The following is a 72,089-nucleotide window of genomic DNA, read 5'->3' as shown; positions in this document are numbered from 1 at the left end:
ATGTCCTTGTGAGGGTGATGTTCTGATGTTCTGGCTATCCCTTCTCTCCCGTCTGTGTGCTGTAGTTCTCTCTGGTGTCTCTTGGCTATCTCTCATCTCACTATCCTTATTCACATCCTCGACAAGTTTGCCTCTTTTATAAAAAAACCTCTCATCTGGATTTTCACGTCGTAACCTGCCTAGCTCTTGTCGCTGGAAATATGTTAGGTCATTAGCCACACCATATCCCATTTCTCTCAGGGTATCCCTGAATCCAAGTGTTTGGATTTTATCATCCCATTGTGCCATTTTCACTATAAGAGGGCGGGGTTTATTTGTTGTTTTGCTGGATATCCTGTGTGCACAGGCTATGTCCCTATCAGCAAGTTCCTCATATGTAGGATTCTTATTGCTGGCTCTATTAAAAATGTCTAGTATCTTTTCCTTGCACACTTTATAAGATTCTTCTACTCCCTCTGGTACCCCAGGTCAAGGAGAGTATAACACTAAATGATGGACATTACACAATACCCCCTTCCATTCAAGAGTGACTCAGTCTGCCTCCCAGACAACCATTACCAAGCGTATCAGAGACTGATGAATCTGAAACAGAAGATGAAGAGAAATGATGGATTTCTCAGCGACTACAAAGACTTCATGAATAACATCCTGGAAAAGAACTATGCTCAAAAGGTACCTGATGATGAACTGAGACGTGACAATAGAAAAGTTCATTCCCCATCATGGTGAGTATCACCCTCACAAACCAGACAAGATTTGAGTGATGTTTGATTGTGGAGCTACACATTGAGGGACAACACTTAACAATCTACTGCTTCAAGGCCCTGACTTACCCAACAGCCACATCAGAGTATTACTGCGATTCAGACAAGAGCCTGTAGCCCTAATGGCTGATATAGATTCTATGTTCTATCAGGTACGAGTCCCACAAGATGACAGAGACTTCCTCAGGTTCTACTGGTGGCCAGATGGAGATCTTCAATCAGAACGTGCAGTATATCGCATGTGTGTGCACTTGTGCAGAGCAGTATCATTGCCCAGTTGTTCGACAGGTGCTTTACGCCAAACTGCAGAAGATAACAGGGAAATGTTCAATCCTCTCATAACCGATGTCATCCTCAGATCCTTCTAGGCAGATGACCTGCTGAAATCAGTTGAGAATGAAGACATAGCTAAATCTCTTGTAACTGATGTGAGTGAACTGTGTGCATGGTGAGGTTTCCGTGTTACCAAAATGGATGAGTAACAGACACACTGTAGTTGAGAGCATACAACCTAATGAGAGGGCAAAGAGTCTGAAATCTATCGACCTGAAATCTGATTAACTCCATGTCGAAAGAGCTCTTGGTTTGACATGGTCAATAGAGAAAGACTGTTTTCAATACAACATTAAAGTGAAAGACAAACCACTAGTAGAGGAATACTCTCCATGGTCGACTGAGTATATGACCCGTTGCCAAGATCCTGCTGCAGAAACTGTGTAGAGACAATGTAGAATGGGACCAGAAATATCTGGAGATGACATGAAGATATGGCGAGAGTGGTTAAATGGTTTATCACACCTCAACAACATAAAGCTACCCAGATGTTTCAAGACAGAAGAGTTTGGATCACTCGTCACCTGTCAACTTCATATTTTCTCCAACGCAAGTGATCATGGTTATGGAGAAGTCACCTATCTACGACTAATCAACTCAAGAAATGAAATTCATGTCTCCTTCGTCATGGGACAATCAAGAGTAGCACCTCTAAAACGAGCGACTATACCGAGGATGGAGTTGACAGCAGCAACTATTACAATGAAACTCGGCAAAATGATCAGAGACGAACTGGAATATAGAGTAACAGAAACTTTCTACTGGACAGAGAGCTGGTCAGTACTCAGATTGCCACATTGCCAATGACACCAACAGATTCCACACATTCGTTGCAAACAGAGTTCAGATAATCAGAGAAGCTTCAGACAAGAACCAGTGGAACTACATCCATACCAAATCTAATCCAGCCGATGCAGCGTCTAGAGGTATGAAAGTAAACAAGTTTCTCCAGGCTGATATATGGATCAAGGGTCCACATTTCCTAAGGAAACCAGAATCAGAATGGCAAGTCAACAGCAACGAGAAAAAGTTGATTCTTCCAGCAGATGATCCAGAGGTGAAAAAGACTGTAGCTACTACTACACTTAACGCAGCTCACTATTCTCCACTTGACAAGTTAATCACTCACTACTCAGATTGGACCAGACTTAAGAGAGCTGTTGGATGGATTCTTCTTTTCATACAAAACCTGAAGAAAAAGGTAATGCAATTCAAGCAATTGTCAATCGAAATGGTCGAAAAGGCGGAAATGACATTGATACGTCATGTGCAAGAACAGTGTTTCCATGAAGAAAAATAAATATGTTGACAGCAAGTAAGTCTTGTTTGAGACCCAGATTTCCTCTAGTCAATCCTGTTGTGATTAATGGAGTTATGGGAATCGGAGGACGCCTAGATAAAGCTAACATTCCATTCAATGCCAAACATCCAATTATCATCCTAAAGAAGTCTGCTATCACATCTTAGATATTGAGAGACAGCCATGAGAAAGTTGGACATCTTGGATATCAGTCAATTCTGGCCCAATTGAGACAGAATTATTGGATAATGGGGGCTGGCTCTATTATCAAGAGCCTAGTGTCCAAGTGTGTCCTGTGCCGGAAGTACAGAGCTTGTGTCATGGAGCAGCAAATGTCGAGTCTTCCGTCAGAGCGTCTCCCTGTAGATGAACCACCATTTTCAGACGTGGGTATCGACTTCTTTGGTCCGATAATTGTGAAGAGAGCAAGAAAAGAAGTGAAAAGGTATGGTGTGATATTTTCCTGTCTAACACTTAGAGCAGTGCATTTAGAGATGGCGTTCTCTCTAGATACAGATTCGTGCATCAATGCAGTGAGAAGATTCATAGCTAGGAGAGGGACAGTGAAATCAATTCTCTCCGATAACGGAACCAAACTGGTCGGAGGTGAGCGAGAACTCTGTGATGAGATAAACAAACTAAATCAGAGTAAGATTCATACATCACTTCAACATAAAGGAATTTCATGGGAACACCATGGTGGAGTATGGGAATGAATGATTCGGACAGTTCGAAAATAAATAAATAAAGGTGATTCATTTGGATGATGAGGGGTTACAGACATTAATTTGTGAGGTGGAGGTAATCATCAATAATGACAATGGCGTGATAATGGCCCGTCGTCAGGCAAAATGAGGGCATTATCAAGTTATATAAGATAGCTACGCGATAAATCGCAAATAACAATGAAGAACGAAGCGTGGTTTATTTCTAATAAAACATTGTTCTCTCATGACCTTATTTCTGGAGATTCGAATATGCGCTCACAACGTGATGACGTCGCATGTTTGACGACGTTATTTGTGATACGGGAGTGTCTAGTGAGTTGTTCCACATAGATGTAGCTGGGCAATGCACATAAACTCGATAGCCCAACTCCCAGCGTCCCAAACCGGGAGAGATTGGACAATCGGTATTGGGAGAAAAGGTACGGGTAATCAACATGAGGATTATGAGAATATGCGGGAAATACCCACCTGTGCATAAAATGGACTTGTCCGACGGTGCCGCGGTCGGATTCTATTAAGAGAGTCATCTTTATTTAAATAAGGGTTACTATTTTTATAGCTTGTACATTATATCAACATCCTTAAAGAGGCAGTAAATTATGTTTATATCTCAATTAAGAAATAAACGACTCATGGTCGTTGTTTATCGTACAATAAAGCACTAATCCTCTCATCGTTTATTCTCCCTGCAGTGTTTTATTGTACTAAAACAACGACCATGAGTCGTTTATTTCTTAAAAAGTGGCCCGCTCATTTCTGATAATATGTGGGAGGTTTAACGATAATTCTATCCATTTAAGCTATAAAATAATGTAAGGCGGGATGCTTTGTAGTCAGGCGGGAGCGGATGAAAATCTATTAATTAAATTGTATGGCAAGCTGTTCTGTGAGAATTTTGCTTAAATGAATATAGTAAATTCACTGGCCTGTGATTATTTCAGTAACTGACGGTGTAGCCGCGAATAGCTGCAATACTCCTGATGTGGCTCAAAGCAATATTGCTCACTTACTGATGGTGATATTTTGTGTCCTGCTTTTGGACACTTTAATGTTTTAACTATAATTGGACATTCATGTACACAATTTCTTTCGTTAAATTATATTGAGCATGTTGTGGGTTTTCATTTAAAGTACGTAGGAAACTGTAACAACGGGAGAGGACTCTACTCTACTCAACATAGGACTTTGTGCATGTAAATTACATAGCTTTGTCAAGCTCAAGTCATAAGTTTGCTGAATGCTACTTAAAAATTGGAGAATAAGGAGCATAAAGGAGGCATGGCAGTTGTTTTACAGAGTGCAGATTACAGAAAACTGCAGTTTCAGTGGCCATTATTTTATTTTTAGTACATATATACTTTTTCTGGATCATTAATACCTGGCTTGTGACGTTTACGCTTGGTGCCTGGAGCTTGGGGTGGGGGGAGTGTGTGTGGGTAGGGTGGGGCAGAATGTAGACGTCCTGCCAGTGTGGACCGAATGTCCGTGGAGTACCATGGAAGGACCTTACATTTCCTCCAAAATGATATTTCATTGTCCGGATACTGCATGGCACTCTTCGGGATTGATCAGCATCGTAGCCTTCGTGACATTGAATTATTATTTTTAGGGGCGTTTGGGTAAAATGGTTAAAACGTTCGCACGTCATGCCGAAGACCCGGGTTGGATTAGCCGCATGGGTGCAATGTTTGAAGCCCATTTGTTGTGTCCCCTGCTCAATGTTGCTGGAATATTGCAAAAACCTGCATAAAACCATACTCACTCAGTCATTTAATTATTTCTTAAACCTACCGATCATATGTTTTAACAAAAGACAAACAAACTTGAAAGTGTCTTTTTTTATTATTCGACTACATCAAATTTGGAGGAAAAAACTGTAAAACAAAAGGCCTTATAAGTTTGGTGAATTTTAAATGCGTCAGTATCCACATGTATAATGTCTATTTTATTATGATTAATATCGAACGATGCTATGAAAAGCCTTGAAATCATATAACCTAAAATGAAAGATCTTTCCACACAAAATAATTGTTCTTTCTTTTAAGGCACATACAATGTTAAGTTTGTTTGTTTGTTTTTTAACGCTGCACTCAGAAATATTCCAGCCATATGACGGCGGTCTGTAAATAATCGAGTCTGGACCAAACATTCTAGTGATTGAGAACATGAGCATCGATCCCCGCAATTTTGGATACGATTACATGCATCAGCCATGCCCGCGAGCCTGATATTTTCACTGTCAGCATAACGAGGTGGTGAATGTACCGGGCATGCTGATTTTCTATATTGTTTAACTCACATTGTAGCTGAAATAGGATTTGAATGATATGCTGATATGCATACACAAAAAAAAGTTGGTACCAATATTTGTAACAGTCATGAAAGATATAACTATGGGAAGAATTATGTTTTCTCGAGATAGTGTAATCAGTCATGCGTGATGAAATCTCGCGTGCCATGCATGGTATGTCCGTGCAGCGTGCCAGCCTCGAGTATCTCTACAAGCAGTATATCCACACGTTAAAATTGCTTTCGTAAGCACGGTTTTAAACAGTTATTCCATAACATTGCGTGACCATGGCACGAAGGCAATTACCAAACGCCACAAGATGTCAAATAATCGGCATGCATAACGCAGGAATTCTTTTAATGCCATTGGTTGGAATTTGGGGTATCATCACACTGTCGTAGGCCGTTTAGTCGAGAAACATGTTCAGACCGGTGATCCGGAAGACCTCCTGTGACGACACATTGTGAAGACAAGGACCGTCTTCGTTTCATACACCCAATCGTCGTTTCACGAACCGGCTGAAAGCAGCAGGGCTGAGGGCTTGAGGAGTCATAAATCGTCCCTTTGTTGAGAGATCACCACAAAGCTGCTTGTTTAGCATGGTGTATTGCGCAACAACTGGAAAATGAGAACTTGGAGACGGATCCATTGGTCAGACGAATGTCGCTTTCTGCTCCACGTCACTGATGGAAGAACGAGAGTTTGGAGGTACAGGAACACGGCCTACAACCCCAGGAACATTAAACAGACTGTTGCATTCGGCGGGGGTTCGGTAATGGTTTGGGGGTGTATCTCTCATGATTGCAGGTTGGACTTAGTCACCATAAGGGGCAACTTAACATGACCTCAGTACATACGGGACGTTTTGAGGCCAGTCGTCGTTCCTCATTTTGACAACCCTGTTGCTACTCGACCTCAGCACATGGGTGACAATGTCAGGCCTCATCGTTCGCATGCAGTCGTGGATTACATGCGGGCCAATGCAAAAACGACTCTACCATGGCCAGCAATGAGCCCAGATTTGAACACATTTGGGATCATCTGGGACGGCGCATACCAGCACGAGATCCTCCTGTACAAGATTTACGCCAATTGGAAGCAGCATTGCATCAGGAGTGGTTGTTGTCGACCCATCAAAAGATCCAATGTCTGACTGGAGGCATAAGACGTAGGGTGGAATGCGTCATCCGGGCACGTGGCGGTTATACTCGTTACTGATTCGTTTTACGTGCCATGTCAAATAGAGACTTTCAGGAACATTTTCAAATGAAACATCAAACATATCTCGTTTACTTAATCCTGCAGCTCCCTACTCTTTTGAGGTATTGTCTGAGGTCAAAAATAGTACCTGTGTTACCATGATTGTCAGTAAATTTCAATCACAACTCACCAATATCTTCTTTATTTGTTGTCAATTGTTTGTTCTATCCGATGACATTGGTATCGCCCAGCTGTGTTCAGTCATCTCATGACATGACTTTAGTCATTGGTCATGTCTCAGAAATAGGGGTGTGCTTAACTGTTTCTTTTGTGTATATTTTCGAGGAACACAAATTTGTTATCCATACAGAAAGCTTCAAAAGAGAAGGCTGCTTCAGGCAATGATATCCTCCAATAAAAATAAATTTGTCACCTACATGGAGACGTCGACAACTTCGCCGACAATTGAACCCGTATCTACAGCATCGCCAGCGACAAATAGTGGTTGCCTACCACATTCGTATGTACAGGCCAAAGACTCTCTCATTACATCGGGACGCTTACTAAATCAGTTCGTGTAGCAGTATAACGACGATGCTGCAATACAGAACATGTATTTCGGATCAGTCGTAACATGTAACAGATTAATCAAATTCAAACGGATGAAGAGATTTTGCCTTTTATTTATTTGTTGCGAAACTGTATTGCATGTCATTTGTGAGAATATGATCATCTGACGCTGTAGAGTCTAATTGAGAGTTTCTTTACAGTATCTAACTAATGATGACCATACTCAATTATTTGTGGTCTCATATAGAAGCGATTCTTCACGCAACTTTGTTTTTACTTATGGTTATATTTTCTTAATCAATATATTAAGTGAAAGTAAAATGCTCTACTTTTCACTAATGTGCTAGAGATTGGTACTCAATTGATAATGCTTACGGCGACAAATTATATAGTGTGCAGATGACAACATAATGTCAATGACAAATGAAGGTTTGTATTGATGTTTATGAACTCTGAAACGTATTAACCTTCAATTTAAGTTGATATGACATGAAATTTGATGCTGACAATTCAGTCGTGATCAAAAAGGTGCGTGAACACTGACAGCAGTCGTTCAGTTTATGATCATGTGATTTTCCTTGAGGTTGTTTAGCAGTAGGCTTCGTAAAACACTCCCGTCTCAACACTCACACATTGTACGTCGAATACACAGTCGTGTATTTTCGAGAAGATTAAGCAAGAATTGTATCTTATACTCAACTATTAAGAGTGTTGGTATTGAAGATTTCGAGAATGATACATCACGTGTATTGGCTTTGTTTTACCTTGCCGTTGGTCGCAATGTACGGGGCAGATGTGCTCAAGGATGTGAGTGTATTCAGGAAATGTGCACAAGAAGAGTTATGTGACACCCCTCTTGCTGAACTGGCGCCATACGGGATTTTACAGTGCTTCACTAAATGTTTGCAGTTCGCTAGTTGCAGTTATGTGAGATTCAATTCCAAGAAGCTGGTTTGCATGATCTGCAAGGCATCACATAAAGTGCCATCTGGTAAACCAAAGAATTCAGAGTATGATGAAGACTGGACTTGTTGGAAGAATCCAAGTTTAGTAAGGAACATACATTTGTCCTTTTAAAATTGAAACACATTGCAGAATATTTTAAATATTGTCAGATGAACCCCTGAAATGGGTACATGGACTTATTTCTCCGATATTTGCAGTGAAGAGATGCGTCCCTTAGGCCTGCCAGAAAGCTGAAATCACGTTTTGGGACTCCTGTGATTATGTGTTTTAGGTTTGTCAGTGTCATAGTAGTGCTCATGGGTTCATCATGTTAGGAACAGCAACACCGGAAATGGTTTAAACAATGTTCCTACGTTGTGAATACACACAGGGCTTTCAGAGTGACCACTGCCCCTAGATTGCCTTTATTATCCCCCGCCACGAAGTTGAAGGGGGAAAAAGGAATTGGTGCCGTCCGTCCGTCCCTTTTTCGGAGCAGATTTTGAAAACAGTACAATATTTCTTCACCAAACTTGGCACATAAATAGGTCTTGTGGCAATCTGGTGCCTTTTGATACTTTGGGACTTCTAAAAAGCTGTTTTTCGAGTTTCCCTGACAATGACTTTAACTTATACTGAAAATGGCGGTAGTGCTCGTTTCCGGAGCAGATGATGAAAATTGTACAATATTTCGTCACCAAACGTGGCACATAAATATGTCTCATGGAAAACTGATGCCTTTTGATACTTTGGGATTTTTTAAAAGAAATATTTTTCCAGTTTCCCTGGCAACGGATTTGATGTAGACTGAAAATGGCGGTTGCGCTCGTTCCCGGAGTAGGTTTTGAAAACCGTGCAATATTTCTTCACCAAACTTGGCACAACCACTGTATTGCAAAACGAATCTATTTCTAAAACGTTTTTATTTGGTTATTAGTGACGCCTCCGACCTGCACCACTTTTAGCAATTCCCCAAAATGCCCCCATGTATACGACAGTTAATATAATCACTATGTTGTTACAAGCGGATGCTAAGTCCAACCAATTCTTTCATTTCACAGGTGTCCTATTTCGGGTGTCAGCCAGGAAGCACATGTATCAAGTCTCGAAGTGGTGAAACAAAGTGTGTCCATTGTGGTATGTCCATAATATGTATTTATCTGCATACAACCTTCGTCTACATATGTTTCGTGCTATTGTTTTACAAAAGGTATACTTTAACTTACCTGAACATTTCCTGACGAGGTAAAAAATCAGAACATATATCACTAATTCATATGGTATGGATAGTTGGATGACTTTCCATAAAACAGATTATTTTGTTTGTTGGTTGGTTTGTTGTTAAACGCCGCGCTCAGCAATATGCCAGCTATATGACGGCGGTCTGTAAAATAATCGAGTCTGGTCCAAACAATCCACTGATTGACATCATGAGCATCGATCCACGAAAATTGGGATCGATGACATGTATAAACCAAGTCAGCGAGCCTGACCACCCGATCCAGTTAGTCTCCTTTTACAACAAACATAGTCGCCTTTTACGGCAAGATTATTTTGTATAACTGTGTGGGTTTCTGTATCGAAAAAGTAATAATTAAGGGATAAACAATGTATTATACGAGTGTTTTGGTGAGAATATGTGAAATTGTATATTTCTAATATATGGTACTTACAATACAGAAACACACGAGGATAACATTCCCATTATCTCTTTATGACAATCTTTAAATAATTGGGGGTAGCCTAGTGGTTAAAGCGTTCGTTCGACACGCCGTTCGAATCCTGACATGGGTACAATGTGTGAAGCCCATTTCTGGTGTCCCCCACCGTGATATTGCTGGAATATTGCTAAAAGCGGCGTAAAACCAAACTCACTCACTCACTTTAAATAATGGATGTTTACAACACGTGTTTACTCAATGTGATTATTTTAGAAGCCCTATATAAATCCAAGGTTTTCGTGAAATGCCTGTTTACAATTACGGGTTAGAATTATAAACACACAATGCCATTTAGAAAGTGGTCAAATGTAACAAATGTTATGTTTGGGATAACACTTTCTCAGTGAAGTACAGATTCTCGTACTCTTTTGGGTTGAGTGGGATTCGAACCCGCACTGCCAGAATGAGGCACCTAGTCGCCTACACAAAGTCAGCCATCTAACCCACTCAGCTACCGAGGCTTCCACAAAAAGGAAGTCCGACAGCTGGTAGTCATATACTTTGTGTTCCCCTTTGACAAAATTAAATTGGCATAGCTCCCATGGTTGAAACCTATGAACGCTTTGTGTGCTGGCGATAAGGTGCCTCACTCTGGCAGTGTGGGTACGAATCCCGGACTGTACTCACCCCATAAAAGCGTTATCCCAAATATGACATTTGTAACCTTAGAATTATAGTTCCTCAGTTCCCTGAGCTGGTTGAAAAAGGCAAACAAATGGATCGAGTGCTCAGACTAAGAAAGCTACCGTGTCACATGCCATCGTGACCGATGGTGTGGATCATTGTTCAATATCGATCCCTGGATTTCCTGATCCCCACCCGAAAAGTTGCAGGCAGTTGTCGATAAACTATGGTTTATAACGAACTCGAAGGCACCACTAATTCTCGTTCGTAATAACCGTATTATTACTTGCCCGTGAAGAGATCACCCGTTTAATAAACATACAGCTGTATTACACATTGTGTAATACCAAAACGCGTGCTTATGCACTCTCGGAACACGTTTCACGAACAAATATTGAAAGCTCTCAACATCCCTTGGCTTATTCAACGACATTGCGTGTGGAGATGATAGATCACTGAGAGGAGCTTACGCACACTCGATGACCCCAGCAACCTTGTTGCTAGGCTGACGTCACATGGCATTGTTTCGCCGAAGGATCTTGCAACAAAATTCCACAAATTACGTCATCGGGTATTGTGACGTGTTTTTAAACTTTGAGGTGCAAGGCCCCGTTCCACAAGGCGTACGTACTGTAGCGCAACGACAGTTGAACAGATTGAGGGCTTCTGCAAATGGTAACGCTCTGAAAAATAACGTTACCGTTACTATAGCTAAAATGTACAGAATTTGTAGCTGATCCTAAATAGAGCAAGACAGCAAACAACAGCATACGTTTAACGTTCGTATAACAAGCTGACAATGGAGAAAGTTGATTTGCAAACAGCAGCTACATATAGCAATATATTTGATGACGTCACAGACAAGAAACGTCACGCCAATGACGTCGCATAGCAATAGAACAGATCGCAGTCTGTTGTTGGGGAAATGCCGTCTCCTATCAAGTTACAGTGGCAGATTTCTGACAACATGCGAGCATTTTTATGATCATTCTATCCATCTTAGCTATGACGATTAATGTTAAAATAGTGCAACATGTTCTGCAGTATAATTTTAAATACGCTTTCATCTTTTCATTCCAGACCTACAAGAACAATTACAAAGGAGAGGTGAAATGTCAACGGAACCAAAAGGAAATACTCAATTTTTAAAAAACCAAGAACAAGGTAATTTGCTGCATGTGTTCGAGTGAGTGAGTGAGTGAGTTTATGCTTTACGTCACATCGGCAATATTTCAGCCATATCGTGACGAGCATGTGTTCGAGAGCGGATGGTTTTCTTCAGTTTAAAACCCAAGAAAATCAAAGTAAAAATACTGAAGTGACTTTGAACATATTAATGTTGTAACATGTTTAAAGTTGCAAAGCTCCAAACATGAGGAGGTCTGTAAAGCAGTTAGGTTGCAGTGGCATTAGCTGCTCAAAAGACTTTGGCACTGCAAACACGAAACCATCGTTGTTTACGTACATACGCATTGGACGAAATAACGACAAAAATTTGAGTGAAATTGATTCATTGGTGAGCATCTACAAGTGTCCAAAATACTTCGAATTTAACAAGAATGAACTTTGCTCCGCTCTTGTACAAATGTTCATTGTCAATCTCATGGCATAGGTCCCCTGATGCACGTAATACCCATGCCTTCATTTAGGATGCACAGCAAAAAAAATGCAGTTTCCGGTATCCGGATACCTGCCGGATACCTCCGGAGACTTACCCAAAACGCGTCCGGGTATCCGGTGGCAGATACCTTGCCGGATACCAGATCTGTTGTATCCGGCATGGACATCTCACCTAAAAGTATGCCACCTGGAATCCGGGTATCTGGCACCGGATACCTCACCGGATACCTCAATCTGGGTGTCCAAGGATCCGGCACTGGATACCAAGGATCCGGCACCGGATACCTCATTCTGAGTTTCCAAAAACATGTCACAATTTGGGGGGTGCATTTTGTTCAATTAAGGGTGAAACACCTAAATATATATTGGAAACTAACCATGAAAATTGAACATTGCTGAAGGTATCCGGATGCAATTTTTGAAGATGTCTTATTTCTGGTAAATAATGTTAGCCTAGGCATATCAGATAGCTGTAGTAATATTCTGTATCATTTTAGTTGTAAATATCCCCTTAAAGTTGAGATCTATGGGCATGTACTTTTGGAGAAGACATTTTTTTTCAATTTCATCTATAATTCTTTTTAGATGTTAAGCTGTTTAATGAACAAACATCAGTTCTAATACATGTATGATGATATCCTTAAATTTCATGTTCAGACTTCCAGATTGTTCTGAGTGAAAGTATAAACTCATCGACTGTGTGCTCACTTGGGCCTTTGATCCTAGTGAGATGATAATATGATTATTTGTAAAGGTACATGTACTTGTTATGAGCATACCAGCTTCATTTAAGTTTGAAAAACAATATGCCTCACTCTGAGGGTGACGTACCAGATTTCATCACACTACAGAGAGCTGTTCCTCAGTTACTGTGAACATTTTTACTGAAAGACATTGAAAGCTAATTTGACCTTCAATATCAGTTGCAACTATTTCAAAAACAATTGTAAAGTGCTTCATTCAGTGTAATATTGACAAACATATGACAATGATATACAACTATATGTATGAGTTATTAAGACTTCTGCAGGAAAAGGCACATTAGAGAACAAGAGTCATCAGAAAGATGACATATCCCCCCAGCAGCTGTCTGTAAAGTAACCACTAGGAAATGTGCAATTCTGTATTTAATGAGTCAACAGTTTAAAGTTCTTTAAGAAGCATACATTGTTTACCCACAAAAGATCCACCATGGTCGCATCCATATGAATGCCAAGTTTCGATCAAATACATTGAATGGTTTTCGAATTCTGCCCCAGAAACGAACCTCATCCCTAATTGAGTCTATGTCCAACTTCATTCCATAAAAAAATTAAAAAATAAAAATTAGGAAAAATCCCAAAATATCAAAAGGCACCACTTCAGTATGTGCCTGATACCTTTGGCAAGTTTCGATCAAATACACTGAATAGTTTTCGAATTCTGCCCCTAAAACGAACCCCATCCCCAATTGAGTCTATGTCCAACTTCATTCGATAAAAATTTAAAAAAATAAAAATTAGAAAAATCCCAGAATATCAAAAGGCACCACTTCAGTATGTGCCTGATAGATTTGCCAAGTTTCGATCAAATACACTGAATGGTTTGGGAAACCTGCCCCGGAAAAGGAAATAACGGACGGACAGACGGATAACGGACAGACAGACAGACTGGCTGATCGCTATATCCCCCCGTATTATGACCGAGTTTGGCCATTAACAATTTTTTTTGTCTGGCAATGACATTGACCTTTGACATAGCAGATCAATGTGTTATTCCAAAGATGTCCAAGCAATGCATGGTTTCATACGATAACTGTAGCTATCAAACTGAGGCAAAATATTGGAAAATCCCCATTTACACAGCTGGCTAAGTAAACATAAACAACAAACAAATTATCAATTTCTTTTATTTATATGCCTATATCACACATTGAACAGTGTTCACATAATGGTTCCTGATGCAGTATGCACTTTCCTCCTATTCTTCAATACTCATAACAGAGCGGGATAACTGTTCGCTTGAAAGCATCAGCAGACCATGCTCACCAGTTCAGAGTTACTTGCCCTCAAACATCCTTTTCCTTCTATATTGCCATGGAAAAACAGGAACCAGGATGAGGGGAGGCCAGATGGGCTCTATCCCTGTTGCATTGTGTTAGTAGAATTGTGAACATTCTATTTGGTGTTTGGGTCCACATTTATAGACAAGTAGTCGCAAACATCATTCCTTTCAAGTGATTACCACATGGCCAAAGACAATAATTTCTTCAACGTCCTTGAAGGGTCCCACTCCGACTTGGCATTGGTTGGTCTTCTCACATTAGCCTGACCACCCTTTGTGAGTGTGTCCCAGTGTCAATTGGCATATAACTTCTCGGTAGGCTCCCATTGAAATAACAGGACTCTCCTCATTGCTGTCTGCCAATCACTTCGGATATCTGGAAGGCTCCTTCAAGACTGTCAACCTGTCATCCGGGTATCTCAAGCTGGACTTCAGTTTCTGCAAAATTATGTATAAAGATTGTAGCAAAAGAAAAGAATTGTTGCAACATGTACTTACAGATAAAAGGCAGCAAATTCACTTAATTTATCATCTTTGAGTTTTGTTATATACCAAACATTTGAGATATATATTGTTCCATGCTGATGAGTTGAAACAATCATTAACTGACATCTCTTAAAAATGTTCCTAGCAACCTATGCTTGCCATACAAGCCAAAGTAATAGATGAGGTAGCAAGTGGGCTCATTGATTGCTCGTAATCGTACCCAATAACGTGGGATGTTGTCCATAACAGTCATCATCGGTGCGTCTGGATCGAGCTCATAACATTAATCATTGGTTTGTCTAGTTGAGATTTGAGATTTGATTATTTATAATCCTTGTCATTTAGCCGAGCTATTGCTGGGTGTGGTGTTAAATGAGTGAATTAGGTTTAACGCCTCTTTGAACAGTATTCCAGTTATATCACAGCATGTAAGCTTGATGTGGGAAGAAAGCCCGAAGTGATGCAGGTCTTACATGTTTACCACTTTGATGAAACCCACAAGCAAGTGTGTGATGCTACCCTCGATTCAAACCCACGACCATCGGTTTCTGTCAAGCCAAAGAGATGCAAATATGCACAGCAAGTTGTGGTGCCTTTGATAATTAGGCCATCCATGCCAACAGGTGATAAAGAACAAGCAAACCGCAGAAATATTTGCAGAATAGCTACATGAACATGATGAACCAAACAGAATAATTTCAAATATTTACCACTCACTGCTACTCTTCTCTTGTTCCTCATTGCTTCCCTTTTTCCATTGATGCTGTGCAGATGACTGACTCATTCATTCATCCAGACATTCTGCAAACATAAGTAGCATTCACATTTCAGAAATGTCCAAACTGTATATTGAATTCAACTGAAAAGGCCCCAGTTGAGTTTCCAACTTAGAACTGTCCTTATTATATTTCATCCCAAACATTCAGAGATAAAACATAACCCCATATTTAACAACTGTCAAACAATTATTTGACTACAAAGCCAGGGTCATTCAACATACACTTTACATAGGGAATCACTTGTTGCAAAAAAGATCCTCGCCAAGGTCAGTCATTCCATGAACTATTGAATTATTAAGTTATGAAGCTTATACAAAACAAGGACATAACAGTGTAATTATAAAAATATCTTAAGCGTAAAAAAATAAAGTCTTTGGTGGCCATTATTGTAAATTATAGTCTGTATTAGCATCCCACGAAAGTTTAGAGTTAATAATCGTTCCTAGATCTTTGTACTTTTCTTCATTATCTATAAAAAGCGGATCTATTTTGATCATCTTGTTTTGACCACAAATCCATTACGCCCCTTATGCTAACAAACAGTTGACCATAATACTAAAAAAAGGACCCTTGGCGTTTACGGTAAAGTATGTAGAGCAGGAAAATATCTAAATCAATCCGTTCGATAAGATCTATGCACAGAAATCATAAGGTATCGAAGCCCTGCTACGTACCTGGCAATGGCAATCGCCTTTCCAAATACTGTTGACTTCCGCGTTGTGGATGGCTGAGAGGAACTTCGGCCGGCATTTCCGTGGTGGAGGTGAATGAGAACAATGTATCGATACACGAGGTAAGCTTATCGTAATCAAGCATCACAGTGTATATCGATACACGAGGTTTGTTTACATCCATGTTCTAAAATGGCGCCCTGGACCGTAGGGGAATATGGGTAAAATGGCTTCCGGGTTAACACTAAGCTGGGCCCCCGTCTCTAATATCTCAATATTGTTTGGCGCAAGTTGACGACGCGCATAGGGAGCCGGGAACCAGGTTAACACGACATAAGCTGGTTCCCGGCTCTCTATGCGCGTCGTCAACTTGCGCTAAGTTATATTAGAGACGAGGCCCACCTTATACACTGAACACGATCGGTCATTTCGTCAAAATTGGCCAAATATTGAGATTGCAGCTGAGGTCATGCTGGCAGCTGAAGTGACACATTAAGGTAAGGAATATGTGAATATTACAATGATCACGTATTAAAGTAATTTACCACATGTAAGCCTGTCACATGTGACACATCAACTTTTATAGCCAACATATAAGTAAATGTATAATTATATTTTTATATCACAAGTAGCCTGTCTATCATATGTTAGTATTTGCTTATGTATATAATGTAGAAATATGTTTACTTTAACTGGATAATTTGTATGAAAATGTGACTCACTGTCTTATTTCATATACTCCCTTTACTCTGTGAGATGATTAATAGCCTCAAGAACAGCTTTAATAACAGGGAAGTTTTGCATCAGAGATCATCGTGGAGTGGAAGATAAGACATTTTAAGGGTATGAACATTTTCACTTAAACTAGTTGAACAATAACCATGATGACAACTTTATCATGGGGGAATTTTTGGTGGTGGGGTAGCCTAGTGGTTGAAGCGTTCACTCTTCGTGCTGAAGACCCAGGTTTGATTCCTGCCACATAGCTGCGATATTGCTGACTGTGGCGTTAAACATCAAACAAAGCTAACAGCCGCATACTTACTCACGTGGGGATTCCATGTTGAAGTTAGTCCCCATCAACATGATCAACCTATGCTAGTTGTAAGAGATAACTTAATGGATCGGGTGATCAGGCTTGCTGACTTGGTTGATCCATGTCATTGTATCCCAATTGTGTGGATCGATGCTCATGATGTCAATCACTGGATAGACTGGTCCAGACTTGATTATTTACAGACCGCCGTCATATAGCTGGAATATGGCTGAGTGCAGATTTAACAACAAACACCAACATGATTCTACAACCTGCTCTTGTGGATACCATTTTGAGGATCCTACACATAACTTCTTTTTGGGTCTTAACTATTGCAATATGTTCTACTGCATGTGTTTTAAACATATATTTTTTTCATAGTGAACTGGATTTGCAAAGAAGCTGATGGCTTATCTAAATGATGCTCAAATACAAAATAAGTATTAATAAAATACTAATTCTATACTATAGCAAACTATCAGTTGAGCAATAATGTAATCATCTGATTATAAGTAGATAATGAAGGAGAAGTCCATATTGATTAAATCTACCAGATTCTGAGATAAATGCACGTATTGATTTATTTATTTCAATGTTTTCCTGTACATTATTTTCAACAATTCCATATAAAGCTTTCTTATATCATATCCATGCTGTATAATAATACCTATTATTTCTAATAATAGCATAATTTGGACACACAAATAAGTAATGAATGGTATTTTTATAACAGGTGCCACACATGCGGGATAGGTCATTTTGACATGAATCAGTTTTATGTGAATTTAAATCACTACAAGCTGATCTGAGTCATGAAAGGATATGCCTTCGATTCTGTGAAAATGGAAATGCTAAAACATCTCCCAATATTAACCATGCTATTACAGAATCTGTTCACTTGTTTTTGTATGTAAAATATTTTTGAACGATTACATCCATCTAATGATTGTTTGTATGTGTGATATGCCAGTAGAGGTATATATGTACAAGCATGTGCATACGCGGAAAAAAATTATGTATGTTTGGCTAGGTACCAGTATATGAATGAGTTGTTTTGTGCGACTTGTATATTAGCATCATCGTAGTTTCAACAGACAGTTTATGTATATCAAATGTTAAATGTCTTTGTAGGGAGAATTGGATATCAAAACTGTCATTATTTTATTACTTATGAGTAGAACGTTTTTAAGTATCTGGCATGATACATTTCCTTGGTCCACAGAACCATGTTACCTTTACTTACTTACTTAAAGTAAAGTAAGTACCATGTTACCAGTTAACTGACTTGATAAGTAGCATAGCAGTCAGTGTGGTTGGAAATTAACTAAGCCGTCACTACTCAATTAAGTAATTAACAGACAATTGCAAGTGATAATACCCACCTGACACTAATTGCCCTGTTAATTCCTAATCCACCATGAGTTGACATTGAGTTCATCTTGCTAATGAGCTGTTGTGAGCGTAACGAGATGATAAACATCAAAGGTGGGGCAGGCTTTGATCAAGTGTTCTGTAGAAGAGATTATGTCACTTGTTTAATGTTTATTTAGGATTAGCTACATCCCTTGATGCTACCAAGACCATACTTGAGATTATCAGACAGTTTGTCTGGATACAACCTGATGTCTCAACTGTACTTATTGGATTCTGCCTTGTAGCAAACTATGTATGTGACAAGGACTTTGACCACTCTGTGCAGATGCATAACAATGCATAATGAACTTGGGGTATGATTCAATTATGTCACAAGTCAAAGATGGGTTCCACTGTATTTAGAAACAGACGATAGATGCAATACTGTGTAACTTTATTACAATCAAATGAGTATTCAAATAGGAATACACATATATTTACAATTACCCTTGAAAAGATCCAAAACCAAATAGAACTACTTAAATTATGATTACACTTGACCAATATATTTGGCAGTTTTTCCCGTTATTGTTATTCTTAATTAAAGATAGGATAAATGATAAAAATATGATAATGCATATCACACACGAGTATGTATTATACACAAATAAATACGTCTTGTATACATTGATCAATTGGAAAGGGTGCTAATTGGGATTGTTCACTAGCCAATATATTAGCAAATATTCCCGTGGGCGCTTATTAGAGCGAGGCGCTTATTACGTCAAATACGATAGTTCTGTTTTTATGTATAAGAACCTATTTTATGCAATTTGCATTGCCTTGTTTACACTTCCTTATGTTTTGATGTAATGCAAACATTTGAGAAAAATTCAGGTGAGCCTGCCTTGTGGCACTACAGGAATTGCTTTCAGAAGATCAATTACAATTTTGTACTTTCTGTAAAATGTACTGTTTGCTATGGCTTTTTTACATTGGTTAACCTGGTTTGGTTAACAGTTGCTTGATAAATTGTCATTACCTTACTCATTGAGAAACCAACTTTTTACCCTTTGTCAATATATGTGTGTTTCTTATATTTTTAATAACAAGCTTTTAAAGATGTTATAAATTGTTTCAGGCACCTGGATTTCACAATGACACCAGATCAGACAAGTCATACAAAGGACTCTCCGGATGATGAATAATCCTCCCCAGAACAACTAACAGGTTCACCTCAGAAAGTGATGATTCTGAATGAATGATGTCACATCAGTGTGATTCTGTAGGTTGTTTTATTACAACATAAATCAAGTCTAAAGGAATTAATACCACAGCAGTGAGACTATGTTTATGTGGTGTACACTGACGCTGACTATACAAATCTGAATGAATTTTGTGGTTTACTGCACAAACATAATTGACTTTAGATATTCTTCTACCTTGAAATTCTTCTGAGATTTGACTAATTTGTTTATTTAGAAAATGGCATTGAAGCATCTGTTTCTGTTTTGGAATGTTCTTGCAAACACCTGGTTACTGAACCAATGAAATGTCATAAAATCAATAAATATGATTTTTTATCTTAACAATTTTTTTGTTTTGCTTCTTTAAAGAAATATGATATTGATCATTCATAACATAGGTGCTAACATATATCAAATATACTAATGCCCTAAATGTTTTCCTACAATTAATACAGCTCACTGAACGAAGTTTTTAGTTCCTTGTCAGTATAAAACTTACATTGATATTTTTATGTACCAGTACTTTATAAGGTGTTTTCTGTGGGTGCCATTAGTCTTATGCACCCATTTGGGTTAATGATATTCTGTTTCAAACTTCATTGAAACTCGTCTGTCAAGATGTAACAAGTATTGATACAGTTCCAAAATAATCTTTTAATCTCACCAGGAACCATAGCCCAAGTGAGCACATAGCCAATGACTTTCATTTTTTTGTCAGAGTGAGTATGGTGTTATGCCACTTTATGAGCAAAATTCCAACAATATCATGATGGGTGACACCAAGCAATGTACCGATGTGGTGAATCGAACGCTTCAACCACTAGGCTAGAACAAACTGGGAATATGAAGATGAAATGTAAGGATACCATCATACCAGGACTGAATGCTTTTCATTTAATACGCTGAACATCTAAAATGAAATATATATGAACTTGAAAAATGTTTTCACCAAAAGTACATGCCCATAGATCTCAACTTCAAGGGGGTATTTACAACTAAAATAACACAGAATATTACTACAGCTGTCTGCTATGCCCAGGCTAACATTATTTACTAGGAGAAAGACATCTCGAAAATTTGCATCCGGATACCTGCCGGATACCTTCAGCAATGTTCAATTTTCATGGTTAGTTCCCAATATATTTTTAGGTGTTTCACACTTAATTGAACAAAATGCACCCCCCAAATTGTGACATGTTTTTGGAAACTCAGAATGAGGTATCCGGTGCCGGATCCCTGGACACCCAGATTGAGGTATCCGGTGAGGTATCCGGTGAGGTATCCGGTGCCGGATACCCGGATTCCAGGTGACATACTTTCCGGTGAGGTGTCCATGCCGGATACCACGGAAACTGCATTTTTTTTGCTGTGATGCTTGTCATCTTTGACTGCAGTTGTTGTATTTCTGTCTGTGGGTTCGGCGTTCCCAGAATCAATTTATTTCTGTATTGAAAAAGATGGGAGATCAATCCCCACACCATAACAATCCCCATATTTCATAATCTTAGCGGAAATGACTCTCATCTCATCATGCGAGCTATCTAAAAGACTAAAACTATACAGAGAGGGATGGGAAAGTGAGAACAAACACACTGACGGACTTAGATTGATAGATAGCGTTCAGTTACTGTTATCTTTTCTGGATAGTTTGGCTATTGCAAACAATCCTGATGACTTTGCTATTTCAAATCAATATACTGATCAGTTAACTCGACATTTATCGAGTGAGTGAGTGTGTGAGAGAGTATGGTTTTACGCCACTTTTAGCAATATTCCAGCAATATTCTGGCGGGGGACATCAGAATTGAGCTTCACACATTGTACCCATGTAGGGAATCTAACCCGGATCTTCGGCGTGACGAGCGAACGCTTTAATCAGAAGGCTACCCCTCGACATATGTTTCTTGGAAAGGGTACATATCCGTACGAATATGTTGATGTTTGATCTTTATTTGACTAAACTAAATAACAACCTGTTGAATCATTCTATTGCAACTCAACCGAGTCTAAAATAAGCAATGCTGATTATGAACATGCTCTTCGTGTGTTGGATAAATTAGGTTGTAAGAATTTAGGCAATTATCATGCTCTGTACTCAAAAACTGAGCGTCGTTGAACATTATGTATGATGACGTCACAGACAAGAAACATGACGCCATTGACGTCACAGAGCAATAGAACAAACAGCAGCCTGTGTCGGGGAAATGTCGTCGCCAATCAACATTTCTGACAACATGCTGGCATTTTTATGATCATTGTATCCGTTTTAGCAATGACAATTAATGTTAAAATGGTGCAACATGTTCTGAAGTATAGTTTTAAATTAGCTCTCGTCTTTTCTTTCCAGACTTACAAGAACAATTACAAAGGAGAAGTAAATGCTCAATGCAACCACAAAGAAATACTAAATTATTCAACATAACAGAACAAGGTAATTTGTTGTATGTGTTCGAGAGCGGATGGTTTTCTTTAGTCTTAGGCCCAAGAAAATCAAAGTGAAATAGTGAGGTCTGTAAAGCACTGTCATTAACTGCTCAAACGACTGTGACACTGCGAACACAAAATCGTCGTTTTTTTCGTACATGCGTATTGGACGGAAAAAGGACAATAATTTCATTAAAGTTGATTTATCGGTGAGCGTCTAGAAAGTGTCCAAAATGCGTAGAAGTTTACAATAATGAAATTTGCTCCGCCTTGTACAAATGTTCATGGCCAATAACTTGCCATAGGTCCCCTGACACACCTTATACTCATGGCTTCATTTAGGATGCTGGCCATCTTTGACTGCAGTTGTTATATTTCTGTTTGCGGCGTCGGCGTTCCCGGACATTTGTTTCTGTGCGATCCGCCTCAAGTTGTTTTAGGAAATTTGACGATAAGTCCGTTTTAGGATATGTAAGTCCTTTAAAACAATCTTTTATATAACATATCGCGCTGCCACACACAGTTACATGTATCGGTTATGTAGAGTATAGTTACAACAGTTTAATTAACGTAGCAATTACAGTGATTAGGATTAACTATTATTAACAGAGTCAACTGGCTACATACACATCATGTAGGGAATCAGCTTTAGTAGCACTATCTTACATTTTGCCCTGATCGGCCATGCGTGATATATGCAGTACATTTGTTTTTTTCGTGTATATTTTGCAAAGTCATATCTGTCCTAAAAACTGCCGAGTATGTAAGACATTTATTCCACCAATGGCATAGTATAGACGTCTATCAGTGTTATGTTCCAATTCCTACAGATAATGTAGGCAAAGTATACTTTAAGAAGTGATAAACACAGGGTATATGTGTCAACGCGCATGTTGACGGGGAATTAGCTCTTGGGGGAAAAAAGGACATAAAATCGACATCACTGTCCCGGAACGCTTTATGCACAACATGTAAACAGTAAACAACAATTGCACAATGAGCGGAATACCTGCTCAGACAACACAAACACAGCGATGAGCGGACCTTCCAGCTCAGGCATACAAGAGGTGAGCGGAGCTCCAGCTCACCTCAGGGCATTTCCTACGAGCGGCACATCCTGCTCGAGGTCGTCCCTACGCCAGCACTCGGAATACCAAGCTTGACTAACACCCCAGTAACAGTTTAATGGTAGCACAGATATAGTAATGAACAACAATGGAAATACAATGACGTTGCTCTGGACATGGGACTTCTGGGGGTGACGAACCGACATAACTCAGGGGATGAATAATTAAGGCAATAAATGTCATACTATAAATAACAGTAATTAACGGGAAGTGATAAAGTAGCCCAGTTTGGCTGTCAGTCAATATACAATGAAATGTTGGTGCGGATTAGTGCCTAAAACGTAATCACAAGTTATGGAGACATGGCTACAGGGTAATTTGCCTTTGGAGTCAATGTACTTAAGACAATGGTAGTCATAAATCAGTCGCTATGACATATGGATTAAGAATGAATAAGACATCATTATCCACCACAGATACAGAGAGATGGATTGATAAGGATGGTATACCTATGCATGTGGTTACTTAGGGAGGTAAAACTATAAGCAACTCTTCTCATACAAATCCTACGCCTTGCCCATCTTTTAGATGATATGAAAAGGCTATATTCAAGCTATGACGAAAGTCTGTAAATAATCGAGTCCGGACCAGACTGTCCAGTGATTGACATCATGAGCATCGATCCACGCAATTTGGATACGATGACATGCATTAACTAAGTCACCTGATCCCGTTATCGCCTCCTACGACAAGCATGGGCTGCTGAAGACCTATTCTAACCCGGGTCTTTATTGCATAAATATCTCACACTTACCCTTTCAGGAAGTTTTTGTTCTTAACCCTCAGTGGCACTGCAGATTCAGAACACACAGATTTAAGTGTAATAGCATTGAACGGTTTTTTACAATTTATCTTGTTACTTCAGTATTTAGCGCTGATTAAACAGCTCATAATTGTGCCGTCCATTCCGTTGATCTTAATTGATCTGATGTCATTTCAATTCCATATTGATATACAAACAAGCGTTTTGCTAATGTTTGGATAAATCTGTCAACAATACCATCGCTATGATGGGCCTATTTTTCGCCAAGCCTGATTGTAACATGATGCTTTGTTAATAGTTAAGTTACATTACTGATCCCATAAACTCTGGTCAAGGATCTACTTGAAATAATTTAGGCCATTTTAGGGTCCCACATTTATATATGGGGTCCAGTGCATTAGCTACTTCAGTTCAATCTTTTGAGGTTAAGGGTTCAGCCTCTTAGTATCTTTGTACTACAGGTCAGCCTGGTGAACGTCATTAGTTATGGAAATATCAAACGTTTTCCTAGGTATATATTGGCCGGCAAGTATATTTGCCATACTACTTTTTTCTTTGACCAATCCTTGGCAACATCTTTAGATACCTCAGCTGCTGTAGCTAGTTTTTGTATTGCTCCTTCGCCTTTCCAATATCCTCGCGGGCTATGGTAAATTTTATTCAGTAGTAATCAATATTTGTGTGTTTTTAATACAACGAAATATTTCCATTCAGATAAATGTTCACATAAGTGTATAACAGCGGATAATTACAAGCATGCAAAAGAAGAACATGAAAAAGCTGCCAAAACATTTATGCACCGAGATAAAATTATCAAATGGCAAGAATTAGCGCAAGGCCAATAACGTATCATGGATGTCATGCCAATCAAATACAGTTATCAATTGTTTATTGACAGTTGGGAAAAATAAAAAATAAATACATCCGAAATATTAGAATGCGTTTGAGTGAAAATAATAGGGAATATTTTCATTATAATTTGGTTTCAAGGTTTCCGCGATATGAGGTGGCATATTGATAAATATTGATGCCATACATAACATCATTACATAATTAATAAAACTTAAGGCCTACATGGAAGCTGTGTCTGGGCCTGGACCTGGCCTTGGGTGGGGTGGTCCATTACCCAAACATCTTTCCTTCTTCTCTACTGAGAGTTAGTGAATGTGTCACACGACCCAATATAGTCATTATGATTTGCGTTGCGACAGCTGTTATACTTTAACTGCTTGTGACATTATGAGATTTCAAAATTATATGTAGATCTTTATATTTGAGAGAATTAACGGTAGACTGGCATTTTCGCCTATATAGAGAATAAATACAAAAGGGTACATCCGCATGTGTAGTTACGTTTTGGCAAAATGATAGGTAAAAGTGAGGTGGAGTGAATGAGAAGTACATGATGATCTAAAAAAACAAACTCATATAGCTTTGTGATCATTTTAGCAACAAAGATATATCTAGTAAAATTTAATCAGACTTTTTTCATGTAAACTGACCATACTTGATAACGCGGTTGGTGTCGTGTCAGTGTTCACCAACGGTAGGGATCGTTGCCCATAAAATCAATCATTGGATTGTCTGGTCTGGACTTGATTAGTTTCAGACTTCTGTCATTTAGTTGGAATAATGCTTAGTTCGACGTTAAACAACAAACACACATTGTTTTAAGTGGAGCGTTGTAGCCATTTCAAATAGTGACCACAAATGATTGAGGACAGATCATCACGTACGTGTCTTAGTAATGTTGTACCCAGGTCACAGTTAAATGTTACTCTGTAAGACAATATCTGGTGTAGAAACCCTGCACCTTCGTCAAGGATCACATCCGCAAGACATCTCATCAGGCTCAACATCAGACGCCTGATCCTCAACTGCGTTGCTTGGGTCAATACTTGGAGATCTTTACGGGAGTGTCCCTGGCTCTAACCCTATATTTATTATTATTTTTCTGTATCCCTGTTACATATGTGTCTCTGTAGACAGGGAACTACAGAGCTAAACAAGAGACAATGAAATAGAAATCATGTAGTACTTCAAACCAAGACATAGAGGTTGTTTTACAAGACATCACAAAGATAGCATTCATTCAGGGCTACTTCATATAATTACATTATGATGTAAAAGTTATAACAACTTCTCTAATAAAATATTATTTAGTCTGTGGTTGTGATTCAAATAAACCATTATACATTGCCCATTTGGTATAAAACAAATTAAGACCGTTTTGACTAAAATGGATATTCTTTTCAAAATAGCATCTCATTTTTAAATCGTTGAAATATACAAAACATGGAAAAAAATTTTATCTTACATTTATGCAAGAACTATTTTGCTGAGATGATGGAGAGATCAAACACAGCATCAGTTATAACATCCTTTTTACAACCAAATTCTGATGTAAGATTAAGGCTTTGAATGTTCAGACATGAAATCTTGGAATTTTTCTGTTTTCTTCCGTATTGAAAAGTCAAAGAAGGCATTAAGCAATCCCCCCAGAAAGGGTTGTTTAGGTCCTAAAGTATTCTATTGAGTGATCCACATCCATGTTGATCAAAATCCTTACATTTAGAGCTACTGGCAATCAACATACTTTTCCAATTAGGATCATTAAGAGCAGGTTTTCTCATCCATGTTACTGTAGCGGCCCGGACCCGAACTTCTGATAAACCTCGAAGTCTGGATGTAACTGAGAGTCAAAACACTTCTTTTCAATGAATAATTAGTTTTTATTCATGTGGGTATAACAATGCCTTATATGGACAACACAATGCTTCCAAATAAGTAGATCCCTCTGAGCTTTAAGGTTTATTTGTAAGGACCAGTGTCAGGGCAAAATAATTATTGCCTGTAACTATAATGGTAGTTTACTGCTATAAATATATATATATGGATGACTTCTTTATCTGAATAACTTTACAGTTACTCAGACAGCAATTTGTGTCTGTGTTCAAAAATGCAGTCTATTTATAGAAATGATTACATAAGGACAAGGGGAACTTTTGGGCTGAATTATCTGCCCTTTGATTGAAACTGACCTTTAGACTGCCAAAGTCAGAATGACCCAGAATGGATCTCATCGTATTTATAGGTGTGAGAAAATGGTCACATGTCTGTTATTGACCAATCAAATTACGAGAAATTACGTCTCTTTACGTCCTTATTCCTTTGAGGGATCTACTTTCACAATGTAAAATCACTGAAATAAAGAGGAAGGCAAACCATCTCAGGAGGTAATTTGGTATAAAAATGAGTATTTATACCAATCAATGAATTCTGTCTAATTGATTCACTAATTGCCTTCCAATATCACAAGATAAACAATTACGTCCTGCTACGACGAAGCTACGTCCTTGCTGCCTGCCGAGAGGACGTAATAACAACAAGCAACATCGACTGGGAATTACGATGGACAATTCAAAGAGGAAGATTACAAATGTCAGGAGGCAATCGGAATTTATCTGATGCATAAGACGTTTAATAACACAAATTGGCCACTGGTATGCTTTGACAGAAGCACTGGATGTCATATTTATGAGAAACATGTTCATAAATAGTGACGCTAAATACTGCGCATGAATACATCAGCGAAGATTACATAGTTCCTGATGTCAGAATTAACAGTAACTTTAATACACGTCTTGACATATCATCAAATACGATTCTGGGTTCCTCTGGACATAGTTCATTAGATTAAATAAACTTTATAATGCAAAATGCTAAGCATTAGCCAAATTCAGTAACTTCATCGCGACCTAGGCTAGCTGTCACAAAGTTAAAATGGCGGGCATCGGCGAAACACGTAGCTCAGCCCTGATCACAAATTCACACAAATATGGATAAATATCAAGCTGCCAAGTGATTGTGATCTGTTTGTTGAAGAACAAAGGTATGATTAATCTGTATCTGATGGTTAATTTGCGTAACTGTGTGCTTAGAACGATGAATTCTTCAAAAGTTACGGTCAATGCAAAACTCTTGAAAAAAGTAAACAAGATCGTTTTGACAGGCACGTTGTTGACATCGATGCTTATGAGGTACTGGCACATCCTAAACAATATGCGTAACATGATGGCATGGACATAGGATTATTTTAACGAGATAACAGTGTGCCATGAAGCTCTATAAAAGCATGCTATGATCCTCTGATAGATTTCTTACCAAAACGGGATTCAAAACATTGAATTACGTGAAAACGATGTTGGCAAAAGTATACTGATATATACCTGCAAAACTAATTACAGTTTACAGGATAATTATGATATAATTCGTGCACTGTCATATAACCATCAAAAATACAACAGGGAAATATTTAGGAAATATTTCTAATTTTTACAAGCTGTCATAACTTACATATTTTATAATTAAGACACATTAATATTTATATATTCTTCGTGATGGCCATCACATTACCTCCAAAGCTTTCACATATTCAAAAATATTAATCAAAGCCAATCCACCTTCCATAATGGGTCTCCATTTTTTTTATCCTGTCTGGTTTCTGATTCCACACATAATTGAACAACATCTTGTTTAATTCTTTGAGAAAGGCTTCAGGAGGATTTGGAAGAGTTAAAAACAGATAATGAAGTTTGGAAATTAATTATGACTTGATCAAGGCAATCTTTCCAATTGGGGTTAGAATTCAGTTTATCCATTTAATCATTATTTGTTTCAGTTCATATAATTGTTATTTAAAGTTAATTTGCACTATTTCTGAAGCATTTGTGCTGAACAAACTACCAAGAACTTTAAGAGTTGAGGGGTTCCACTTAAAATCAATATGTGGTAAATATCTAACATAACTGTTTTTATGGAGCCAATCCATACCACTTGAGATTTGTCATAATTGATTTTTAAACCAGCAAAAACATCCAGGGTCTCAACAACAGCTTCAAGAGATGATTTACTTCATAAAGTATAAAATCGGCGTCATCAGCATATTGAGAAATAAGATATTCAGTATTATTTACACATATACCCTTTATGTTGACGTTATTACACACCATACCAGCCAATATTTCTACACAAAGAAGAAATATGTGAATAGACAAGGCGTCTCCTTGCCTACAGCCTCTGGAAACATCAAATGAAGATGTATTTGTTTTCAATTATTTTGATGCAGGATTTTATGTCCTTATAAAAACATGAATCTATCTTCTAATATTACGACCAAAACCAAAAAATGATAGAGTTTTTTGTATGAAATTCCAAGAAACAGAATCAAAAGCCTTGGCAAAATCTACCCTTAATAGCATTCCTGGCACACTGTGGGATTCTGTGAAAAATAAAGTGTCATATAAAAACCTAACATTGTCCCCAATGTATCTGTTAGACATAAAACCAGTTTGGTCGTTATTAATAAGAAAAGGTAGCACTTTTTAAGCCTCTCAGCAATATATGAAGAAGCCATCTTGTATACAACATTAAGTAGCAAAATCGGCCTCCAGCTAGGGAGAAAACGTTTAGATGTATCTTTTTTCGGCAGATATTTGATAACACCTAGTTCCTGGATGATTGACGGTTCACCAAAGGAAATAGCATAATTCAAAGATCTCAAAATGAAGTAAGTGAGTGAGTGAGTTGGGTTTAACGCCGCTTTTAACAGTATTCTGGTTATATCGCGGCGTGTCAGCTTAATGTGGGAGGAAAGCCCGAAGTGATGCATGTCTTGGACGTTTACTACTTCGGTGAAACCAACGACGACGGGTATGGTGCTGACAAACCTAGAAACATAATCGGGGCGAACCGGGATTCGAACCCACAATCATAGGTTTCTGGCGTGCCCAAGGGACGCAACTCTGCACAGCGAATCGCGGCGCCTTAGACGACTGGGCCACCCGTGCCCCCTCAAAATGAAGTGTCCGAGATCAATCAAGAACATCTTGAAAAGTTTTGCAGTGAACCCATCTGTACCAGGACTTTTATTGTTTTTCATACCCTTCAGCGATTACAATAACTCTTAATGTGTAGAATGTCCTTCAAGAGAATCTGAGTCTACTTTAACAAGGATAGGTAAATCCTCAGAAAATTTACCATTTTTTAAATCTGACAGATAATTTTCATTCGCGGAATAAAGTCTTTCATAAGAGGATTAATCTTCTGTCAAGATTTGATCAGTGGCATGAATAACAGAGCCATCTGATCTTTCTACTTCAATCATAGTTTTACTGACAAAGTTTCTGTTTTCCAAACAACATAAATGACTACTAACTCTCTCTCGCCTTCATCTATCAGTTAAGGTCAAGATCTAATGTAGATTCCTTCCATTTTCTTCTTCCGCAAGTTTTCCAACTCTCCAAATCTCCAAAATCAATATAACTTGTTATTGTCGTTTACAAATCTTCAATTTGTTTGTTTAGTTCCAATTCATTAAATGCATTTCTTTTCTTTATATATGATGAATAGGAAATTGTTTTCCCTGTTACTTCCGTGAACAGAGTTTCCAAAAATAACTGGTCCTTGATTCTAAACTGAATAACATTTAAAGCTAGTTTACCAATAATATCAAAATTATATACAAGGGCTGCATACTGTTTATAACAGCAGAGACAAATTCTTTATCATTCAGAAGTGAAAAGATAAATTTCCAATATAAACTCTCCTGCTCATTAAAAGCCTGGGAAATATTACAAAGAGAATGCTCTGTTCTGTAGCCAGCATTAATGCCAGTTGATTGCACATGAGGGTAAGATACAAGAAAAACAATCCAGACATGCCTGCGTAAGTGGAGTCTTTCTCCACCATGTAAATTTCAGAGAGTCAGGGTTATGATCCCCAATTTACAAGTAACAACATCTGGATTTAGATCAAGGTTTCAGTCACCAGCAAAGATATAGTGTTTATTGTTGAAAGGCAAAGCATCCTTGAAAAGAGACTACAGGATGCTTTGCCTTTTAACAAGCCTTTTTGGACAGTAATTTTTTATTACTCTTTGTAAAATACGTGGTAGCCTACCTTCAATACAGAGAGTTTCTCATACACGTTTTATTACAGTCATTATCAATTTGATTGTACGGCCGAGTCGGTGAAATCGACAATCATAAAAGTATAAAAGTCCCACTCAGATATCAGGTTCATTTTCAATTCCCAAGCTTAGGAGGGGACTTTTCTATACTGGAGAAACACGCTTGTACCCTTTTCGCGAACACGAGTATGTAGTTGTTTCTGGATAGAGCAAAGCTTGTAGGCCTTCGGCAAAAGCTGTCCCCGAAGTTGTTTAAGCTGCGTTGGAAGATCTCTTCGAATATGGAAAAATCCGGGCAATTCTTCCTCACTGCCTCGAGAACTAGGTTCCTGTCCATCATCGAGACAAAGTTGACAATGATGGGCACTGGCGACTCTGGTCCAGCATATCCAGGCATCCGTGGAAGACGATGATAGCTAACGAACATCATGTTATAAGCGCTGTTGATTCGGTTCCCAAAGTAGTTTTGAAAAATGTTCATATTTCGTCAAGTAGTCTTCTCGTTTGGATGCCATATGTTAACAGATTTCTTCTTCGTGAATACATCTGAGTTTGAGGAGTTTGTTGTTTAACATGTCAATGGTAGTTATCTCCCCTGAAGTACAGGGGATTTCTTTATTGTTAAACTATATCGAGTTTTCCATATCGCCAAAACGTTTTGACAGAACGAACATATCCTGCGTAATAGTGTCGATTCTGTAACATATCTCCTCTGTGGGTCTCTGCAAGAAAGAGTTAGGCAAGAGGTCGATTGTCGGACGTCGGCGCCATTTTCTCACTGGACGTTGTTGGGTTTAGGGTGTGTTAAAAATCTCGATTCTTGTCCTTCTTCTTCGTCAAATAGGTGGACATATATGTCGCCTCTTGTATTTGGGGCTCTGAACCCAGCTCAGACTTGTGAGATTTCTGGCTAGTGGCCATAATGAGTGTGACTGGAGGCTGATGACAGAGAGTGTTCTAGCCACGTGCTTTCGCCATGAACGCGAAACCGGAAGTAGCTACGTCCAAAATGATCCTAAAGATGCTCGCTCGGAGCCAGGTCTAGGCTTCGAGCAGGCCAAGGCAGAGTCTCATTGGAGTTGTGCTGGAGTTGGGCAGTCACAATTCGTGCTCGAAAGGGTCGGGCATTGTCGTCCTTGAAGTGTATGGCTAAACTGATTTGGTATCTTGGTACCTTTGCCCACTTAATGCCCCTGAACTGTGACCAAATCATGTTTACAATCAAAGGAGCAACATCCCCATACCATCAATGAGCCGCCACCACATGCTACTGTTTCCTGGATGTTGCGCTGATGATAAGATGTCCCCTTTTGCGTCCAGACAAGAGTCCTACCTTCGGTGTGGTGCAATAAAAAAACAGCAATGACCTCAAGGTAATCCTCCATGACCTCAAGTTCCAGTGTGCTCGAGCTTGCCACCAGGTTAAATTTGGGCATGTGTTGAGGTGAGAGGAGTGGACTTATTTGTCTTCTGGCCCTTAATGCTACTGCAATCAGTCGACGCCTAATGGTCCTATTGGACAATCTGTTGTTGGTATGCCAGTGATAACGAAGCGCAGTGCCACTTGAAGTTGGCAGCCGTTTTGTCCTGGTGCACAAGGACCCTGTCTTGACTGGCACTGATCTCCCGTGGACATCTTGATCTTAGCTTTCAAATTGGTAGAACTTTCATCCAAAGACACTGAAGACACGAGAAACTTTCTGTCATCAAACATGAATTTCTCTACAGAGTCCTCTTGGGTGAATTCACAATTAAACCTAGTCCAGCAGCTTTAAAACATGTTAATTTCTACTTAAGGCTCTTGATATCTTCTCAAATCTTTTTCACAATACTGTAGGACATATATCAGCGAATAAATCCTGTAATATTATTTTGCGCAAAACACATGTCCTGATTACTTTAAATAGTAGTAATACCCATGAAGAAGCACCCTATGTAAGAAGAAGTTGAGTTTATTTATTGCAACGAATAACTTACTGTATGTCATTTGCATTCATTTGGACACACTAATATGTATACCTCAGTGTGTTCACATGTTAAGGGACCCGTGATTATTTCAGGGTAGAATAGGTCTTCAGCAACTCATGCTTGCCGTAAAAGGTGATTATACTTGTCGTGAAAGGCGACTAACGGGATCGACTCAACAACAAACCAACCAACCAACCAACATGTTAAGGGTCACCCTGCATTATTTTCCTACTTTTTTTGTCTAAATCTTCAAGCGTTCATCAGTCAGGTTCAACTTCGAAAAGACACAATCATTGAAAGCGTAATATGAATTGTACATTAGAATGAACTGAAATTTATAAATGTCCATTCACATGTATAGGATGGGCCAGCATTGTTATCTCTGCTGACAGTTTCTTAGAAATGACCGACCTCAAGTTGTCACCACATTTAGAATTAGCAATTGCAACTGTTAATATTCTAATACAAGGATACGTTTGTGGCCAACCCAATCTTGTTTAGATATATATTGAAAGATTGCATGGACAAAAACGCGAATTCCCTGTCTCAAAGACTAACCATAATCCAGATGAAATACCAGATGATTATTTCAAGTATTTTGTTGAATGTTTCTCAGACACAAAATCTCAGAAAATGGATCAATTTTAATTCTCTCAAAACATTTGATTTGTTAACTTTGACTTTCTTCATGCCATGAGATATTTAGTACTGAATGTGGTGACCACAGATATGCATTGGTATCTTCAGGGGTTCAGGATATGTGTCAATAGTGAAAACAAATGTCATCTGAAATTACCTCATTCATAGAATGTATGTGAAATTTGGGGATACAACATTGACGCAAGAAGTATGGGCACCAACAGGCCCCCGTTTTTACTTATCTGTGTATTTATACATATGAATCGTCTTTTCTGCTTGTATTGGCAAACACAAAACGAGATAATTTGGCCAAGACCTTTTACTTATAAACTTGAGGTATATCAACTATCTGACATCGTTCAATATCGGTCAAAAAGCCAATTACCTTCCCGAACTAGAAATGAAAGAGATCAATGAAACTGCCTCATCTGTTTCATATTCTGATCTTTGCGTAAACTTCAGAGTGTAAAAAAACTTTCTAAACGTCTGTATGACAAGATTGTATACTGTGTACTTCAACTTTCCAATATTATAACAACTTGAGTGAAAACCACGAACACCGGTATGGTGAAAGCAAACAGCAAACTAAAAAAAACCTGGTCAAGGCGGAACTGGGATTCGAACCAGCAGACATAGGTTTCTGTCAAATGTCAGGGACGCAACTCTGCGCTGCAAAAGGGAAATTCGCACCATCCCATACAGCCACCCCTGACTGACGCCTACCCCTATGCCTTCGCATACACCTACCCCCACCCCTACAATCAACAGTAAGCCCGTGTGTTCTCAGCATATTACAACATGAAATATTTGCATTACAGAGTTTACAGACAACTGGATCACAACAAACTTTCCGGGATACCGTGAAATACAGTCGTTGACTTGGAGCCCCTCATTTGCTAATAAGTTGTACGGGTTGAGAAACGAGCGCAGTGATAAACGCATTCAACTTTTCATGCTCAAAGGAAATTCACTGGAGAAACAAGTCGGATGGGATAATGTTCTTCTAAATGCCAAAAACGTATGGCAAACAATTGACACAGGACCGTGTCTGACAAATGATAGTATGCCTTGCATATATATATTCAGTATGGGCTTGATCAAGTCTTACCGAGAAGTCAAGTGTCCACATCACCTGGAGTTGGAAAGGGAAGTGGTGACAACACAGTATGTATAACTATGTTCTTGTTTACTTTAGCTGGTGTAGATACACTGAAATGTAAAGCTTGAAAGCCTTCATTCTTTGTATAAAATGTATCAGGATTACGTTCTACTCTTTATCCCAAGCCGTTACAAGTTGCTCCTTCATCAGGTGATGATTGTTATTGCCCCTTCATCAGGTGATAATACTTATTGCTCCTTCATGAGGTGATGGTACTTATTGCTCCTTCATGAGGTGATGGTACTTGTTGCTCCTTCATCAGGTGATGATACTTATTGCTCCTTCATGAGGTGATGGTACTTATTGCTCCTTCATGAGGTGATGGTACTTATTGCTCCTTCATGAGGTGATGGTACTTATTGCTCCTTCATGAGGTGATGGTACTTATTGCTCCTTCATCAGGTGGTGATACTTATTGCTGCTTCATCAGGTGATTGCACTTATTGCTTCTTCATCAGGTGATTGTACGTATTGCTCCTTCATCAGGTGGTGATACGTATTGCTCCTACATCAGGTGATGGTACTTATTGCTCCTTCATGAGGTGATGGTACTTATTGCTCCTTCATGAGGTGATGGTACTTATTGCTCCTTTATCAGGTGATGGTACTTATTGCTCCTTCATCAGGTGATGGTACTTATTGCTCCTTTATCAGGTGATGGTACCTATTGCTCCTTCTTTAGGTGATGGTACTTATTGCTCCTTCATCAGGTGATGGTACTTATTCCTCCTTCATGAGGTGATGGTACTTATTGCTCCTTCATCAAGTGGTGATACGTATTGCTCCTTCATCAGGTGGTGATACTTATTGCTCTTTCATCAGGTGATGGTACTTATTGCTCCTTCATGAGGTGATGGTACTTATTGCTCCTTCATCAGGTGGTGATGCGTATTGCTGCTTCATCAGGTGGTGATACGTATTGCTCCTTCATCAGGTGGTGATACTTATTGCTCCTTCATCAGGTGGTGATACTTATTGCTCCTTCATCAGGTGTTGTTACTTATTGCTCCTTCATCAGGTAATTTTACCTATTGCCCCATCTGTAGGTACGGCTACTTTTTGCCTCTTCATCAGGTGATGTTACATATTGCCTCTTCATCAGGTGATGCTGCTTATTGCTCCTTTATCAGGTGTTGTTACTTATTGCCCCTTCAATGCCTAAATACCTGTCATAGACTTGAAATGTGTTCTTCGGCTCCACTTTTCACTAACAAAATTGCGTGTCTAGAAGCACTAACTCCAAATAAATTCTGTCTCGGATAAAAATCCCAGGCTCCTCCTGACATCAGACTAACATTGTGTTTAACAACTTGTCAATCAGCCCCTGTATAGATCACACCCTCCCTTTTCATTGGAGCTCAAATGTTGAATGTCAAATTCGATTGTCGACGGTGAAAAAAATATGTCGCCAGAAAAAACAACCAACGATTGAGAAAATATCCAGCAAATACCAATAACGATGTTGAGAATGTAGCAACTACAAATGAATGTTACATTTATAGGCCCAAGAAAGCAGGAGACATTTCAATTTCAAGGAAACATTACAATTGTAGTGCTCAACATTATACCTGAAGCGCCCATGACAGCAGTAGACACTGCATAAAGTTCATTGGAATATTTTAAAATGACATTACAATCTTAATGCTCAAAAAGCAGCAACTGTCATTGAACATTACTTCAAAAGTACTCGAGAAAGCAGTAGCTGCCAGTTGAGATTACATCTAATGGACCCAAGTTAGCAGTAGACCTTACATTTAAAGTTCAAGTGAACATTTTAAATGGATATTAGAATCTTAGCTCTAAAAAAAATACATCAACGGCCGGAAAACATTACGTCATTTTTGCTCAAGAATGCAGTGTGTCAGAAAACAGCAACTGCCAGTTTTCATTACATCCTGAGTCTTCCAGGAAGCAGCAACTCCCAGTGGACATTACACCCAAAGTGTTTTAAAAAGCAGGAAGTACCAGTGCACATTACACGGTGATTGTTTCAGAAAGCAGCAACTTCTAGTGCAGATGACATCCAGAGTGTTAAGAAAGCAGGCAGAATCTCCCAGTGGACGCTATACCCAAAGTGTTTCAGAAAGCAGGAAGTACCAGTGCACATTACACCGTGACTGTTTCAGAAAGCAGCAACTTCTATTGCAGATGATATCCAGAGTGTTAAGAAAGCAGGCAGCATCTCCCAGTGGACGCTATACCCAAAGTGTTTCAGAAAGCAGGAAGTACCAGTGCACATTACACCGTGATTGTTTCAGGAAGCAGCAACTTCTAGTGCACATTACATCCAGAGTGTTTCAGAAAGGATCAACTACCAGTGCACATTATGTCCAGAGTGCGTTAGAAAGCAGCAACTGTCAGTTCACCTCACGTCAGGAGTGTTTCAGAAAGCAGCAACTGTCAGTGCACATTACATCCAGAATGCTACAGAAAGTAGCAAATGCCACTGTTCATGATCGAAAGAAACCATTAAAATCGAAAACCGCCATCCATTCCCTTCAGTGTTCCTTCTCAAATATGTCGTTTGCAGATTTATTACCATTCAAGAAGTATACCTTGAAGCTGAACAATGCAAACGAATGAAAACATACAGTTTGCACCATCAAGCTACTATTATCTGCCTTGATGACATCCTGTTTAGAGGCTGTGGTTCTACGTTCAAACATTACACTAAATGATCTATTGAGCCCTGATTTTATTGTTTGCCCTCTCTTGTCTGTAGCCCACAAAGATTGAAAATGACAAACGCAGACGGATGTACAACTAGCAGTTAGATCAGAAGGAAGGAGTAATAGGCTGTGCTTGAGAGAAAGTTATTGTTCTTCTTTTTCTGTGGGACATGTCAACCTTCTCTGTATTATATAAGCCAATAGGTTTTTAAGTTATATTAGATTTTCCATCAATCAGTTAAGTTTCATTTGAATAGTACACAAGAGAAAAAAATGTTTTATTTCTCACTCACTCACTATATATATATATATATATATATATATATATATATATATATATATATATATATATATATATATATATATATATTCTTCATGTTCTTTATTACAGCAATCTCCGACACCGAGCACTTATATCTGCATTTAGCTGCAATGGGAAGATGGAAATGGCTATGTATTGCTGTGAAGTTTTCAATGAAACGGTACATAAGTACATTATTGAAACCAGAGAAGGTGAATTGGCGTGGAAAGAGAAAGAACTGAGTCAGTTTCGGAAGATTAAATGGAACACTGATTATTCATTTGCCTTTGCCTGGTCACGCCAGAATTTATTTTTAATCAGGTGCGTTGATGAAAAGGAGCAAGTGCTATTCAAGGTAAAAAATAGATGGAAAGGAGACTTTGTACTGGTATGGACTGATACATCAATTTTGGTTTTAGAAAGTAATTGGTTGTGGGGATTAACATATTTGCACATTCTCAGATTCTAATTTTTTTGGTAACATGGCTGTAGCTGATATCAGGAACAGTATAGAGTATATAACGAACAATATATTACATAAAACATAAGGTATATGACGTAAAGCATACATCATATTTACATGCAATATACAGTATATCAAATGCAGTATACAGTATATTACATGAAACATACAGTATGTCACTTACAGTATACGATATATTACAGCTTACATAATATCACGTACAGCTTACAGTATATCACGAAAAGTATACAGTATGTTTCATGCAAATCACTGTATACGCTGCACAGTGACATAAGTTTTGAAAGCAAGTAAAGCTTTAATTCCAAGAACACAGCTCAGTTATAAACTTCAAAATATGGCTCCTAAAGTGTTGTTTAAAATGTTCGACTCGCAAATTTAGCCGATTATTTTATATGGTTCGTAGATTTGGGATGTTCATAAATGGTTGTTTCTCGAACGTTTCCAAGATAAGTTTTGTAAATCAGTCAGCTCGGCGGAGAATCGGTCGATATGGCGTTTTTATTGATTCTTACACAAGATGTTTAAGATACTGGTTTATGCTTCTGAATATGTCTCAAGAGAGATTTCCAAAACTGTGTTACGATATGTTAGTTAGGTCTGATGCTGTTGGTAGAAATACATGGGTTTCTTTTATCAAGAATATGTTATTATATCACGTACAACATAGAGTATATCATGAAGATTATACAGTATATCACGAAGACAGGAACAATATACACCATATTATATGCAATACACACTATAACACGAACCGTATACAGTATATTACATGCAATATACAGTATGTCAATTACAGTATACAGTATATCACGTAAAACATACAGTATAACATGAACAGTATCAAGCATATCACATGCAATATACATTATGTCACGAACAGTATACAGTATATCACGTGAAGCATAGAGAACAATACGATCAGAATACAGTGTACACGAACAGTGTAAAGTATATTATGTGCAACATACAGTATATCACATACAGTATACAGTAAATTAATTCAATTTTTAATATATCACTTACAGTATACAGTATATCATGTAAAGAAAAGAGAACAATATGAACAGAATACAATATACACGAACAGTGTAAAGTATATTATATACAATATACAGTATGGCACGTGTAAAGTATACAGTATAACACGAACAGTATCAAGTATATTACATGCAATATACAGTATGTTAATTACAGTATACAGTATATCATGTAAAGCATACAGTAAAACACGAACAGTATCACGTATATCACATGCAATATACAGTATATCAGTTACAGTATACAGTATATCATGTAAAGCATACAGTCAAACACGAACAGTATCACGTATATCACATGCAATAAACAGTATATCGGTTACAGTATACAGTATATCATGTAAAGCATACAGTAAAACACGAACAGTATCACGTATATCACATGCAATATACAGTATATCACGTACAGTATACAGTAAATTAAATCAATTTTCAGTATATCACTTACAGTATATCATGTAAAGCATAGAGAACAATATGAACAGAATACAGTATACACGAACAGTGTAAAGCATATTGAATGCAATATACAGAATATAATGTACAATACACAGTCTAATACATGCAATATACAGAATACCCCATACAGTATACAGTATGTTGAATGCAATGGACAGATAATCACGTTCAATATACAGTCTTTTATAGCAAAATACAGAATATCATAAACAGAATACAGCATATCACACTCACATATACATAATATCACGAACAATACACAGGATATTATATTCAATACACATTATGTCGGGTGCGGTATGGGTCTGTCGATCTTAGCGAAAGGCATCGAGACACTTGGTCCACCCTCAGGAACTAGTGGTCAGGCTTGCTGGCAGTTGGGATGCGATGGAATGCTACCACCAAGTGAGCGAGCCTGACCGCCTTTTACGAGTATCTGGTAGAGTACCAGGCCATCTTCACCAACACAACCATCATTGCACAAAGCAATACCCCCCCCCCCCCCCCCCCCTGCTGTGTCTGCTACCAGGAGACTGCAGTTGCCTGCGTTCAAAGAAGGATGAATCGAGTTATATTCAGAGAGAGAAGAAGAAGGAAGAAGTTTTGGGCAAAAGAGATACCTTTTGTTTTAATCAGATTACATATTTTGTCTGCATAAAGCTTCATTGATGGTGACAAGGTTCCGAATTTATGGAACGCCTCTTTTGTATTGTGTTGCTTGTCGTAAGTGTATAGTGCACATTATTTTAGTAGTTTATATGCAACATATGAAATAACAGGTAATATGTAACTACTGGTAATACGCACAATTTTCCATCGTTTTTTTATGTTTGGGTATAAAGATGTAAAGAAATGTTAATTTTTAGTTACATTTTCTGCTGTAACAATAAAACCACTTGGGCCTTGGGTGCATAATCTTCTTAAAGTACCATCGCTGCACACTATTATGATGGTCATAATGCTTATTTTAAATAATATACTAATTCGTGATATCGAATAAAGGTTTGTTGAGAAACATGCTTGATAGGCGCTGAGTCTTCTCCTCAGAGGTCCTCGCTTTTGTCGTTCCAGGGGTAAAAAAGCAGATTGCGACATACACTATGGGATATTCCCAAACTGTATGTCAGTTCGCACTGCAGTGTCAGTGTCCGACTAAAACTTCAAAGACCCGAATCGCTGTCCAGCTGTGCCTACAGACAACTACTTACACAACAGGTGGTGTGATGTGATGTCTTATCCACATGCACTGGCGTCGTTGGAATATATATCTCTGTAGAATATAAAACCCTCTGTGTAATTAGACCTCGGCAATCTGAGTATTAGAACTGACAAATTGACATCATTGCTATAAGCGTACTCATATTTCCCTATTAGAGTTATTCAAGCTGTGTGAATCTAGCTGATACTTGTTTATCTAAATCCCTAATACTTGTTACAGGATTTGTCTCCGACTATGTTCAATTGTACGATCTGAGTCGTCGTATTTGAGTATTGCTTAGTTACGGTGTTAAAAGGGTATTAGCTTGAATTGTATTATGTAATGTGGATTAATCGTTAAACTATCAGTTTGTGTCTCATTATCAATGTGCAATATGCAATCGTTCTGTCTATTTATCTATGTTTCCTTGTCATGTGTCTATTCACGTAGGTCTTTTGACAATTACGACCCCGCTCCTATTGGGTGGAACTTTACTCTAGCTATAACCACCGTGACACTGATGCCATTTACTAAGCTCATCAAAATACCACTACAGATCCTACAGTTCTGCATATAACAAACACAATTTGCACAACCATCGCAACACAATCTTGAAGGTCATTACCAAACACCTTAACTTACCAACAAACAAAAATATCACGTGGTATTTGAAACAATGTCAATATATATGTTGTAAAGGTTTCATGTATGTTTGTATGTGAAGGTGATAATATTTTAACAATAATGAAACATGTACCATACCGTACCCAGGAATAATCGTCCAATTATCGTGTGAGATGAAATTGAATATACTGCCCAAAGTAATTTTAAGTTCGGTCATCACCATTGTTTGTTGTATACATTTATGTATGAAAGGTGTGAAGTGTGGAAGGTCTCGACAGTGTGTATCTTGTTTAGGTTTCTGTTCAAATAAATAGGTACAGGACAACCCGCAGACAAAAGAACCATCTCGTCATTGTCTGAGTCTCTGGGGCGCTACCGGGTGTTCTGTTGTAGTAGTGCAGTGATTGAGAGAAAGAGAGGTGTCCCTGAGGCCGTGGTGCTGGCTTGTGGATTCCACCACTTGTCTGCCCCTAACTTGCGGACAGATACACAGGCATGATGGCTCCATATGGGCTGTGGAAAGGGCAATCATCCTCTCTTCAGCAATATTCTGTAGTTGTAGAAGGGCCAGCCAGCCTGACTGGAATGTGCAGACATAATTATTGACGTGTCACTCACATGGATGCACGTAAGAAGGGAGAATGACATAAAAAAACCAACTAATTTACAAGCATACACAGAATGATGAGCCTAGGTAAGTCGACACAAGTGTGAACTACAGGAGAAACCAATATTTTGTACACACGATTGATGACCGATCTCAATTTGACATGTGCGTAGTTGTTAAATATGAAACCAATATTAGAAGATAATTTTCAAAATGTTGTTATGTTTATGTACTTGATTGTATATCATAGCTATATGTGAATGTGAATATACTCGGTAAATGTTATTGTACGTCATTTCAGAAAAAAAGTGGTCCACATGAATTTATTGTACATACACACATATTCTAAACACACGTTCATTTGTAACACTTATTGCTCAGCGATTAGACAGTGTCTTCGAAACAATAAATGTATTGATGTACTTATACTGTACTTCATTCAAAACCCCTATAAAAGACATGACGACACGTCCTTTGTCAAGATGAGGTCGTATATCACATGAAATATAGTTTGTCAAGTGCGGATTTCACCTGGCGACCCTGGGCATCACAACGCATTATCCTCTCACTTTCCAATTCGACCCCTCAAGGAGGTCACAGGTCACAGGTCAATCATGCACTCGTCGGCTGCCTATTAGAAAGATGCGGAAGATCGGACATGCTCTTGGAATTCTAAGACTGCAACTTCATGCAGGAGTCTTCTAACGCCAAGAGTAATCATCCTGCGTGGCCACCTCACTAGATGCAGGGCGTGTGTGGACAAGGCGCTGAGTGGTCTGGTCGTATGACCATATTGGGAATATGCTCTGAAAGCTTAGAATGTCTGTACCTGTGCATCTAAGCCTGCGATAGTTGAGTAGGTGGAGCTGAGATTTTAGAGCTGATCATCTTGTTGTGAAGAATAAATATTGTGGACCCTCAGTCGGACTTGTGTTCTCTGTATCGAAATATCCTATTGAGTACCAACTTCTTCTGGGGACACATGTTGTAAGTTTTATCAAAGAGGTAGCCATTATCACATATCTGCATTCTTTTGGGCTTCTCACGCAATTTAAGCTGTCATGCTATGATGTTACTGAAATAGTGTTCAAAACATTCGTCTTCAGATAGTTATATTAAAAGACAATACTTACTGTGCCGTTATTTTCTTGATATTGTGGAGTGGTGGGGTAGCCTAGTGGTTAAAATGTTCGCTCGTCACGCAGAATACCTGGGTTCGATTCCCCACATGAATACAGTGTGTGAAGCCCATTTTTGGTGTCCCCTGCCTTGATATTGCTGGAGTATGGCGAAAAGAGGAATAAAACCATACTCACTCAGTCATTGACACCCACATCAGATTCCATGGATCACTTCATGTTTACTAGAACTAAAATACGAATATCGTTCTCATTTAAATACGTAAAGAATGAAAGAAGGGCTTACACAATGCTAAATTACCTTACAATTGTACACTAAACATGATCGGAAACGGGACAGCTGATTGACGGAATTGGCTAACAAGTTAGTCAATTTTGATTGGTCTATTTCTGCGTGACATCACTCCTTAGTAACTACAATATTTGGACTGATTACTTCGACTCTTCAGCATTCACGATTATAGTATGCTAATTTGGGATACTTATCATTAGCGAAGGATAAAGACGAATTACTACATTCCTCAAAGCGAATGACTTAATTGGGAATTGGGAGGGAAGACTCTGCTCTAAATGTGAAGTAGGAAAGTTCTATTTGGGACAAGGACAAATCCTACAGCAGTGACGGTGTGTACTGGCGATGGATGTAATTGCATTTTTTTCGAATCTGGACCAGACAATATCGATGACATGCTTCAACCAAGTCAGCGAGCCTGACCACCCGATCCCGTATAGTCGCCTTTTACGGCAAGCATGGGCTGCTGAAGACCTATTCTACCCCGGAATCTTCACAGGTCCCCAGGATTCTGTGCAGAGAGAACTAGACATTTCATCATCCGACACCATGGTTGACTGATTTAATTTCTGTCGTAAAATATGTGTGGTAATATTGGATGAAGACAGTGAGCAGACTGGTGAAATGAGAAAAAAACCAATTGAAATAGACGAGTCAAAATTTGGTGAAAAGAAAATACAATAAAGGTTAAAGTATGGAGGGCGGTGGGTTTTCAGGGGTATCGTAATTAAAATCCCAAATTGAAACAATATGTTAACCCAGAAATCTGTACGTCAAAGAAATTTAGTGTGAAACCAACGAACAAATCAACAATCAAAAATTGTATTACAAGATTAACTAGGTTTACAAATAAATACAAACAAGCATGCAATACTCATATCCCCCGCCAATATGACATGTCCAGTTGTGTGCAATGCATTAGCTCCTGTGAACTATGTTTACTAGACCTTTTTGTAATGGCCTAATTGCAGCACAAAAAAAGTTATTGCTGGTGTTGTTTTGCCATCTGCAGTTTATTATAGAATATATAACTGTATTTGTAATGAGTAAGGATGAGATATGGAGGAACAACTTCTTTATTACAATTCCTGTGTAGGTTCTAACACCGTTATCAAGCAAGCGAAGTACAGAATCTGTAAAGGGCACTGCTGACGCTGGAGAAGGAAGGCAGAAGGGGTAACTCGTTGTCATCTTCTTGTGCTAGCTGGTCATTGTAGAGGGAGTGCATCTTGGTTGCTTCTTCACGGGCGCGCTTTCGAAGTGTGCTGAGGAACTTGAGTTTGTTGACATCTTCTGGTGGATGGTTGTGCTCAGTCTGGTTCCGGAGGAAGTCGTCACTTGTTGTGCATCTACCAGTGCAAGTCTTGATAACACACCACCACCACCTACCATGATCTTACTTACTTCTTACTTATATTGGCGATTTAACGTGCGCTTTCCGACTGCAAGCGTATGTCGCACACGGGCCCGGCTAGGCCATTTAATGTGTTTCCGAAAAGGGGAAAAGTGAGTTTGTGCAACCCGGGAGGGGGGCTTTAGGGGTGGCTTATAGAGTAATTTTGAAATTTTGAGAATTGGAATGAATGCCACGAGTGGGTGGAGGACGAACTAAGGGAGCGGTGTGTGTTGGGTGGTTGTTAGATTAGGTAGTTTTGGTTTTAATATTTTATTTGGGTTTAAATGCGACTAATTAGTTCTGTTTTAATTAGATATATACCTAAGGCTTTGAATTTTTCTAATTTCTTTTGTGGATTTAGGATTGATTCACAAGGGCTAGGGCTTGGTTTCTAGGGCTAATATTGTTTTTTATTAAGTTTTTGATTAGAGGGTTTGATTGGGACGCGGCCCAGAAGTTTAGGGTAAGTTGTTCCCTATGTAGTTTAAGTGGCATTTTGGGGCGGACGGGTAGCCTAGTGGTGAAAGCGTTCGCTCGTCACGCTGAAGACCCGGATTCGATTCCCGACATGGGTACAATGTGTGAAGCCCATTTCTGGTGCCCCCCGCCGTGATATTGCTGGAATATTGCTAAAAGCGGCGTAAAACCAAACTCACTCACTCACTTAAGTGGCATTTCTCCTGTTAAGGCCTGGAGTGAGCCGGAGGAGGTGCCATGTTGAGTTCGTGTGATTAGTTTTAGGGCCATGGTACTTGATTGAGTCTATTTTTTTAATGAGAGAGTTGTTTAGGGTGTCATAAATGGCAATGTCATAGTCTAGTTTGGATCTAATTAGTGATATATAGAGTGAGAGGAGGATGTTTTTAGAGGCCCCCCAGTTGGAGCTGGTTAGGCATCTTAACGTGTTTAGGTCTTTGCTGCATCTGGTTACTAGGTTTTTAATGTGAGCATCCCAGGTGAGATGTTCATTGAAGATTAATCCTAAGAATTTGTTTTTTTTTTTAATTTGATTGGTTTGTTGTTTAGGGAGGCAGGGTGGCAATTTTTTGTGTTTTTTTGTGTTTTGAGAAGCCCCATTTGTCAGCCCATTTTTGTATTTTATTGAGAGATTTTTGTTGTAAGTTTTGGGCCATTTTAATGCTTATAGTGCGGATCCAGAAGGCTCCGTCATCCGCGAATTTTGATGTGTTTACTTTGGGGGATATTCCATCGAATAGATAGTTAATCATAATATTTAAGAGTGTCGGGCTTAGGATGCTGCCCTGGGGAGTGCCATTTTCTAGGTGACATTGGTCCGATAGCGTTTGGTCTATGCCCACGGTGATTTTGCGGTTTGTTAGGAAACTTTGGATGTTGTTAATTTTTTGGCCTTTAAGACCTATTTATTTTTATAGTTTTTGTATTAGCTTGTAGTATATTGTTTGTTAAGTTGGCCTGTGTTAATGTCCTGCTCTAATCGGGCGAGGTTATCTAAGGTTGAGCGTCCAGGAGTGAAATCGCTTTTGTCTGGGTTTTGTTCTAAGTAGTGTTGTAGCCTGTTTTTTGCCATTGATTCCACTTTGTTTCACCACCTCGAGACTTTATACATGTGCTTCCTGGCTGACATCCGATACAGGACACCTGTGAAATGAAAGTATGGGTTGGACTTAGCGTCCGCTTGTAACATCAAAGTGATTATATTAACTGTCGTATACATGGGGGCAGTTGGGGGAAATGCTAAAAGTGGTGCAGGTCGGAGGCGTCTCTTGAGAATATTAAAAAAACATCGAAATCAGTGGTGACACGATGTCGTCGCGATAAGGGTAAGCGTTTCCTGCCAAACCCATAGCACCCGTACTTATCTTTTTTTTCGCGTTTGTTGTCTCAGGCCCCACATCAGGAGCATTGTACGGCGATTTGTAAACAAACTGTACTCTCAAGTGCTGTGATAGCAGATTTACTGACTTTGTGGAAACTAAAAATGACATCTGCTGTGTACAAGTGCCGAGATTTTGCTGCTAATAAACAAATAAAAAAGTTTTAGAAATAGATCCGTTTTGCAATACAATGGTTGTGCCAAGTTTGGTAAAGAAATATTGTACGGTTTTCAAGATCTGCTCCAGTAACGAGCACAACTGCCATTTTCAGACTAAATCAAATTTGTTGCCAGGGAAACTGGAAAAATATTTCTTTTACAAAATCCCAAAGTATCAAAAGGCATCACATTTTCATGAGACATATTTATGTGCGACATTTGATGCAGAAATATTGTACAATTTTCAAGATCTGCTCCGGAAATGAGCACTACCGCCATTTTCAGTCTAAGTTAAAGTCGTTGTCAGGGAAACTCGAAACATAATTTTTTAAATACCCCAAAGTATCAAAAGGCACCGGTTTTCCACTAGATCTATTTATGTGCCAAGTTTGGTGAAGAAATATTGTTCGATTTTTAAGATCTGCTCCGAAAAAGTTTCCCTCTTCCACTTCGTGGCCGGGGATAATAAGGCATGACATGAACCCATGAGCATAACTATGACACTGACAAACCAAAGACACATAATCAGAGGAGTTCCAAAAAGTGATTACAGCTTTCTGGCAGGCCTAAGGGACGCATCTCTTCACTGCAAATATCGCAGAAATAAGTCCATGGTCCCTGTTTAGGGGTTCATCTGACAATATCTAAAATATTCTGCAATGTGTCTCAGTTTTAAAAGGACAAATGTATGTTCCTTACTAAACTTGGATTCTTCCGACAAGTCCAGACTTCATCAGACTCTGAATTTTTTGGTTTACCAGATGACACTTTACTTGATGCCTTGCAGATCCTGCAAACCAGCTTCTTGGAATTGAATCTAACATAACTGCAACTAGCGAACTGCAAACATTTAGTGAAGCACTGTTAATTCCCGTATGGCGCCAGTTCAGCAAGAGGGAAGTCACATAACTCTTCTTGTGCACATTTCCTGAATACACTCACATCCTTGAGCACATCTGACCCGTACATTGCGACCAACCGCAAGGTAAAACAAAGCCAATACACGTGATGTATCATTCTTGAAATCTTCAATACCAACACACTTAATAGTTGAGCATAACATACAATTCTTGCTTAATCTTCTTGAAAATATACGACTGTGTGAATGTTGTGGCGGGATTTTACGAAGCTAAAACAACCTCAAGAAAAATCACCTGATCATAAACTGAACTTTTTATGGTCACAGAACGACTGCTGTCAGTGTTGACTCACCTTTTTGTTTACAGCATAAATATTTCATATCATATCAACTTAAATTGAAGGTTAATCTGTTCAAGAGTTCATAAACATCAATAAAAACCTTCATGTGTCATTGAATTTTTTTATGTTGGCATCTATACACTATATCGTAATTTGCCGCCTTAAGCATTAACAGTTGGGTACCAAATTCCAGCACATTAGTTAAAAGTAGAGCATTTTACTCTCGCCCAGTATAACGATTAAGCAAATATAACCATAAGTAAGAACAAAGTTGCATTTTTTTGTGACCTCACACTGTCACTGAGACATACACTTCTGATCACCTATTTTGGGGTGTATAAGTTACCCCTTTATTCTTTTGTTTGTTTGTTTTGTTTGTTGTTTGGCGCCGCACTCAGCAATATTCCAGCTATACGGCGTGAGAGCAGTGGAAGTGTACAACACGTGACTTTCATAAAATATCATTATTCTTTTTATTCCACGTGTAACTAATAGGTACAGTGATCACATGTTATCCACCCCTTTTGAGGCTGGCTTTCGGGTTTTGAATTGGAAAACAAACATTGTCAATCGTGGTCACTGTCCAGAAACTGTGAAGAGTCGAAGCAATCAGTCAAAATATTGTAGTTACCAAGGATTGATGTCACGCAGAAATAGACCAATCAAAATTGACTAACCTATTAGACAATTCCGACAATCAGTTTAGTGTACAATTGTAAGGTAATATAGCATTGTGTCAGCCCTTTTTTAATTCTTTACGTATTTTAATGAGAACGATATTCGTATTTAGTTCTAGTAAACCAGAAGCGATTCAAGGAATCCGATTTGGGTGTCAATGACTGAGTGAGTATGGTTTTACGCCTCTTTTTGCAATACTCCAGCAATATCAAAAATGGGCTTCACACATTGTATCCATGTGGGGATTCGAACCCAGGTATTCCGCGTGACGAGCGAACGTTTTAACCACTAGGCTACCCCACCGTCCCACAATATCAAGAGAATAACGGCACATTAAGCATTGTCTTTTGATATATACTGAACCGCAAAAGAAACGTCACCATGGATAGAAATATGAGAAACCTTATTTGTCCAAACATACTCTGAAACTGATCATCAAGGTTGAAATTAAAGTGTCAAATGTTCTTAACGTGAAACGCAACACTAGTCTCAGACAAAGTGGCATCCCAGGTCGGTATCTCGTGTTTCCGCCGTGTGCATTGATGACTGCCGTGCAACGTCGATACATGGAACGGATGAGGCACTTGGTTAAGGCCATAGGCACTTGAGTCCACGCTCCGAGGAACGCCTGACGCAGTTCAGCTGCAGTTGTCTGCCTTGGTCGGACGTGATTCAGGTGCTCAATGAGATTTAAATAGGGACTGAGGGCAGGCCACTGCATAGGTCTGATGCCATTCTGCTGCAGGAAGTCTCTTGTTGCTCTCGCAGTGTGGGCACGGGCGTTATCATGCTGAAACTCGTGGTTGCGGCGACGTACCAAATGAGATATGGCGTGTACTCAAGACTTGATCAATGTACAGAGCTGCTGTGACACCATTGCCTCTCCCTGGACCGATGTTCTGGAAGACCACAGTGCAACCCTTCTGTGCAAGACCAATTCCACCCCACGAGTCTCTCTCAACAACACAAGCATCCGAATAACGTTCCCCACGGCGTCGCCAGACTCTCTCTGCCATCTGCTGTTGAGATACAGAAACGGCTCTCGTCTGAGAAGAGAACTCTTCTCTACTGCTGGTGGCGCCAATAATGGTGCTGTGTTGTCCACTGAAGACGATCCCGGCGATGACGTGGTGCCAGAATGGGTCCTCGGTGTGGCCTGTGACAGTGGAGGTGTCTGCTCGTCAATCGTCGACGCACAGTGTCCACACTTATGTGTCGCTGGTGTGTCCCCATGGTCTGTCGAGCAGTTTCAGCAGCAGTAACAAAGTGATCTTGAAGATGCTGTTGCACAATCTGACTATCCTGACGTCGGGTGGTGACCCTTGGTCTTCCACTCCGTGGTCGGTCATCTGTAGTGTTGGTGGTCTGGTACCGTTGCTGGAGCCTGTTTATGGTCCTTACGTGGACTTGAAATGCATTGGCTACTTGCTTGCAGTTGTCCACGGGCTTGGTGTCGCTGATTTCTTGTCAACATTGGCATATGGCAGCAATTCAATAACGAATGAATGTTGTCCGATCTGGGTGGATTTTTATAGGGCAAGAAATGGGGGAATGCATGTGCATTTCACTTTGCACGGAACTCACGTACATCGGGTTACCATTGCCGTTGCCATGATGCGTTTGGGCGATCGGTTTTTTTGTCATCTGCTTTGTTTTTTTCATCATCAAATTTTTATTTTTCCGGACAAGGTGATATGTGTTAAATACGAAAGCACCTTTACGACTTTATATGATAAAACATTGAATGGAGCTGATATTTCTATTATTCTTTGTTCAAAATGTTGAAATCCGATTTTCAATAGAAACAAAAGTGAAAAAAACGTTTCCCTCTCCACTAGAATTCTCGGCTAATAGCAGAGTCATTTATACGATATCATGAAAATGTTTTTTTTCTTATTGAATCGCTATCAAGGGAATTCTGGTACATCAGTCGTCTTCAATATATTTATGTGCAGGCAAATATATGCTTATGTAAAATAACAACATGATAAATCGTGAAGAACAATGTAGAACAATCAGTCGCAACTTGATGACGTCGTAAATTGGACAACGTTATTTTTATTGGGAAATAGTTTGTGAGTTGTTAGATGTAGGTGGGCAACAGTGATAAACGCAATGGCCAAACGATCTTCTGGTGTCCCCCGCCGTGATATTGCTGGAATATTGCTAAAAGCGGCGTAAAACTATACTCACTTACTTACCCAAACGATCTCACCCAAAAGTGGGCGATAACAATCGGTGTTGGGAGAAAAGGTCATGACAATCGACCTGAAAGTTGTGAGAATGTCCGGGAAATGCCAAATACCAATACCAAATGTTGATATCTCATATTAGAAATAAACGACTAGTGGTCGTTGTTGATGTCTGAAATAGACGAGACAATATTCCCAATAATACATAGAAAAAGAGGCTGTTGGGTAGTCTTGTGGTTAAAGCTTTCGCTTGTTAAGCCAAGACCCGGGTTCGACTTCCCACGTGGGTACAATGTGTGAATCACTTTTCTTGTGATATTACTGGAATATCGCTAAAAGGGGCGTAATATAATACACACTCACAGACATAAAAAAGATAAGCCAACAGGAAACACAGCACTACACCATTAATTCCTTTAACATCCAAACATAAAACTATTAGTTAGCTTCTATATACAAAAATGAGAAAGCTGGCAACAGTTATTCTCTGGTTTACAAAATGAGGCCATTCAAACAGCAAAATTATGTTACCTTACTAAATATCAACTGTCAGTGCAATAGAATAAGCTACAAGTCTAGAATATCCGCCGAAGCAGATCCCATTCGGGCTAAAGGGCAAATAGCCGTAAATATGAATATGAAAGTTTAATCATGTTTATGTACATGAGCTGGAAGTTAACTTTTAGACGTGTGAAGATAAGAGAGCCATCAAACCATGATATTTCTTAATTTATCGTGGATTTTTCTACATCATTATTTTGGGATATCGGGGTATTGGGAGTCGGGTGTGGGGGGGGGGGGGGGGGGGGGGGGGGTCGGGGGATCGGGTGCCCGACAGTGTGAATGCTGCACAAGACCAACGGGCTTTCCGGGTCCAGATTGAATTATTTACTGACTATGGTGATATAGTTTGAATATTTTTTTCTGGCTGCGGCTTAAAACAACAACCCCACCAAATGAAACTCATTGGCTTAAACATATTTATATTTACAAAAGTGTGAAGATGGATTGGTAAACAAGCGAAGCGCTTATGTTAATACCGCTCCATTACACATAGGACATATTACAATGAATACATAAATGAAGGCTAGATGTAACAAAAAAATTGTACATGCCAAGCTAGATGTGTACATATAATAAATCTATTTGCAGTTTATTTTAAACAATCATTTAACTGAAAATCTGCCAGTTTTTAATATAAAGTGTTGAATAGAATCTAATATTAGCATTTGCTCTTCCTTACTCAAATCCGAATTCCCGCATAGCACTGTTTGTAAAGGATAACTATGTTTTTAAAAATACATTTCATTTCGAAGAGCATAGTAATTTGTACACACAAAAGAGAAGTGTAGAGCATCTTCGGTATGATATCCACAGGAACAAGTTTTTGTATCAAAGATATATCTGTTATACTGATCTGCGTTAAGATCGCTGCAGCCAAGCCGGAGGCGACTGTGAATGATTTGGCATAATCTGCTTCCATAATTTAAATCCCAGTGTATACCATTATCTCCCTTTACGTGAAGCAAATTCTTAAATTGAGTAACGGTCTCTGCCCCCGTTAGGTTTTCTGGTAACATATTCCAAAGTTGCGTTGTAGCTGGTATAAATGAATAGGGATAAGTTTTGTTTACACTTTACTGTTTGAAGATTAGTTTTATCCCTTAAGTCATAATTTGTGTTTTCCGAAACTGTATTAGGAATAAGCCTACAAAGATATTCCGGGGATAAATGGTTATTCATTTTAGAATTTTTTTGGTGGAATTAATGATTTGTACATAGTTTCTAAGGTAGTTCGGGATAGACATTTATAACTCCTTAAACAGAGGACAACATTTCATTACAATATCATCAATGTGCATTTTCCATGTACAATTACTTTGTAAGGTCATACCAAGGTGCTTATGACTTTGTACATCTTTGATTTCTGTACCATTCATATATAAGTCAGGTTTGCGACTAGGGTTTACTTTATGGGTAAATTGAATAGATTCAGTATTTTCGGGACTAAATTTAACTTGCCATTTGGCAGCTCATTCTGAAATTCTGTCCAAGTCATTATTGAGATCACAAGCCGCTATATCAGGACCTTCTATGATCACATACAAAGATGTGTCATCAGCAAAAAGTCTTATATAACTATGTATTCCTTCAACAATTTCATCGATATAGATAATAAACAGTAATGGTCCCAGGACCGAGCCCTGTGGCACACCTGCCAAGACAGCTTTTGGATCTGAGCTATAGCCATCTATAACTACGTTTTGATATCGATTTTCTAAATAACTATCAAACCATCTCAATAAATTTCCACAAACACCATAATGGTGAAGCTTATAAATTATTCCTTTGTGTCAAACTTTATCAAAAGCTTTACTTACGTCACAAAATACAGCTCTCACTTCCTTACCTTCATCTAAAGCCTTTGCAATAAAGTCATATAAATATGTCAACTGATTTGAGGTGGAGTCTCCCTGCGTGAATCCAGATTGTAGGTTAGTGAGCGCATTATTATTCCCCCCCCCCCCCCCCCCCCCACACACACACACACCCTGCCCAACCAACCAATGCCAATGCTTAATGCCAAGCACCATAAAGGGTGTCAACGCGTTCCATATTTTAATGTCTTTGGTGTAGCGCGGCCAGGGGATCGCTCTCCAAACAGACACGGACAAGGGTGTGGTGCTGGCAAGATGGAAACAAAAGTGAGTGAGTATGGGATTGTGTTCACACAGAAGCGCATAAAATGTTTGCTTATACAGGAAAATGGTTTATTGCCAGAAGCACGAGCTGGGACAAATATATAAAGCATAGTTGTAAGTATAACAGTATGCAAGCATCAGAGGATTTATATCCAAAGAAAATACAGGATATATATATATATATATATATATATATATATATATATATATATATATATATATATATATATATATATATATATATATATATGAATGAGAAAGTCTATTTTGATACCAAAGCTTTTTTACAAATTCGTCAAATGAAAATTGTTTCCCCTTATCATGATTATGTTATTTATCCATCTAAGACCATGATTATATAATTTATTATATATATATAACAAAACACTTTTTTCGCCAATGCATGTGTTGTTATCATACCACCAAATGCTTTCGGCAAGTATGTCATTACGTTTAACAATACTGATTCAATTTGAGAAGGGAAACCCCACCATGCTGTAAAAACATGTTTATAATCATAATTTTGTATCAATTATGTTTCTCAAGTATTGACAGTTTTGTTCAAGCAAGCTACTTTGGCCAATCTTAGGAAAATTCAGTTCGAGAAAGGTTCACCACTTTGATTGGTGTTTGAAATATTGTCACAACATTGACAATTTTGGGGCTTGAATTATTTAAATTTTTTTGGCACATTAAAACCCTCATCTTTATACGAGTCCGAGTTAAAATTGATTCCAGCTCGTCGTAGGGGTCTGGGAATCGGGGGGTCTGGGAATCAGAGGGTCGGGGGAATGGGGGGGGGGGGGGATCGGTGCGTCGGGGTATCAGTGCGTCAGGGGATCAGGGAGATAGGGGTAACGGGGAGATGCGTGTTACCCGTTTAGCTGCTCACAATATCTCTATTACTTACAAAGCCGCTGTCATATTGGTACCATGTTGCCGCGTACAACCACAGGATAATTAAATTTAAAGGAATGAGTGAGAATGGCTTACGCCGCATTTAAAAATATTGTAGCAATATCGGGTGGCACCAGAAATGTGCTTCACTCATTGTACCCACGTTGGGAATCGAACCTGAATCTTCGACATGACGAGCTTTAACTACTTGGCTACCCCATCATCCCTGGTATAAATCATTAGGTATACACGTATAACACTGTTAATCTAGAAATTAACGCGAGCGTGAATTAAATGCGAAAAATGTGAGTGGTCTTTGCTCGTATTATTAAACATCGCATTGATATCAACAATAAGACATTTTGTGTGGCAGAAATACTGACTTAGACAAACGCTGAAAACAAACAAGTATGTATTCCACATCACTGTTAATTGAAAAGCGCTTGTAAGAAGTATATAAACAATGTCATTCAAACACTTATTCCATCCTGTGAATTGACACTGCTGGGGTCAAGACAAGAGCGCATGTATTGCTTTAGCGGAAGTACTCCACTCAGTGTTAATAAGCTGTCCTATTTGGTGTGTGATTGGATTGATGTAAGGTTGGATACTAGTATAAGGGCATTGCTTACTTGCTTCTCTATTAAACAATACTTCCTGAAAGCCAAAATACAATATCAAAACTACCTAACCCAATCCCATCCCCATTCATACAGAACCTATTAGACTAAAATCTAGTCTCTGAAATGAACATATCGTACATAAAAAAAACAGTTGTTCAGTTATCTTAATAAAAATATAATAAAATGGAGCCCAGTGACTCTCTTCATTTTCAGATACTGCAGTGATCTAGACTTGCCAAACATTATAGACTTGCATGGGCTGTATTTGATATATATTTGTATCAGGGTCTGTAAGACAGACTAAGAACCTATTAAAACTTCCCAAAGGCATGCAATATTACTCAAATATGTTAATAATTGCGTTATGCCAAAAAATTCAACACTCAACAAAATGTGACTACATCCTTGACAATGATACAATATCTGACGATTGGCCACACTACAACGTAACTCCTTTTAGACTAAGAAAAGGTTACAATACAGAATCCTACACCATGTTTCACCAAATAATAATTTCCTGTCAAATGTATGTAGTTTCTGCTCCAAAGACATAACATGTACTTCTTGGTTGTCCAGGTAGAAACAACGATCCAATCAACCTTGTCATTATAACATTATTAATAAAAATCGATTTTCAAAAGTAAGGTTTACAAAACATTGCCACCATTCTATTCTTACAGAATGAAGTAAAACAATACTACATGATTACTAAATGTTTCTTATAAATATATGCTGACATAGATTCCTTTCATAAGGTCTGGTTGTCATGTCAGGTTCCAGTTTGTTCGTCAGTATAAACGTAACCACGCTGGTGTTGCCTGATATGTACAGTAGATCGATGCTATTTCATACCACCCAGAGGTCATTGTTATTTGTTTCTCTGTAAATGTTGATAAATGCAACAAAACAATACAATTATTATAAAAAAGACTAATGTATAAGGATAGTTACTTGTTGTTTGTGCCCCGTGAAGATTCTGGGTAGAATAGGTCTTCAACAACCCATGCTTGCCCGTAAAAGGTGACTATGCTTGTCGTAAAAGGCGACTAACGGGATCGGGTGGTCAGGCTCGCTGACTTGGTTTTACGCCGCACTCAGCAATATACCAGCTATATGACGGCGGTCTGTAAAATAATCGAGTCTGGACCAGACAATCCAGTGATTGACATTATGATCATCGATCCACGCAACTGGAAACGATGACATGTATCAACCAAGTCAGCGAGCCTGACCACCCGATCCCATTAGTCGCCTTTTACGACAAGCATATCGCCTTTACGGCAAGTATGGGTTGCTGAAGACCTATTCTACCCCGGATCTTCACGGGTTAGGTGTATCATCATCTGGCAGTGGTACATTTAACTTAAAAGTGCACGTGTAGTTTGTAACTTTGCAATGACACATTGTGAGACTGACATAAGACCTTAGTATATTGATTGTTTCCTGAAATACACCGTGTATTGCTGACGTTGGGGTCGTATTCTTCTACAACTTCATTATCTTCTTGTTCTTTGTTCAATCTGAAATTATTTAATACAATACATTAATTTACCTCATTACTGTAATAACAAAGCAGAGAACTATATCTTTAAATGCAATGAAAAATTATATTGTAAATATTTAACAATTTATAATTGATATAATATTCAACTAGAACAGGGTTTTTTATTCGACCACCAACTTCAAATTTGGAGAAAAATATCCGTAAAACAGCTGGAACAAGAGGGCCTGATATGGATGAGGAAAACGAAATGGTGACTGTACCGGACATGCTGATTTTCTACTTATATTAACTAACATTGTAGCTACAATGGGATATTATTCTTATGCTCGATATGTATAATCAAGAAACACAAAACCGTTTTCCAAACAGAGAACATAAAAGTACGGAAGCGTAGTAGGGCCACGGTGAAACTTTTTTGTCTAAGTATCTCCCACGTAGGACTTATTACCTTCTACGTAGGACTTAGTATCTCCTTCGTAGGACTTACTATCTCCTACGTAGGACTTAGTATCTCCTACAAAGAACTTACTATGTCCTACGTAGGACCAACTATGTCCTAATAGGACTTTCTATCTCCTACGTAGGACTTAGTAAGGCCTAGAATCACTATCTCCTAGGTAGGACTTAGTATCTCCTACGTAGGACTTAGTATCTCCTACGTAGGAGATAATAAGTCCTACGTAGGTGATACTTAGTATTACGTAGGAGATAGTAAGTCCTACGTAGGAGATAATAAGTCCTACGTAGGAGATACTTAGACAAAAAAAATTCACCGTTGCCCTGCTACGCATCCGTATAAAAGAGATTGCAAGTCGATGAAATTTGTGACCCGCATTTGTGAACACGTAACTACATCGCCGTAGACAAGAGAGTCGTTGTCTCCCACATTCGACTGTGTAGGACAACCAATTCCGGGGTAGAATAGGTCTTCAGCAACCCATGCTTGCCGTTAAGGGTGACTATGCTTGTCGTAAAAGGCGACTAACGGGATCGGGTGGTCAGGCTCGCTGACTTGGTTGATGCATGTCATAAATCCCAATTGCGTGGATCGATGCTCATGATATTAATCACTGGATTGTCTGGTCCAGACTCGATTATTTACATTATTACGATTATTCGCCGTCATATAGCTGGAATATTGCTGAGTGCGGCGTTAAACAACAAACCAACCAACCAACCAACCTAGCACATGACAACATTAAATATCTTACATTACAGAGTTTAAAGACAACTGGTTCACTACGGAATGTCCAGGACTCAGTGAAATAATGTATTTGACCTGGAGCCCCTCATTTGCTGACGATTTGTACAGTGTGAGCCGAGTTGGGCGTGATTTCATCATTGTACTTGTCATGCTCAAAGAATCTTCCCTGGAGAAACAAGTCGGATGGAATAATGTCCTTCTACCTCGGAAAAAACAGATGGAGAACAATTGACACAGGACCGTGTCTGATAAATGATAATATGCCTTGCATATATTTATTCAGTATGACAATGATCAAGTGTTACCGGGAAGTCAAGAGTCCACGTCACCTGGAGTTGGACAGGGAAGTGGAGATAACACAGTAAGTATGTTCTTGTCTATTTAAGCTGTTGTCGATACACTGAAATGTGAAGCACGAAAGACTTCAGTCTTTGTAAAAAAATGTGTCAGCTACACTTTTCACAAACAAAACTACATGACCCAAAAGTAATTCTGTCTCAGATAAATATGCCAGGCGCCTCCTGACATCAGATTAACATAATGTGTTTAATAACCTGTCAGTCAGCCTCGGTATAGACAACACCCTCCGTTTTCATTTTAGCTCAAATGTCGAGTATGTCCTCTGGTAAAGAACTGACAGAGCAAGACTCATAAACATGTTAAATGTCAAAATCGGTTGTTGATTGCGAGAAAAGATGTCGCCATAACAACCAAAGATTACTAGAATTTCCAGTAAATACCAATGTGGAGAAGGTAGCGACTACAAATGAACATTACTTTTATAGGGCCCTGGGAAGCATTACATAAAATGATTACTGAGTGAGTATTGTTTTACGCCGCTTTTAGCAATATACCAGCAATATCTCGGCGCGGGACACCAGAAATGGGCTTCACACATTTTACCCATGTCGGAAATCGAACCCGGGTCTTCACGATTCAAGAGAGATCGAGAGAGCAGCAGCTGCCAGTGAACATATAAAGGACCCAAGGACACAACGCCACTTTGAACAGTATTCCAGTTACATCACGGCGTGTCAGCTTAATGTGGGAGGAAAGCCTGAAGTGATGCAGGTCTCAGACGTTTACCACTTCGGTGAAACCCGCGAACACGGGTATGGTGCTGACAAACCTAGAAGCATAATCGGGGCGAACTGGTATTCGAACCCACAATCCTAGGTTTCTGGCGTTCCCAAGGGACGCAACTCTGCACAGCGAATTGCGGCGCCTTAGACGACTGTGGCACCCGTGCCCCCATTACATGTATAGATCACGGGGACATTTTAATTGGATATTATTATGCTCCAGAAACCAGGAATTGCCAGTGATATCCTGTGCGTTCGCACTCAGAGTGTGTCAGAAAACAGCAACTACCAGTGAACATTACATGACAAGTGTGTCAAAAAGCAGAGACTGCCAGTGAACATTACATGACAAGTATGTCAGAAGACAGAGACTGCCAGTGCACATAACCTCCTCAGCATGTCCAAAACATTGTTCTACAAATTAGTAGATTTCATTGCACATTACACCCAGTGTTTCCGAAAGCCGCAACTGCCAGTGCACATTTTATGCAGAGTGTCCGAGAAACCAGAAACTGCCAGTGCATATGACATCCTGTATATTTAGAAAGCACCAACTGTCATTGCACATAGCACCCATTGTTTCAGAAAACAGCACCTGCCAGTGAAAATTACACACATTGTTTCAGAAAACAGCAGCTGCCAGTGAAAATTACACACATTGTTTCCGAAAGCAGCAGCTGCCAGTGAACATTACACACATTGTCAGAAAGCAGCAGCTGCTAGTGAACATTACACACATTGTTTCAAAAAGCAGCACCTGTCAGTACACATTGCACCAAGAGTGTTCAGAAAGCAACATCTGCTAGTTCACATTACATCCTGAGCGTTCTAGAGAGCATACACTGCCAGTGCACATTACATCCAGAGTGTGTCAGAGAGTAGCAACTGTCAGTGCACATAATATCCTGAGTGGACCAGAAAGCAGAATCTTCCAGTGCACATAACTCAGAATGCTTCTTTCTCACAGAATGAGAAAGCAACATCAGCCGGTTTTCATTACATCCATTTGTGTTTCAGACAGGAGCAACTGGCAGGGGACATTGTATCCACAGCGTTTCAGAAAGTAGCAACTTCCAATTCTTATTACACCCAAAATGTTTGAGAAACAAACAACTGCCAGTTCAGATTACATCCACATTTTTCTAGAAGTAGCAACTGCCAATGCACATTACATCCAGAATGTTTGAGAAAGCAGGTCCACCCAGAGTGTGTTAAGAAAGCAGCAACTGCCAGTTCACGTTACGCCCTGAGTGTTCTAGAAAGCTGTTAATGCCAGTGCAAATTCCACCCAGAATGGCCCAGAAAGTAGTTTTCATGACAGAAATAAACCATTCCCATCAGTGTTCCTTCTCAAATATATCGCTTGCAAACTTCGAGACAAACAACGCCAACGACTGTACACAACAGGTTGCAGCACGAAGATTCAATTACCTGTCTTGATTACATCCGATTTAGAGGCTGTGGTCCTACGTTCAAACCTTACACTAAATGATCTATTGAGCCCTCTCTTGTCTGTAGCTCACAAGATAGAAAATGACAAACGTAGATGTACAACGAGCAGTTAGATCAGTAGGAAGGGTAATAGGCTGTTCTTGGTAGAAATGTATTGTTCTTCTGTTTCTGTGGTACATACAAGCTGCTGTCAAACCATTCTCTGTTTTATATCAACCAATACCTTACACAAGATTTTATATTTTTCTTAAATCAGTTATACTAAATTTGAAGGCTACACAAGAACAACTATCTTATTACTACACTCACTCACTCACTCACTCACTCACTCACTCACTCACTCACTCACTCACTCACTCACTCACTCACTCACTCACTCACTCACTCACTCACTCACTCACTCACTCACTCACTCACTCACTCACTCACTCACTCACTCACTCACTCACTCACTCACTCACTCACTCACTCACTCACTCACTCACTCACTCACTCACTCACTCACTCACTCACTCACTCACTCACTCACTCACTCACTCACTCACTCACTCACTCACTCACTCACTCACTCACTCACTCACTCACTCACTCACTCACTCACTCACTCACTCACTCACTCACTCTACTACTGATGTACATATTCTTTTTTACAGACATCTCCACGACCAAGTACTTGCATGTGCATTTACCTGCAATGGGAAGATGGAAATGGCTGTGTATTGCCACCAACCTCTCAGTGAAACAGTACAAAAGTATATCATTCAGATCAGAGAAGGTGCATTTGCGTGGAATGAAACTGAGAAAGAAAAAGAACTGAGGCGGTTTTATAAAATTAAATGGAACACTGATTATTCATTTGCAATTTCCCTGTCAACTTATAATATATATTTAATCAGGTATGTTGATGGTAAGAACCAAGTGGTATTCAAGGTAAAAACAAGATGGACTGGACTGTGTGTACTGGTATGGACTGATACATCAACTTTGGTTTTTGTAAGTGATTGGTTATTAGGAAACAAGTTGCACATTCTTAAATTCTAATTTATTTGGTAAGATGACTATAGCTGACATCTTTTGGCTTTAGATTTTTTGATGTCAAGAAAATAATAACACGCAAACGCAAGGGATGTAGTTTCTCACTTATCAATTTCGTGTAATCCCCTTACAGTATATCACATATATTGCAGAAAGTACATCACATAAAGCATACAAAATATCAGAAACAGTATACAGTATTTAACGAACAAGATACAATATATTACATGCAATACAAAGTAAATCATGAACAGTATATTTCATGAAACATACAGTATATATCGTACAGATTATTAAAGCAGTATACAGTATACCACTTAAAGCATTCAGTTTATCACATACAGCATACATTATATCACGAACAGTATGAAGTATGTTACATGCAATATACAGAATATCACGAACAGTATACAGTATATTACTTGGAATACATAGTATATTGCAAAAAGCTTACAGTATATTACATACAATGAACAAAATACCACGTACATTACACAGTATACCATGTGGAATGCACAGTTATGACGAACTGTATAAAGTATAATACATTACATGCAGAACATATCACGAACAGTATGCAGTTTATTACATACGAAATACAGTATGTCACTCACCAATAACCCACACACGCAGTATACAGTATATCACCTACAATTTACATTATGTGACGCATACATTATATGACGAACAGTATACAGTTTATTACATACAAAGTACAGCATGTCACTCACCAATAGCCCACACACGCAGTATACAGTATATTACATGCAATTTACATTATGTAACGCATACATTATATGACGAACAGTATACAGTGTATAACGAACAGCATACAGTATATCACATGCAATATACTGTATGTCACATACAGCATACAGTATATTGATTCAACATACAGTATATCACTAAGAATACACAATCTATCACGTCAAGCACAAAGTACAAAACGAACAAAATACAGCATATCACGAACAGAATAAAGTATATTACATGCAAGATACAGCATATCTCGAACAGTGTACATAATATCACGAACAGTTTACAGCATATTACATGCACTATACATAATATCACGTAGGGTATAGTGTATATTACATGCAATATACATAATATCACGAACAGTTTACAGCATATTACATGCACTATACATAATATCACGTAGGGTATAGTGTATATTACATGCAATATACATAATATCGCGAACAGTTTACAGCATATTACATGCACTATACATAATATCACGTAGGGTATAGTGTATATTACAGGCAATATACATAATATCACGAACAGTTTACAGCATATTACATGCACTATACATAATATCACGTAGGGTATAGTGTATATTACAGGCAATATACATAATATCGCGAACAGTTTACAGCATATTACATGCAATATACATAATATCACGTAGGGTATAGTGTATATTACATGCAATATACATAATATCACGAACAGTTTACAGCATATTACATGCAATATACATAATATCACGTAGGGTATAGTGTATATTACATGCAATATACATAATATCACGAACAGTTTACAGCATATTACATGCAATATACATAATATCACGTAGGGTATAGTGTATATTACATGCAATATACATAATATCGCGAACAGTTTACAGCATATTACATGCACTATACATAATATCACGTAGGGTATAGTGTATATTACATGCAATATACATAATATCGCGAACAGTTTACAGCATATTAAATGCAATATACATCATATCACGTAGAGTATAGTGTATATTACATGCAATATACAGTAGATCACAAACAGGATACAGTATATTAGAAGTAATAGACATGATATCACGAACAGTATGCTATATTACATGTAATATTCAGAATATCACGGTCAGTATACAGTATATCACAATGTGCAATATACAGAATATAACTTACAGTGCAAAGTCTAGTCCATGCACTATGCAGAGAATCACGTTCAATATACAGGATATTACATGCAAAATGCATAATGTCACAAACAATACAATATATTACATGCAATATACAGAATATCACGCACAATATATATTATATTATATGCACATATACAGAATATCACGAACAGTATACTGTATATTTAAATTAACAATGTCGATCGTGGCTAAAGGCATTGTCAAACCTTGCTCCAAACCTAATGGTTGATGTCGAGAGGTCACTCGTAAAGCACCTCTGCGAGGCAGTAAAGCACCACTGTGAAGATATGGGTCTTCAGCAACTCAAGCTAGTGGTATGAGGTGACGAATTCAGGTGATCAGACTCACTGACAGTTGGGATGCGATGGAATACATCAACCAAGTCAGCGAGCCTGACCACCCGATCCCATTAGTCGCCTTTTGCGACAAGCACGGGTTGTGGCAGACTTCGTGGTGTAGTTTTACAAAATCAAGAGTAACATAACCCTTATGGCCACTGGCCTTAAGGCATGGGTAATTATCGAGGTATCTGGTAGGATACAGTTGCCTGTGAGAGAGAGTAATGAAGAAAGTTTGGGGTCAAGAGACCAACGTTCCAACGTTCCAACGCTGCATATTATCATGATGGTCGTATTACTTATGCTTATTCATATACTAATCCGTGTTATCGAATGACAGTTTGTTTAGAAACACGCTAGGGGTGTGAGTGGTACGAGCGGAGGCTTCCTCCTCGGAGGTTCTCGCTTTTGTTGCTCCAGGGGTAAAAAAGTATGTTGTCCTTTTCGAAGTATCCTGTAGACTACCAACCCCTTTTCGGGACAGAAGTTGTGGGTTTCACCAAAGAGGTAAACATTATCACATATCTTTATATTTGGGGTTTTCCGTGCACACATAAGCTGTCATGCAATGATGTAACTGAAATACTGTTCTTAAATATATAAAAAAAATAATTGATGTTCCGTTATTTTCTTGATATTGAAAGCGTTCTCTCGTCACGCCAAATACCCATTTCTGATGTCCCGCGGCTAGATTTTGCTGGAATATTGCTAAAAGCAGCGTAAAACCAAACTCACCCACTCTTGTCGTGATTCAGAAACACATCGTAATATCGTACAAATGATTTCGACTGAGAAAGGACTCAATTGTTTTTACTTGGTACACATGCACTGACATGAAAATCGGACTCCTTGGATCACTACTGGTTTAGTAGAACTAACATTTAATTACGAATATCATTCCTGTTGAAGTAAGGAAATGATTGAAAAAGGGCTTACACAATATTAAATAACCTTACAATTAATTGTACGCTAAGCATGATGGGAAACTGAACAGCTTAGCGTGGAAATTGTACTAGGGTAAGTCAATTTTATCGGTCTAATTCTGCTTGACGTCACTCTTGAATAACTACAATATTTGGACTGATGATTCTCGTCAGCGTTCACGAGTATAGTATGAAAATTGGGATATTTATGAATTAGCGCAGAATTACTACGGTTCCTTAGAGTGAAATACTTACTTCGGAACTGGCAGGGTGAACTCTGCGCTTTAATATTGGACGAGGATAGTGAGCAGATTTGGGGGAATTTAAAATATCGTTGAGATAGATAAGTCAGAATTTTGGAAAAGAAAATACTTTAACGGTAAACGTGAAGAAGGGCTGTGGATGCTCGGGGAGATCGAACGGGAAAGTGAAAAGTATTTCTTCAAATGTGTGGACACATGAAACTCTGAAACAATACTTGTGAAACACATTAAACCTGGCTTAATCATCATTAGTCACTGTTTTTCATTTACACAAATTTAGGAGTTGTGTTTTTTTAAAGTAAAAGGTGTTTCTTCGAATGTGTAGACTAATAAAGTTCAGAAACCTTGTACAACTACCATTAGTTACTGCTTAAAAGCATATACACATCTAAACGATGAAGACCTTCATCACTTCACCGTGAACCATTTACTTAACTCAAAGACCCCGAGACTGGTGAACACCAACAGGATAGAGTTGTTGGCAGGGCGGCGTTAAGCGAAGCGGTACCGTGAGAGACCTCTATATTTCTTATTTTGTGGAATTTTGTGTCCAAAGCCAATATATGGATGCCAATGATAATTTCACTGCTTTCCAACCACTTATTGTTCGAGCCTACTAACCTAACGACAGTGAGTTAATTTAATAAAACCTCGCCGACCACTCGCCCAGATTTTCACAAATATTGCAAATGACGGAAATAACAGTTGGATGATTTTGCACTATAATAATAGTACTATTGTTATTTGCACTATAATAATACCTACCATGGATTGTATTCTTGCACATATTGTAAGACACATATTTTCCTCAGAAAACAAGGCAGAGTAAATTAGGTTTCCTATTACTAGGGAATTTTATGCGCATTGATGGGCGCAACTTATAATTACTTCATACTGGTTGGTGTCCGCCCTACTGCATTCTTGTAGTGATTCAGAAACACGTGATCGTGAGATCGTACAACTGACTCTGCTTTTAACAGTAATTTCTGATGACCACGTAAAAGGCCTAAGTTGGTTATACTTGTAATGAAAATCGGATTTGAACTTCTTGAACAAACTTGATCAACGACTGCGATCATGTCATCAACAACCACGAAGGTCTACTGCATTCGCTCACCCAGCCCTGGACCAGGCAACAAGTTTAACGTCACACGCCAGGTACTCATGAAATAGATATGTTGAATTTTGATAAGCCATGAAACAATAATAATTGCCACTGAAACTGTAGTTTACTGTAACCTGTACTCTGTAATACAATTATGATTGTGATAACCGCTCTCGTTTTTAGTGCATGTATGCTAAACAAACATAATGAGTATAGGTACATTGAGTAATGTTGAATAAAATATTAATTATCAATTGTTCAATATATACAATATGCTCATTCACTGCATTTAAAGAGAGATTTCTCTGCTTGGTTATTACAGTAATAAGATAGATTAATATATTGTATTAAATAATTCAACTTGAACAAAGGACAAGTAGAACTGCAAGAAGATAATGCAGTTTTTGCAGAATACGGCCTCAACGTCAGCGATAAAAGGTGTATTTCAGGAAACAAATAAATATACTAGAGTCTCATGTTACTTTCACATGGTGTGATTACAAAGTTACAACTGTTTATTCATAAAGTGCTGCCTTTAGGATAGACCTATTGTCAAGATATTTAGTGTGATAAATGATCGCAAATTTTCCCATATTCAATATTGTACTTTTGTATGTGCTTTTGTATGCAGTATTCTATACCTGTCGGCTGCCTTGTGACAATATTTCATTGTTGTATATGGGCTAGTGTGGCCTAACATACATTAATAATGAATTGTACAGATTATAGTATTGTTCATCGATCGGTAGGAGGATTTGCTATGTAATATCTGTTATCAGGGCAATCTTTGAACAAGATATTGACAGTTGAGGAAGATCTTCTCAACTTGCCAATACCAGTTTGATGATGATACACCTGACCACTTCCCAGACACCCAGAGCCACAGCTTGACTGCTTTAATATCTTCTCACAGAAGTGTATTGGGTACGTGAGTCCGAGTACGAGATGCAGTGATGCTCCGCCTATGCTCAGGGGCAAGATGCATGAATACGGCCTTGGTTGTTAGCAGGGATTGCACTTCTGGTCACTCGTGTGGATCATGGGCCTCCCAATCACAGCAGAAAAAGATGTTTTGTGGAAATCTCCGGCTGTCGACCAGTATCCTCTTCAGTGGCAAGAAGATGGTCCTTCTAGCAAATCCCAAAGCTTTGGATTTATTAGCGAGCAAACTTTCCACCAGATACTATTTGATGATAATATTATATATTGAATCCTGATATAACTCTAACATTAATATATATTTAGTTAGTTGGTAATCAAATAGGTAGCTTCTACAAATAATGCTGCTAGCAAATATAAATAGGAAAATAGCGTTATCACTATCCCCCATCATGGGGCACATTACAATTGTCTTGTTCATATAGTTGTGAATATAAACTATAAAAAGGAGTCCTATAAAGCCTTAAAAAGAGATAGGCACCTGTGCCGCTTTATGTCATCAGACAAACAAATTAAATGTAAAATTAATGCACTCAAAAGGTCCCTCCTCTGGAAAAATAACTCAGCCTTGATAAGTATCTTTTAGATAAGCTATTTTCAGTAGTTTCTGAGAAAACCATTTCCCATTGCAGGCACCGTGTACCAAGTAAAACAACATGTACCAAGGGCCGTAACTCTGTAACAAATAGTTGACGGGCCCAATTTTCGAACTCGGTCTTATCTCTCAGATAAGCATGCAAACTTGAATTCAAGCAACTTCACTAATTTCCTGTCCCCATTTCACACAGTTGAAAAGCAATGTAGAAAGGTCATACCTCTGTAAAATATGAATTCACCACAACAATTTTCGAATTCATTTGAGATCATGACCAGTGTCATCAGTGTGTAGAATTTAAATGTTCGGATTTAAATCGTGTTTGAGGCAATTGGTCCCTTTGAGAAGCTAACGGAACTGTGTTCCTATATCCACCGTCCAACTTCGTGGCGGGGGCGGGGGATAACAAGTAGTTGAAAATATATTATGCTTTTAGTTTAGGTTCAAAGGTATTATGCTGCACCAGGGATCGACATGTTCTGGACAACAATGCACATGCAACTCCTCTCGGAGAAGGTCTGACAACGACTGGATGTTCGGGTAGCTGGAAGTACGAGGAATGATTCTTCAGGTCATTCCGCCAAGTTCAGCACATAATGATTATAGACCTGGACACAGAGGCATCTTGCACCTTGAAATTGTAGACATCCGCCAGTCAACACCCAGTGTTGTGATGGAAAAGGTGGCATTTCACCATGGCTTCAACTTCCTTATATCCAAAGTGAAGGTAACGTAAGTCGTCACTGGTCAGAGCCCAATGATCACCAAAGTTTAGTACTTATCAAGAGTATAAAAAACTAAGCACTGAATACTTACCTTATAACAGCCAGATGAATCATATGTTTAACGAATGTTCAAATTGCAGGAATCACCAGGCCATTGACCAGCAATATTCACTGCGAGTCGCCAGAAAATGGGCTTCACACATTGTACCAATGTAGGGAATCGAACCCGGGTATTCTGCGTGACGAGCAAACACTTCAACCACGAGGCTACCATACTGCAACACATTGTGTGGCTGCTTCTACTAGTCCGGAATAATGCCGATTTTATAGTGCTGGCCCAAAGAGATACCATGTCGCAGTTTAACATGAATACCCCACTCAAACACAGTGAACTAACTCCGAGCCAACCAGTCCTTGTTTAAGTCCCTTAATGCCAAGCGCCAGGCAGGATAACAACACACATAATCTGTTAACGTCTTTTAGTATCACACGTCCGGGGATCGAACCCTGGACCTTTAAAGCTTAAATTGCATAAAATATATAGCATGCATCAGTTAATCTCTAGACTACAAAATATGGTCAATCAAACAGCATAATTATGCTACCAAACTAAATAGAAATTGCCCATGCAATACATTACTGCCAGTCCGAAGCAGATCCCAGTTTGGGTTAACTTATAGACGTGGGAAAGTATGATAACCACCAACCCATGATATTTCTTATTTTAACGTCGAGAAAGCACAGTGCATTTACAAACAACAAAATAACTATCCCTATACATTTGTTTTTTTTAATAATAAATGTATTGTTATGTTGCATTTATCAACATTTTACAGAGATACAGATAACAATGACCTCTGGGTGGTATGAAATAGCATCGATCTACTGTACATATCTACTGTACATATTAAGTAACACCAGCGTGGTAACGTTTATATTGACGAACAAAATAGAATCTGACATGACAACCAGACCTAATGAAAGGAATCTATGTCAGAATATATTTATAATGAACATTTAGTAATCATGTAGTATTGTTTTACTTCATTCTGGAAAGAAAAGAATGGTGGCAAAGTTTTGTAAAAATTACTTATGAAAATCAATTTTACTTAATAATGTTATAATGTTATAATGATAACGTTGATTGGATCATTGTTTCTACCTGGATAACCAAGAAGTACATGTCTCCTTGTAATTTCAAGTTTAATTATTTTCCTAAAACCATTTCTCAAGTAATTTCCAGATAAAGTTTACCTTGCTGCAATCCCAGAATATATGAGTAGTTATTCTTAGGTCTTTGGCGCAGAAACTACTGCTATATATATGCATGAAATTACTATTTTGTGACAAATAGTGCAGTATTCTGTATTGGAACCTTTTGTAAATCTAAAGGGAATTACATTGCATGAACACACAATGCCATTTAGAAAGTGGTCAAATGTAACAAGTGTTATGTTTGGGATAACACTTTCTTTCTAAAGTACAGCCTCTCGTACTTTTTGGTTTGAGTCCCATCTGGTATTGATGACTTTGTGTCCTGGCGATTAGGTGCCTCACTCTGGCAGTGTGGGTTCGAATCCCGGACGGGACTTAAACCCCAAAAGTAGGAGAAGCTGTACTTTACAAAGAAAGTGTTATCCCAAGTATAAGATTTGTTACACTTACATTGTAGTATGGCCAATCGTTAGATATTGTGTCATTGTGGAGGATGAAGTCACGTTTTGTTGAGTGTTGATATTTTTGGCAGAACGATATTATTAACATATTTAAGTAATATTGCGTTCCTTTGTAAAGAATTAATAGGTTCTGTATGAACGGGGTGGTATTGGGTTAGGTAGTTTTACTATTGTTTTTTGGTCTATTTTGGCTTTCAGGAAATATTGTTTTATAGAGTAAGCAATGCCCATATGTATGAGAAAATCTGTTTTGATACCAAATTATACCATTCTTTTAAAAAAACACAACACCTTTCTCGCCAATGTTATTGTTTTTATGCCACCAAATGCTTTAGGCAAGTATGCCCTTACGTTTAACAATACTGATTCCAGTTGAGAAGAGAAACCCGACCATGCTGTAATAACATGTTTATAATCATAATTTGATGTCAGTGGTAACATCTTGTTTCTCAAGTATTAACAATTATGTTCAAGTATGTTACCTTGGCCAATCTTTGAAAGATTCAGTTGGAAAAGGGTTCACCATTTGGAATTGTATGATACCCACCGAAATTGTATCTGATTGGTGGTACAATATTAACACTCCGTTTCTTGAAATATGGAAAACTCGATATAATTTAGAATGTCCCTCGTACTTAGAGCTACATCTGCCTTACACTGTAGATCCTATGACTAATCTTTGATTTGTTGCGGAAATGAACAAATGTAACAAACAACTCCAGTGTTATCTCCCCCCGACAACAAAACCCCGTAAAATCTAACTGGATCGGGTGGTCAGGCTCGCTGACTTGGTGCATGTCATCGGTCCCAATTGCCTGGATCAATGCTCATGATGTCAATCACTGGATTGTCTGGTCCAGGCTCGATTATTTACAGACCGCCGTCATATAGCTGGAATATTGCTGAGTGTGAGACAACAATCAAACAAACAAACAAATAATGTTGGAGTAGCAATGACGATCCGGTAGTGGCAGATAAGGAACGTGACTCTGCACATTGATTATCAGCGTGTCTGGGCACTTAGTTTCGCGAACACCCTGATTCAAGTTTAGAACTTCATTTGCAAACTTAAACACAGACGAAGCAACTCGAGATGAGAAAATAAGACGGTGTGTGTCTGGACAGATCTGCTTCGTCCGTGAGTTCTCCTGTAGAAAACTACAAGCGATAAGTCCTGTCGCAGTAGTTATCGCTAACACTCGCATGGTGTCTTTTATCGCGATATGGAATTGGAAATAGTGCACATGATGTTCCCAAAGGTAGAGCTGGTGTGTATGATAACAAGCGAGAGCAGGGCGAGTGTAGAGGTTGTTGACGGTAGCTGCGACACCAATCGTCCGACGACTCACAGCAAAACCTGACGTTTTGTAGTCGATCACATTACATAAATGTACACATTCTAAAGGATCGTATACTTTCAAACCGTACATAGATCCAAAAGGTTTGTCAGAAAAGTGATTACAAGATGACGAAACTTTTTGTCAGGAATGCTTGTATGTTTATGTTGAAACTCACCACAGATGTGCAACATAAGGTTTGTGACTAAATGCAATATCATAACACTATGTTGTTTCTATCTAGACATATTGCGCCTGTTATGCACTTAAAATATGTCGAGAATAGACATATATAAGTTGGTGACTATGGTGCACTTGGCTTAGATGGTTGAATCGGTCGCTCGTCAATCCGAAGACCTGGGTTCAATTCACCACAAGGGTACAATGTGAAGCCCATTTATGATGTTCTCGCAATGCTGTTCCAGAACATTTACACAAAGCAGCGTAAACCATGATCACTCTCAAACGCTAAATACCTGACAGTGCACATAACACGCTTGATGTGCTTTGAACAGCGACCATCTCTCTAATTTCACTGGATTCTCTTCTTAAGAAGATCCGTAGAAGGAACAGGAGGGACCTGTTGAATCCACCTATGATGTTCTGTATCACACCAGCAAATATGGGAACGAGAAAAAGAATATTGTCTCCTCAGGCTGAAATTAACGAAGAAATAGAGTTAATATCTGTTCCATGTCAGTGA

This window comes from Haliotis rufescens, unplaced genomic scaffold (assembly GCF_023055435.1).
Source record: "Haliotis rufescens isolate VD_foot unplaced genomic scaffold, xgHalRufe1.0.p SCAF_18, whole genome shotgun sequence".
Taxonomy (NCBI): Eukaryota; Metazoa; Mollusca; class Gastropoda; order Lepetellida; family Haliotidae; genus Haliotis; species Haliotis rufescens.
This window is presented reverse-complemented; position numbering follows the sequence as displayed.